The sequence below is a fragment of the Telmatherina bonti genome (genome assembly GCF_933228915.1).
Source record: "Telmatherina bonti genome assembly, chromosome: 14".
In the NCBI taxonomy this organism is placed as follows: domain Eukaryota; kingdom Metazoa; phylum Chordata; class Actinopteri; order Atheriniformes; family Telmatherinidae; genus Telmatherina; species Telmatherina bonti.
The window spans coordinates 31,198,660-31,270,748 of NC_136612.1; the positions used below are offsets into that span (position 1 = coordinate 31,198,660).

General features: G+C 40.3%; 1 protein-coding gene across 1 annotated transcript; it reads right to left on the reverse strand.

Annotated features, from left to right (window-relative positions):
- Positions 1 to 577: 577 nt before the first annotated feature.
- Positions 578 to 46,645, reverse strand: mybpc2a (myosin binding protein Ca). The gene is made up of 26 exons (XM_079252218.1): positions 46,567 to 46,645; positions 46,281 to 46,429; positions 41,471 to 41,588; positions 41,183 to 41,231; positions 32,882 to 32,938; positions 32,636 to 32,805; positions 32,241 to 32,373; positions 28,805 to 28,929; positions 24,464 to 24,569; positions 20,388 to 20,557; positions 16,050 to 16,215; positions 15,441 to 15,547; positions 15,253 to 15,282; positions 14,897 to 15,036; positions 14,494 to 14,653; positions 12,284 to 12,388; positions 11,956 to 12,144; positions 11,681 to 11,815; positions 11,262 to 11,429; positions 9,652 to 9,740; positions 8,709 to 8,904; positions 7,355 to 7,494; positions 4,636 to 4,795; positions 2,127 to 2,263; positions 1,212 to 1,398; positions 578 to 941 (listed from the first exon to the last, which is right to left on the reverse strand). The coding sequence occupies exons 1-26, from the start codon at positions 46,622 to 46,624 to the stop codon at positions 916 to 918; spliced, it is 3,270 nt and encodes a 1,089-aa protein (XP_079108344.1). The 5' UTR covers positions 46,625 to 46,645; the 3' UTR covers positions 578 to 915.
- Between the last annotated feature and the right edge of the window lie 25,444 nt (positions 46,646 to 72,089).

A 72,089-nucleotide genomic window follows, 5' to 3' on the forward strand; every position in this document is an offset into this window, starting at 1 on the left:
ATTCGTTTGCTCAGTAATGACGTGGGAGAGCTAATTAGGGCAATGTTGATGGGTGCATTAATTAGTCTCTAGTGTGTGATGCTAATGAGACCCTGATTTGGAGTGTGTGTTTATGTTTGGAAGAGTGTAAGCCATGTATCTGTAAAGGCCTCCCACTATAGGTCACGCCATGAGGAATGTAGTATTCCAGCATGTGGGAATGCAACACAAAGATTGCGTCTGTGTGTGAACACACTCCATGTATGTGTGTAAATGGCAGACGCAGCAGGGCTAGGTCTGTGTATAAGAGCCTCTTTAATCCCGGTTACTCCATGATGTCTTCCATGCCTGGCTGAATATTGATCCCTCCACTGAACCGTCACGGAGCCAAGACGGGGCCCCCGGCTCACACATCACACTTGTAACAACACAGCGAGGAAGCAGAGGTGTGCAGTCGGTCAGTCACACCGCGGCGGTTTCAGCTGCATCACAATCATAAATTCATAACCAAAGCTATAAAAACGTCTAGGACACACAGAAAGAACAGACAACACAGGGAGTCGTAATGGAGGAGAGGCGGTTTTATAAGTGTGTTCAGTGACAAGTCCACTTCACAGATAAGAAGGATCCATCTGTGTGTGTGTGTGTGTGTGTGTGTGTGGTCACAGCAGGGGAGTACTACTACACCACTTTGTGTGACTTCTCTCTCACCGAGGATGTGACAAGGTGGCGGCTCGCTGACAAAAAATGATGGCATATTCCTGATGTGGCGTTCGTCACAGCAGCTATGAAAGACAAGCATACATGGAGGGAAGGGGGTGGCTTTAGAGCCTCGCCAGTGATCTATTCTAATCATATTTATTCATGACTATCCCGTTCTACATAATCCATTAGGATTCCTGTTCGACTGTATCCTCTGCTGTTTCGTGCTGCTGCTCATTTCTTCGCTTTCTCCTGTAGCACTGTGAAGAGGAGAAATTTAAATCAGCACGAGAGGCCAGTAGATCATCCTGTTTAAAGAGGCTGCATCACGCAGAGTCATCTGTGGGTCTGAAGCTTTAGCTACCAAATGCAATAAGGTGGTTTAAATTTAGAGCAGTATGCCGCTGAAGTTTCGTAAGAGGAGCTCCGGGAAAAGGCTGAGGAAATACAGATCTGACATTCTCGACTTGCTCTGACCCACATCAGGCTCTTGCTAACAACCAGAAAGAAGTGAAGTTCAGGCAGCACACCTCGAACCTCCAGCTTGCACTCCACCTCATCTTCCCCAAGTTCGTTGACGGCCTTGCAGGAGTACCTCCCCCCGTCAAACAGGCTCGGCTTGCGGATATTCAGAGTCAACACACCCTGGTTGTTCTGGATCAGGAACTTGGGGTCACCTTCAATCATCATATTGTTCTTCATCCAAATGATCTTTGGCTGAGGCACAGCGTGGTTGGAGGAGGAGAAAATTGGTGGGATGTAGGAGTAGGGGGGAGAGGAGGGATGGGGAGGAGGTGGGAGCACATAAGCAGAGCGAGGGATGCGGGGAGGGGGGAGCAGAGGCAGGAGGGAAGAGGAAGAGGTGAAATTAGGTCAACATTTGGGCTCGACAAATCTTTGCCGATTCGGTGGGATGAAAAAGAAACGTGTCTCCACAGATCTCTCAGCTCCACCTCTTGTTTTAGCTTCAGACATAAAAATACATTCCTGCTGCAAAGGCATCAAAATCCTCTCATTGTTCTGCACTCGCTGTTTAACTCTTAAAACTTGTACACGCACTCTAAAGAACACAAAGCATGAAATCTGAGGCATTTCCTTGCAGCGACGCTATCAGGGGCCAATGCAGGTGAAGCGTTTGCAGGATGGAGTTGCTCCGCTGCAGTGTGCAGCAAGGCACAGATTGCGCTTCTCCTTCTATGTAATCAGCAATGACAGGGAACGTGCATCATACTTTTCCTGCCCTTCTCTCATGTGACTCGCATTTTACCCCGTATTTACTTAACATTCATAAACTAGAAATGCTCTGAGGCAAGTAAATATTTTATAAATGCGTCAAAGAATTTCTTTTTTTCTGTTTGAAATTTACAAGTAACTGGGAGTGAAACATTAACATTAACCCTTAATGAGAGGTTAAAAAAAAAAAAAAAAGTGGGTAAGTTAAATACCTTGGGGTTGCCACGAACGGCGCAGCTGATGGCCGTGGTGTAACCTGCAATCACACTTCTGTCCACCAGGGGGGCAGTAAATTTCGGGGAGCTGTTCATGTCCTTCTCTTTGTAGGGTAAGCGGTTTTGGATCAGGCCTAGAAAGGAGAAGTAGTCTTTGAGAAGACAGAAGCCACAGGGTGCAAACCCCCGTGTGCTGCAATGCCAGAAAATGAAAATAAAAATGAGTTACACAGCCCACTTTATGTGCTGTGCTTTACTGCTGCTTTTCAATATGCTAACCTTCGCCCCTCAAATCATCTCATCTCTCTTTGACCCAGAAATTGTTTTCCTTCACTTGTTTCTGATGTTCGAGTCCTTTAAATAAACATTGAGAGAACGACGACCAAGGAGAGGAGGAGGAACTTAGAACGAGGAAGCAGGTGAAGATTATGCTGTGCGCTACTTCTCCCACATCCTCAAATTGCTTCGTCACATCCTTAGCGGGATTAGCTGTGATATGAAGAAGACAATGGAGTGTAAGAAGCACCCACAGTCTGATATAATGTTTATGTGAGTGGAAGAACTTAAAATGTGCCTCCTTGCTCCACAACTGAACAACCTCATTACTCAGTCATATCCTAAAATGAAATGTATTTTCTGGAGAATATTGGAAAAGGTTAAGTCCAGATTGCTAATAATTAATTCTTCACTGGAAAAAAAATTTTGGTTATGAGTCACTGTTTTTTTTTTTTTTAATAAAATCTCAAATTCAACCTCTTCTGTGTAGCACAGATCATTTTTGCTCACATTAGGAAGGAGTAATCGTTACATGTAGCATGGGAGAAAGTCAGCTAAAAGACTCCCAAGCAGTTATTTCTCTGTGGTACCTGAGAAAGATGTAATGGATCATTTGGGCCCAGATAGTTCCACCCGAACATACCTGAGTTTAAACATCTGCAGAACTCCTCAGCTACTAATCAGATATTACTTTTCTACTTGCTAGATAAATTAGTTACTAAAGTTTATTTATACTATAAATGAGGTGTTAGCTCCAGTCCACAAGGGCCACAATCCAGCAGGTTTTCCATGTATCCCTGCTCCAACACACCTGACTTAAATTGATCTGTAATTGTACAAAATTTCATAGGTTGTTGAGCCCCGTCTCCACCAACAAGTGCACAGCGGGTTTGGATGGTTTTTTTTTACATTTCCACACACAAAAACTCGAATGGGTCCCCTCATATCCAACCTGATCCGTCCTTTTGTTTTGTGACACTTCCATTGGTATAGAAATCAAACCAATCTGACCTTAACAAGTAGAGCTTGGCACACTGCAATCCGTTGACTGGTTAAAAAGCAGTATAACTGCTGTGTGACCAGCGGAACGAACAAAGACAAAGAAGCAGCCATACTATATTTAGTGGCCCACCAGACCACTGCCATGTAATCTGCTGCCTCTGTTTATCTCTCTTTCTGAGAACATACATAATCATGATCTCCTCCACCTTGTTCGTTCTTGTCTAAAAATGACGCTGGAACTTAGAGGTTATCTCTTAACCCTTGCACATTATGATAAAAGACTTAACATAGACCTTAATTGTACTTCAGGGTGATTATTAATAGGAACAAAAAATTCTCAGTAGTCTTAGCGTTGAGCAAGAAACAATGGACAGTGGCCAGTTTACAGCTGCAAGGGGCAAATGTACCAAAAAAACCTAAATTTTTGCTTTGCGATCACTAACATGGACTAGATAAGTGTTTTAGGGAAAAGTGGCTTAATTTCCCTCCAAGTTCTAGTGGCTACATCAATCTCCTCCGGTCACACACAAAGTTAGATTTGTACAAGCAACATCCAAAGCTTAATTAGTAGCCTCCTATAATCACTCTCTGCTGTTTTGGGGTTATTTTGTCTTTAACACCCGTACCACATCCCACCACACTGGCAATTTATCTTGATTAGTAGAATGTCCTTTGAATTATCAATGCAGGGAACTGACTTTTGTTTTATCCTGAGGTTATGTGGGCACTGTGATCAACAATTATCAGACTGTTGTTGGGAAGACAAAAGGAACTGGCTGGTGGGCTGCAAAATTTTCTGGTAGAGTAAGCAAATGCTACAACAACAAAAACAACGGCAACATTTGGCTGGTGGCAGGTGTTAATTTCCCAGCCTGGTTGCTTTCGTAATCTGCGGCCAATATAAGAGGCTATTTAACACATTGTCAAGGAATACTTGTTTTCAGTATGGTGAGAAAGAGAAGATTTGTGCTCTTATACACCTGTTGCAACTCGTTCTATTCTTGTTTTGTGTTGCACTGAAGGTTAATTTTTGCATTCCCATTTTTGGCAGGTCCAACGTTATCAACACTTCAGACAAATTTCCCGTTTGGGTATCTGTTCCACTGTTTTGACTCCATGTTTGAACTGAGTACACATTTGATCAGCAGCTCTGCATGCGTTGGATGTTCCCTGGAATCTAAAGCCATGCTGTCGTGTTACAGTGTGCGGCCTTCTGGGATTTCATCACCTGTTTTGGTAATGACAGCGGTGTTCTTGCTAATGCCGGGATTGTCGCTGAGGCCGCAGATGTTTTCGCTGAACACTCGAAAGGAATACTCGTTCCCCATGACCAGGTCGGACACAGTGCAGCTGGGCCTGCGGTTGTGCTCATAGACCGTGAACCACTCCTGATGTGAGACAGACAGTGACAGACAGAGAGGTTCAAAAAGGGTTATAGCTGGGGTTGACATCTAGAAAGTTAAGGAATCTCCAGCCCTCCCAGTTTTCAGGTCCACCTTGCTAGTACCGGGCTGGACTTTCTTTTTCCTTCAGGACTATCTTAATTCTCAGTGGCATAGATTCAACAAGATGTTGAAACATTCCTCAGACATTTTGCTTCATACTGACATGAATTTCTCGTTCTACCAGATGCAAAAGTTGCTCTTCTGGACTCTGATCTGGTGACTGTGGAGGCTGTTGGAGTGCAGTGAACTCATTGCCATATTTACAACCTAGCTGGAGGTGCATTACCCTGCAGGAAGTTTTAATCAGAAGATGCTACGCTGTGCTGATACAGGGATGGATATGGTCAGAAGCAATACTTGTGTAGGCTGTGGTGATTAAACCATGCCGTGTTAGTACTAAGGGACCCAAAAGGCAGCCTGCACTGTTGATCCAAAGCAGGATGGATCCATGCTTTCATGTTCCTAATGCCCATTTTTAAGCTGAGCAGAAATGGAGACTCATCAGACCAGCAACGTTTCTCCATCTTCTATTGTCCAGTCCTGGTGAACCCGTGCAAATTTTAGCTTAAGTTTCCTGTTCTCAGCTGACAGGAGGGGTTAAACTACCCCTCCCCACCCGGTGGGGTCTTCTATTGTCATAGACCATCTGCTTCAAGGTTGGACATGCTGTAAACTCAGAGATGCTATTCTGCATAATTTGGTTCCTTGACTTCCTGTTGCCTTTCTATCACCTCGAGCCAGTTATTTTCTCCTCTACAGATCATTCTCTGTAAACCCTAGAGATGGTTGTGAGAGAAAATCCCAGCAGATCAGCAGTTTCTGAAACACTCTGACTGACAGCCATGCTACATTCAGTCACTTATATCTCCTTTCCTCCTCTTTTTGATGATCAGTTTGAGTTGTAGTCAGTCCTCTTGACTATGTTTAGAGCTACCACCATGTGATTGGCTGCTTATCTCCTTGTCTTTACAATCAGAGGCCTAACACAGCGGGTGGTGACTGTATACAGACAATGACAGAGGCTTCTCTCATTTTGGTGAATACAAGTAAAAGTAAGATGCCACAATCTGCTGACTCCTCAGAAATGTGGTCACCAGCTAACACGTTATGTGTGTACTGCTATTTAGATGCAAAGCAGGTAAAGCAAGTTTTTTAAAAAACAAATAGCTGAAAACAGCTGTGTGCTGCACCCAAAATGATGCTGAGAAACCCTAAAGCAATTAAAAACAGTTTAAAACTGAATTAAGGAAAATTGTATCCCATGTATATATAAGAACTATGATTATAATCCATTATAGCCGTTTTGTTTGCAGAAAGAACGATGTTCAGAACTTAAACATTTTAATCTATACATCATCTGTCTGTATTCAGAATGCATAGATTGTGTCTGAAGCAGACAGTCCTTTGTTGCTGTAAAATGCGGCATTATTTTTGGCCCAGCTCATGTTTCTGACCGAGCAGCGAACTCAAACAGCAATTGCCTCAGCTGGCAGAAAAATCAGCCAACATTCACACTCTACTTTGAAACTAACTGCCCCTAAATTTGGAAAGCATCCATATTGAGAATTTTATTTTAAATTCAACTAAGGCAGCAGAAAGCAATCTGACATGCAGGGTTGTGTCGTTTCCTCCACTCAACATACACAGCTGTTTCATCCTTCTTGAAGGGAAGATGTGAAAATAAAAAAACGCACAGTTGAGTGCGAGTTATCACCGTTTTACCTGAACTGTTTGACCGTAGAGATGCAACCATCGGCTGACTGTTCAGTCCTCTACGGCTGGCTGCCAGCCTCAGTGTGCTAATGTGCTGACTTATCATTATCCAGATCAATAGCTGGAGTTGGCAAGTATGTAGACACTTCTAAGACTTCTAAGTACTCCCATTTCTTTCCTTGTTACACATCACAGCACATTAAAGCATTTGTTTCTTTAACACTTTTGACAGACGAGGTCTTATCTTTAAGCTTTTCTGCTATCGGACTCATCTCTAGATGGATCACGCAGTAAAATCGGCTGGGTCTGATTCTTCAAAAAATTCCTTTCCAAAATCCACATGGAAGATGTGTTGATCTGTCTTTCCTGTCGTCTCCACCCCAACCAGTCGAGGCAGATGGCCTCCCTGAGCCGGGTTCTGCCGGAGGTTTTCTTCCTGTTAAAGGGGAGTTTTTTCTTTCCCACTGTCGCCACATGCAGCTCAGGATGGGGGATTGGATCAAAGTCATGACTCGATGCAATCAGCTGGTTTCTATTATAGGATATGTATGAATTGGCTCGAAATGTGTATGTTGATTCGTGTATGTAAAGTGCTCTGTGATAACGTTGTTGTGAAGTGGCGCTATACAAATAAAGTTGAATTGAACTGAAGATGTGGAAGGCTGAGGGCTGTATGTGTCAAAATCGATACTGAAAAGGTGAAAACATCACAAAGAATTTGGATGCGAGTCCCATATTTCCAACATGGCTTCTCGTGGTGCCAACACCTGCTTCCTCCTCCATGCATACCTTAGTCTTCTTGTCAGCTTTCTGGATGGTGTAGCCGATAATCTCACAGTTGCCGTCATCTTTGGGTGGCTTCCACTCCAGTGCAGCATTGAAGCCCCAGACGTCTGTGACATGCACGTCGATGGGCGGACCGGGCTTTTCTGGTGGGATTTAAGAAAGACAGAGTTGAGATCAAGTTGGAGGATTTTCTGTGAAACTAGGCAGGTTTGTTAGAATGCACAGCTCGCTTGTAATGAAAAGAGTGTTCAACACACGCCCAGCCAGCTGAGATAACTCTCATCCCTGCCTAGATATAAATGCTTCTGAGAGGCTCTTAGAGGTAGAGCGGGAGGAAGAAAGGTACAAACAGATCTGGAGCAGGGAAATCCCAAGGAGAGGAAGAAATCAACACTCCAAGCAGAAGAGATTCGACAGATTGGATAGATTGACAGATTAGCTGAGAAAAGACAAAGGATGAAGGAAAGAAGGTGATAGCTGCATACATCACTTGGTGCAAAAACTGACAAACTACGTTTTTCTTCTCTGGTTTGCAGAGAAGAATCTGCTGTGTGGTCCACATGATGCACAGTGAAGTGCAGAAAAGCGTACGACGTAGTAAAGTACCTGTCATCAGTCTCGCTCTGCAGAGTACAGTGCCAACACTGAGTGGTACAGTTTTATCCCTTCTTCTCCAACGGCACGGGGACGGATCAACAGAAAGAGGTGGGGGGTGATCAGAGCCTCTCATTAGCTCAACCTTCTAAGCAGAGTAAGTGACAGAGTGGCCCTCAAAATCCAAACCTAATCCGAGTCTACATGCAAATAATCTCAGCGGAGCCCCGTTAAATAATCCACCCAGAACTCCCGACCCACGGAGACGGAGCCGTAAGCTGAGGAATGAGCTGGCGGCCGTGGTGGCAGTGCAGGAGCCAGGATTATGTGCACGGAGACGAATGAGCTCTTTGATGATTTGCTACTTTTGAGTCGCAGATCCCCTTGGAGTATGAAACGAGGAATTATCATCAAATTTAGGGGAAAAAATCTTGACATGTCACAGATTTAAGCCAAAACCATCATCTTCTTCCAAAAGAGGTTATTAACCATGTACCTTTTGAAGTCCGTGAACATGCGTGGTCTTCTAATCTGTACTAGAGAACATGTGAGTGTGAGGTCGGTTCATGGTTCCTGCAAACTGCGGCTCACACAGGTGACCTTGGCTAATTCCACGCTGTGGATTTAGGAAGGGAAAGTGGCAATTTCAGGATATAAGGTGACTCCCCCAACCAGTTACCATGTTTAATAACCATCAGTCTCCATGGTGCAGATTTTTTTCACAGCACTCTGATGAGAAAAAACATGAATTTGTGGGACTGACCTACAATCTGGATGTGCAAGTCGGCGCTGTCGGACATGTTCTCGATCTGAACAGTCAGAGTGTATTTTCCAGAGTGGCTTCTCTCTGCAGAGCGAATGAAGAGGATGGTGTCCACCCCAGTGGTACGAGTTCCCACACTTTTGTCCTCGAGCAGGACACTGTCTTTATACCAGGTCACAACGGGGCGAGGTTTTCCCTGCAGGTGGAAGCAGTGAGGAGACGCAATCAACAAAACTAATCCAGTAACCCTCCTAGATAAACAAGCAGCTTCGAGCTACATATCCCCCCCTCAGAAGGAGCACTTGGCCTTCTTTCCTGAGGTAGCTCACTTTCTTCCTGTCTGTTTTTATCTACAACAAGGGCCTCCCCTTTGCTGCTTGTGGTTAGCTTCTTTTCACCAGTGCCATAATTTGCAAGATGCTGTCAGATGCTATAGCTCTCCCCGTGCCCTTTAAGCGCTCGCTCCTTCTGTTAAGAACAACATTTAGAGAGCTGATTTGAATGCCAGGAGAAAAGAAAATGCTCGGTCAGTTTGGAGCCATTGGGGGATTTATAGAGGGATCCTTCCTCCATCTAAAACACACAAGCGAAATGCATTTGGACATGCTATACAAACATAAGCAACAGAAACTGGCTAGCTTTTGTTTTTGTGCCCAAATGAAATTTTACCTGACATAAATCGTGTTTTCTCCATGTTCCTTGTATTGCCTGTTTTATGCAGAGGATGAAGTGGCTTCTTAACCTTCAAACTGAGCGATTTTCATATTTTTAACCAACAAAATAATATTAATTAGGTGAGTCCGATTTTAACCAGCTAGGACAAGGTGAACATGAAAAGCACCTCCAAGTGTCTTGTATTGGTCAAACTCCTCCTGCAGCAATAGTACACAGAATGAGAACTGCATATAGCAGGAACGAACAAACAAAAAAAACTTAGACTGACCTGGAAGGGGATCACCAAGTTGACCTTCTCACCCACAGGTTTGATGACTTTAGATCTCAGATTGCGAGGAAGGCGGATCTTTGGATTTTCTGTGTGGTAGACAGAGACAGATTTGGGGGGGGGAGTTATATGGGGGTGTAAAGACACAGGAAATATACAACTTTTAAGCTTGCTGTGTGGTTTGGGATATGAATTATCATCATATGAAAACACAGTTAAAATATTTTTTCTTAGACCAAAAGCAGCAGGTCTTTGAATTAACTAGATTTAATTTGGTCTTAGAAAACTGGTTTATGTTTCCTCTAATTATGAATAATTCAAGTAGATTTTACACATTTACAGATAATTCTGGTTATACTGTTTTTATTTCACTGACTGAAAATATCTGAATTGAGCAAGTGAAAACAATGTGATCGAGTTTGTTCACCACTTCGAGTGAAATCCGTTCAAAAGGTGGCGGAAAGCGCTGCTAATAACCCAACAGTAACGGCCAAGTCGTCGCAGAGACTCATGAAGCGCCTTTCGACGACTGCAACTCTTCGTAATCATTCAATCTTTCTTTATAAAAGTACTTTTCATGTACTTTTTAAACAAAAACAAAAGAATTTTTTTTTACATTTTAACAAATTAAATCCACCAGATCACAAAGCCACAAATCGCACATATACACAACATACAACACACACATCCACATGATCATACCGACACATGTAGACGCAAGAATTTCTCTCAAAATACAAAAGAATAAAAGCAGCACACATTAAAATAAAGATATAGTAAAAAAAAAAAAAAAAAAACTTAAAAAAAAGAAAAAACAATTATAGTGCAAAAATAATCATAAAAGTTTTACTTAAAAGTTGCCTCCTAAAAATATCAACACTCCTAGCTGTTATTTTCAGCCTTGCTGAGATAACCTGGTTCAGTCAGGCCAGACTCTTCATGGGTCTTCAACATGTAAGGTCTCGTGTGATGAGATCATGTCAAATTTCTAACCATGTAGAAAAAAATGTGGCAATAACTAATTCTGTCTAAATACAAGCTAAATTATACACACAAAGTTAACTTTAGTTAACGCAGACTATTCCTGCCCTTTTGTCTAACACGCACAAATGGAAACATAATGTACACTCAATAAATAAGTCATTAAATGACAATGTAAGTCATGGAAAAGATTTCCAACTCATTAAATTACTTTGTTTTAGAAACTAGTAGTTTTATTCTTGTAACCTAATTTACATTAAATGAATTATTATTTTAATATTGTAAAACTAGTTCAATCAACTTTAAGTTGGGACCAAATATACGAATCAGCTTAAAAAAGAACTACTGAACTGAGTTGAACCAAAACATCTTCAACTGGATCAGCTAAAACAAATCAAACTGGATCAAGCTGCAATGAATAAGTTGAATCGTCATGACTGAATCTGTTTAACACAAGTGCATCAAGATGGAGTGACAGAATAACTTGATGTCAAGATAAAACAAATGAATCCTTTCCATGTTTATTTTATGTTCATTCAGAGACAAATTCATTTAGTGTGCAGAGAAAACCAGTGCTGCCAGTGCAGAGTTGATCAGAATAAGACTCCATGTTGACATTAGTCCCTGACCTGTGATCTCTCTGATGGTGACGGCCTGAGACAGAGTGGCGGGGGGGCTTCGTCCGGCCATGTTAACAGCCACAACCCTGAACAGCATCTTCTCCCCAGCTGGGAGACCCTTGACCCTGTACTGGTTCTTTCCCACCAGTTCCTGATTAGCCTGCACCCACTGGTCACCTGCAGGAGCAAGAGATCAGAAAATCAGGAACAATTTCTGCAAAGGTAATCAGGGTTTGGGTATAAATAGCTAATTGCTTCTGTTGCCATGATCACCAAGCTAAAACCGTGTGCAGAGAGTCTAAAAGTGGCACACGGCTGAGAAAAGGCTAGTTTTCTGCTCAGAATGATGATCTAACACCATTATTTCCACTTCACAAATCTGCTACAAAGCCTTAAAATAAAAGAATATCCACTTTACTGGTATTTACTTCCTTCTACGCAGTACTCAATGATGTAACCGTCGATTCCTCCTGCTCCGATTTTCTCTGGAGGACGCCACTTGAGTGCACAGGTAGTGTCTGTCACATCTTCCACCATGAGACGAGTGGGCTCGCCGGTGGGGGCTGGCAGAGACAAGAGAAATTTAATACGTTAATACCCGGTGTAAATGGGATGGGCGGCTAGGTTAAGCTGCCTAAAAACCAGCATTGTGTGAAAAGCCGCTGTTAATTAACTGTTCTGCTAATGACATATGGCAACGCACCAATGGGCATGAAGGGCTTGGAGCTTGCGCTGGGCTGAGATATGCCGATGCCGTTGACTGCATACACTCTCATTTCATAGAGCACACCTTCAATCATCTTCTTAGCTTCATATGTGGTGGACTCAAACACATCAAAGTTTAGCTTCGTCCACCTGGCCGAGCCAATCTTCTTCCTCTCCATCAGATATCCTGCAGGAAGCGTACAAAGCCATAAAAAAAACGGCTCCTGTGGAACATATCATTATTGTTCTAAACAAAGAGTCTGAAACTGCTGTTTCCTCCTGGGAGGAAGACATCAGATGTGAGACGCCACGTGTTGTAAGGGTACCTTTAACGGGAACTCCACCGTCAAATGAAGGGGGGTCCCATGTGATCACAGCAGAGTCCTCGCCAACTGATGTGCATTTGACGTTCTCAGGAGGGTAGGGCACATCTGGAGAGGCAGGTTACAGTTGGAAATGGAAAGCGAGAAAGGATGAAGCACGTAGACAAGAATGTGAGCAGACTTTGGTCTGAGAGCGTGACGAAGCGTTCTTAAGTGAAATAGCGTGCAGATCTGATTTAAACAGTCGCCGCTGCATAAACAGTCCAAATGTTTATAGCAATAACAGCATGATGACGCTTTAGGATACTTTGATGACTTATGTCTGTCCACCTGCCTGAAAAGGAGACCGGGGCAACTGCAATTTTAGGGGAAATGTCACTGATTACCCCTATTAACCCCTCTTAACGTTGCATTTCAAGCTGGTAACATGGAAACATTTTGGTTTTTAACAATTATATTGCTAATTCCTATTTGCAGTTTTTCATGTTTTGAATATTTCATTTCAACGGTCTAAACACTAGAATTACCAGGATTTTGTGTTTCTCCTGCAAACCCCCCGCCCCACTATAGTTAATCACCCACTTACTGACCTGTTGTTTTTCCAGTAAGGAAGTCTCCATGTTACTCCCCAACCCAGATTGCAAATGCAAGATGCTCCTACCTCTCCCTGCAGGGGTTAGGGTTAGACTGGTTGTGTCGTTTCATGTTATTTTGTGTGCTGCAAAGCACTTTGCTTTGCTCTTACACAAAGTGCCATATTATTGAAAACTAAGAAATACATGAAATAATGACAGAAGGTGACGGCAAACTTTATAGAACTTGATAGATATGTGTTTGAGCCAATGTAATGAGTCTAACTAGAGTGTGAACTCTAGGATGACACAGTGTGGGGTGTGAGGGGTTGGCTGATAACCCCCTGTTGCCTCTGAGGAAAAAAAAAACTCATCCAAACTTCAGCCAGTCGATTCCAGAAAATACAAGAACAGCTGTACTTGTGTTTATTGGCTGATCATTGATCTTTCTGCGTAGTAATGTCTAAAGGCTTTTGCCATGCAAGTTACTGTTTTATGAAGCTGCTTGAATCCCTGCCCTTTTACTTAAGCCTGTTTTGGCCTTATTACTTTGGCTGCCTGGTAGTTTGAAGACTTTGTTGTTCAGTCTGAAACAGGCTGGCCCTTCTTCTCCTTCTTAGACCACTGAGGTCTGCGAACTAGTTCCTTCTTGTTGTACCGCGGTCAGGACTGACACTACAGCTGTGTTTCCAATACATTTTTTACTAAATCAAAGCAATACTTATAAGTTTAAACAAACAGCAACAGCGATTTGCAGGCATTTCCATTGAACAGTGTTCAGTGCATCAGCCTCAGTCAGCCGGACGAGATTTTACTAGAGTTCCAGCTGAGGAAAGGTAGCCATGTAGAGTTATTTTGGGGTTTTCTACTTGCTGTGGAGAATTTGCTACAGCTTTTCTGAGCTTTTCTCCCTCATTTTAGTTCATAAAACTCTGAAATTTGCTGTTGCTTGTTCCAAACCGCGCCATCTTTACCGGAAATGAACTGGTCACAACCCCCCATGAAAAAAGTGTTTCCATTACTATTTTGCTATATATTTCTCTATCAAAACTTCTTAAAAAAAAAAAAAAAAACACCTCATGAGAGTAAAAACTTTTAAGCAATATTTGAGACTAGGTGTTCAAATAGTGTTTTGTTTTGTTTTTTTTATTGCAACATTCATTCTAGGTGTAATGGAGCTGCGTAGCTTAAGAGAAAACAGATCTTTTTCTATTTTGACCTAGCTATGGAAAAGTCTTCCCCTTCATAAGAGCTCACCACTGTGGACATTTTTAAATTTCCTTTAAAGACTCATTTTTACTCTCTTGCTTTTAAACCACACAAATCATTGTTTTTTTTTTTCCCCCTTTGTTTCCAGATTATTTGTTTCACGTTTGTCTTTTATAGTATTTTATTCCTTTGACATTTGTTTTATTATTGATTAGCTTAGCTGTTGATTTATTTTATTTTTTTTATATTTCTGTTTTATTTTTAGTTGTAAAACATTTGGTCTGTTCTTTAAATATGCATAAAGCTGATGTGACTTGACTTGACTGATCTTGGTCAACCCATTATTTCCTGGATGCACCACTGGACTGGCAAAAAAGAGGAAAAAGAACTGAAACAAGAAAAAAAGGCCAACGTGAGAAAAAAGCTACTGACCCACAATCTTGACAAAAAGTTCAGCCTTGTCCTCGCCAGCAGGGTTAGTCACGGTGATAGTGTAGTAGCCCTCGTCTCCTTTCTCCGCCCCCTCTATCACGAAGCTGCTCACGGTCTTCCTCGTCTCCACGCGGACTCGCCCCTCGGCCTCAGACACCACCTACCGCAGAGGGCACGACAGAACGGAAAGATGTTGCTGAATGGGATGGTATCACACTGGGAAGGCTATTGGGACAACAGGTGATTCAGCCCTCCCACTCCACAGAGCAGAATACGTTTCATTTCTCCCTTCTGCCTTTGCGTCACAACCAGATGCATGGTCTCACTGACGCACACACGGACAGTATCTGACGTGCGCTCGATTGTGTCAGAGGTGAACAATGAGAATCCTCTCCATTCTCACCTCGTCTCCTTTCATCCAGCACACGACGGGGGCCGGCTCTCCTGTGATCTCAACATCGAGTCGAAGTTTGTTTCCAGCCACCACGGTGATGGTGTTCTTGCTGCCGGTGCCGCTGGTGTCCAGGTGGATTTTGGGAGGATCTTTGCAATGAAGAGGAAGGACATTCAAAATGTTAATGGGAATTTTCCACCAGCCCAGTAATAAGACATTATAAGGAACCAGAAATAATACTGGTATCCAGCTACAGAGAAATTATAGATGAATGTCAGCTCATTCAAATATTTATTCTCATTAAATGAAAAAAATAATCAAATTTTTTTTTTTAAAAAAAGGGAAAACCTAAATAAAACATTTACCTTGTCTGGGAACATATTCAATCTTAATTTCTATGGAGAAAAACAGAGGTTTGTTTTAGTTGTTGTTGCAATGAATTAATGATAAAAAAAAAAACAATGTTTTTTTTTTTAAATCATGAATATATTTATATTTATAAAATATATATCAATATGTATATATACATTCATATTTTGAGTATTGGCCTCACCCAGGAAGTTAAGTTTGGCAGAAAGAGAGATTGCGTAGCCATCAGGGACAAAGGTATAATCTCCTGCGTCTGAAGGCTTTACATCATCAATCGTCAGCTTGTGGGTCCTGGAGACATTACCAGATGTTACCAAGGAGACAATACTAGTAACTGTATGACCTGCATTTATGCAAAATACAGTTGCCCTGGTAACGTACTACATGAGGCAATATTGCAGACAGAGAAACCTACTAAATAGTTTTCACCTTGTTTGACAACAGTCGCCTGGGCATTTCTCCTGCCACAGGTCATTCTGATGGAGGGATTGCTGAAAGAAACTCTACACCCTCGGGATGTGTCCACTGGATGTGAATGTGTTTTGGAAGTGTGTGTTTAGAGGTCACACAGAGCCTTACAGATTGCAGCCTAGCCATAAAATGGGTCAAACAAGTCAGAAAACCCTCTGGTAATGGTTTGCCAAGCCATGTGGCAGACAGTGGTTATGACTGTGTGACTCTGAGTGTGTGTGTGTTCAAATGTGTGAAACTGTGCATGACGGATGGAGGGCTTAAAACAACAGCTTTACAAAATACAAACAGAGACCCACCGCAGGCTGTCATGTGGTAATACCTTCCGATGTGCGTCATTTTGATGCGATCGCTGGCCTGAACTTCAACGCCGTCCTTAAACCATTTCCCTGTCACTTTTTCATCAGACACCTCACACTTGAATACGGCCTGTTCAGCTGCCTTCACTGTCAGGTCAGCGATGCTCTGTAGAACCTCCAGCTCCTTATCTGGACAGAAATGCAATATATATATATTATATATATATTATATTTATTTATATATATATATATATATATATATATATATATATATATATATATATATATCAGTCATGGCTTACTAATATGCCACAATGCAGCTTATTTACATTATTCCTAAGTTGTGATGCATATATTATGGAAATAGCTTTGCAGTAAACCAAACATTAAAAATCAGAGTTTTACTTAAGTAATTCCTCTTGATCAATAAATGGCTCTAAGGGATGTTCTTTTTCACTTTCCTGCAGATTTGGATGAGCTGACTGACAGCACTCATGTCTGCTTTGCTTGGAAAAGGGTGCATCATCTGCATAGAGTGAAAAGTAAATAGTAAGAGCAAATTCAGAACTTCTTATAATGAATGTATAGCAGGGAACTTCGACCTTAGCATCTTTAAATGTTGGGGGATGGTTTTTTTTTTTGTTTTTTGTTTTTTTTTAAAGATCTTGGTGATGTTTTAATTTGTGAACTTTCAGTGTAATTTGTTAAGTCATGTCCAATAAAGCTGAATGAACACCACCTCTCCACAGAATATCTTCTTTTTGCACATCTAATGTTTGGTTATTTTAACTTTGCTTATTGTTTACTGTTTGTATTGTTCATTTTAAGTCCAATAATCAAACCCTGCTGCATGCAGAATTACAGGAATAGTGGTGCGTTAACACCAGGACAGTCCACTAGACTCGGTACAATCGCAGCCTCAGTTCACTTTGGGAACAGCCAACAAGGGCTGAACTCAGGGCTCTGGGAAGTGTATAAGGCTGCAATAGACCAGTAAGATAAGGTGGTCCCATGCAGTTTAAGCACTTAACAACAATCAGTAAAACCTTAAAATATATTTGAAAGGCAATGGGAAGCCAATGGACTACTTGAGTAATGGACTCTCGTATTTTGTTTTAGTTAGCAGATGAGCTGCGACATTTTGGACGCTCTGTAGTGTTGCAGGGACTTCTGATCCAACCCAACAACCCAAGTAACAACAGTCCAAATGCAATGTTATGAATCTGCAAATTGGTCTTTCAAAGTCAGCCTGAGAAGGATACGATTTAAGCTTTACCAGAGTCCTCAGCTGGAAGAAGGCGACCTTGATGACAGCACTAAAATGTTAATCCAATTTAAACAGAGGGACAACTATCACATCCAGATTTTTAACAAAGGGACAGCAGTAACAGGACAGAGGCCAAATCACACTGTCATGACCAAGCAAGGGTTTATTTTGTCCAAACACCGGAATCTGTTTTATTTTCATTCAGATACAAAAAGTTTGATCTAAGCCATTTCTGAACCTCGCTAAGACAACCCTGCAGAATTTTTCCTGTGGATTGGCTATCATTAGTGGTTACAGACAGATAAATCTGTATGTAGTCTGCAAAACAATAGAGGTGGACATTATGCTTTCTAAAAATGTAACCCAGAGGATGCATTTATGGGGCAAAAAGAACGGGTCCAAATATTGAACCCTGGGGCATTCCATAATTTAGAGGACAGACAAAGGAGGAAAATTGCCCTAAAACTACAGAAAAACTCCTATTACTGAGGTAAGACTGAAACTAAGTGTGGAACCCTTAATGCCTACAAGTGTCTCCAGACGGGTCAGAAGGATGCTGTGATCCACATTATCGAAGGCTGTCCTTTTCAGCAGTATAAGGGCTGCCAATGTCCTAACAAAAACAGTTAAAAGATCATTAAAAACATTTAAAAGAGCCATTTTAGTGCCGTGGAGCACTTTAAGACCAGACTGAAACTTTTCACCAAAATCATTTAGATCAAGATAAGCCGGCAGTTGGACATAGACAGCTTTCCCTAAAACCTCAGAGAACAAATGGGTCTGAAATTAGACGGCACATTTGGATCAAGGTGTAAAAGTGGGTCTGTTAGCAATAAAGTGCAATTTGCTAGTGGTGCCAAATCAAATGAGTAAACGTAGAGATTTTAATACCAGATGTGGTTTAGTAAACAAGTCTGTTGTCTCGTCCAGACATGCGCTCATCTTGAATCTGCTGGCACCCGAACATGCCAGGATCATGTCTGGATTAGCATCCTGGTGCTTTTCTGTAGCAATTTGTGACTGTAATTTCACTGTGCTGGGCCTGGCAGCATTTATATTTCATTTTCAGGACAATCTGAGCTGCATTTTATCACACTGAGTGACAGACTCGCACAGTAATATGGGTCTTAATTTGGCCAGTCATCTGCTTCTCAGAAGAGTCTGACACACAGCAATATTTTTTATCATTTTTTTTCAGTGTCTGTGGTTACATATGTGTTTTTCCAGCACTGTCTGGCAATTCAGTAGGACCAATGTCGACAAATGGTACAAATGACCCTACATATGCAACAGTTAATCAAGCGCCAACGGCATTATGTTGTGTATTTGTCCATTTTACTTTGCTTTGCATGACTTTGGTTGGACTGCCATGTTTGCATGCATTTTAAAATCAACAAAATAAAAACATACACAGTAGATGGAATGAAACATAACACTATATAGAACTAATAACATTCATGACTGAATATTTTAAACCTGAGACAGAAGCCAATCACATGTGTAGAACGCTAGCTACGCAGTAAGTTCATGTATAAAAGCGAATCTTTTCAGTTGCTTTCCTCACATTTTTATTAGTGGCGTTACTCAGATCATCTCTTTATTACTGCTTGAGAAAGATTTAAAGCTAAATGGCTTTTGATGATGGTTTAAAATTACCATACAGACGGGAAAGTAGCATTAGCCTTTGAACTCATCGAGCTTTCAACATGACTTAAAATTAGCATATTTTTTAAAAAATGCAAAAACAATCTTTTAAAACAAATTTTCTTTCCTTTTTTTTTTTTTTTTTTAAAGCTCATGCCATCAATTGTTATTGTCATCACATAAAATACAGGCCCCAAGAAGACAGAGTATGATATGGTCATCTTTTTCCCTAAAGGATGCCTGCAATCTTGTTTGGATGGTCAACGTGCTGTCACAGTATTTAACTAAAAAGCTCCAGGTTTACATATTTTATTTTTCTGATTCAAAGTGAATGTGACTAGACAGTCTACTATGTCCTCTGTAATCGTATCATTTAAGGAGGAGGACCAACAGACACTTTCTCACACTATAATCAATTAAGAGACTCATCTGACTTGCATGTATGCAGCAAGTAAGACAGCCTGATAGCTGGAGCCACATATCTCAGTGTTGGAGGTGTAGAAGAAAATTAGCATGACGAATAGAGCGATGAACTTCTGATACAAGCGATTAATGAAGTAATATTAATTATGACATGAGTAATGACTAATTTATTGCTTTTCATGCTTGTCAAAATGGAAAACATCAACATGTACTAATTAGATTTTCTTTAAGTTGCTAACCAGAGACAGGGAACTTAATTTTAGTCCATTTTAAGCAGCAGCTGATTCTGATGAATTGCAGCTGCAGTTTGAGTCTAAAGGGCCGGCTAAAAGTAGGGATCTAAAGACAATTAGCATGACTCAGCATATAAATTGATAATGTTCAAGACTTTTTGTAACCTGGTTACTTAACCCTTTAAGATCCTGGTCTACCATTTAGTAGCGGTAAATGTGCTGAGGCAATGATGAAATTCATTAAAAACTTGTGGAAATAAACCTACTTGACCCGTCTCTACTAGGGATGCTCAATATTGGCTTTTACTGAAGTCCAATATATACCAACTCTTTAGTTTTGATACCAATATCAACCGATACCGATATTTTTGGAGCGAGTTGTGCCAAACAAACAAAAAATATCTGGAAAACATGATGTCTCTTATCTTTTGTCATTCTGAGTAAGAAGAGACTTTGCTGAAGAGTTTTGATATCTAATATGTGCTTTTTGTAGAAACATTGTTGTGGAAAAAAAAGTAAGAAGTGATACAGATAATTTCTATTAGATTTTAATGTTGATCTTGTCTGACAACATCGGTATGCTGATAATATCAGACGTCTCTAATCTCTACCAAATGGTTTGGGTATGTAAAACCAAAATAAGTCTTTGTTACACTGTTGTTTAAAATTTTGACCATTTCACCATCGTAATGTTGTTAGATAAAATATTTATTCTGATTATTTTTGTTTGTCGTGAACATTTTAACCTTTTTTACTTAGTGTGAACATTAAAGGGTTAATGTAAGAGTGTGTACCTTCAACCTCCAGCTCTGCCTTTGACTCCCCCCCATTGGTGAAGGCGTAGTACATTCCGATATCCTCTTTAGTTGCTTCATTTATGATCAAAACGTGCCTCTTTCCATCTTTTTTGAACCTGTACTTTGAACCTGCCGTTTCTCTGTTCAGCTCAACTCCATCTTTCATCCTGTGGAGAAAAACACGCACGCATCAATTACACTCCGCAGAGAAAAGAGGAAAAGCTGCTGATTGACATGTCAGCAATGTTCGGCGTGGCTTCAGAGATTAGTCAACCTAAAGCTAGAGTTGTACACGCCAAGAGGCGGCTCTCTTTTAAAACTGGCAAGACCTTCATGACTATTTATGCTGAAGCTTCTCCAGAGGAGGTGATGTTGACGGTTTTGGTTTGAATCGGTGACAAGCAGTGCTGCATTTTTGCTTATTCTCTCCATAACAGTGAACCTATTGATCCATAATACATTGCATGAAGTTGCACACTTACAGAAGCACAAACTGTGTGTTATATTACCACAGAGACATTGTGGATTCAGCTGATGAAGCAGAAAATGCATATCTCATAGATTTTTGTGTCCCTGATACACGGCCAAGACTACTTCACGACGCTGTTGCTTCTAGAACATAGAACTGATTAGTCTACTGGTATTGCAGATAAAATTCAATGAGCTGATTTAATTTCAACAAGAAGGGATTTCCACATATCCTCCATTAAAGTGCAGCGTCAGATTTTAATTAACTTAATTTTTTTTATGTCTAAAGTTCAAGTGCTCTAATGTGCAGTAGTTATGTCACGATTAACTGGCAGACACTAATTGTTAAAATAAATAGCCTATATTAACTTACTTACTTGCACAATTAACAATTTTCTGCTAACACTTTTCTCTCGCCTTGTTTGAAACATAACTGCTGCTTTTTTTTTTTTTTACTGTAATAATTCTTTTATATCCTTAACAGCTCTTCTTTACAACAAGCTCCTCTCTGCTGGAGTGCTCCACACTCGTTCATTTTGCAGAGAAAAACAGAGAAGGGAGCAGCTGTATAAAACGATGACAATTAAAATATGCAGGTAAAATAAGTCAAGTCTGTGAACTAGAGTATCCCCAAGGCAGAAAGAATCTCTTTGATTTTGATTATTTGTAATGTATTTCTAACTACACTGTGAACAAACACACACTTTTGATTCAGTTTGAACCTTTTTTAAATATATATTTTGGATGATAATGTTTTGCTTTTTAAATATCTTTTTAATAATTCAGACTATAGGCTAACACAGGGGTGGCCAACTCTGGTCTCATGAGTATTTTGTCTCATTTTTGTAGCGTACTTTCGCAGTTGAGTGTTTCATCTAATCATGAAAATAAAGGCACATTTTCCATTTGAAAAATGAAAGAAAAGTGTGTTTGCATTCACATTGGTCTTGAAAAAAACACTCTCCGATGAAGATGCTTTCCAGTCTACATTATTTCAAGGCTCATAAGAATGGCTGGAATTACAGGGGGAGCTACTGGGGCAATGGGGAGCTATGGGGAGCTCGTTGTCCCTGAAAAGCAGATATGCTCTTTTGAAAACATTCACCTCAGGCTCAGAAAAATAGTTCACTTCCAGGTTTTATTTTATATTAAATAAACAATATTTTATTTTAAACCAAACCACTAGAATTAATTTGTCAGTGTTGTGGGTTTATTTATTTCTGACAGTGAATTTCCCAGAGATATTTCTTTTACCATTTGAGATGATTTTGCATTGATTCTTTCTGCGACCATTCATGCATGGCGGCAGCACTGTACTCAAATTATTGGTTTACATAGCCAACCATACTACTCATTTGTGATATGTTATTGAATGGATCAGTGAGCTTCTAAGTGTGTGTGCCATGAGCCACCCAAGCAGCAATCACAGCATTTGCTCGCTTTTTAAGGTTATTAAAATAACTTTCTGACCCTCTTTCAATGTTCAGTTACTAAACTAGTAAAAATCTTAGTCTAAAACATCTATAAAACATCTATAAAATGATGTATCAGCTGCATGCAGCAGCAGGTCTGTTGCAGTAGCCCAGCTTTTTCAGAACAATGTAAAAACCTTTAAATTCAAATTAAAATCAAGTTTTCTCTCATTTTCTATCTTCTCTAGACTGCTGTTTGCTCTAAACCATTGTAATTTAGTCATTTTATATGACTTTATCAAATTCACTTTATTTATCCGTTAGGAACTTCATTTGCGGGTAGAGCACAACCATGACAAATAACATAAAAAGACATGTCCACACACACAACTCAACATGTCAGTTAATAAGTTAAAAAACAACAATTGACACCAATATGCCATACACAGTCATAAATATAACAGTCTGCAATAGCCATCAACCATTTAACAGACGGATAGAGGTGGGAAGGAAGGTGGAAGTGGCCCTCTTTGTTCTCAGAGGGAGAGACCTGTACCTGCGCCCTGAAGGTAACAGGGTGTAGTGAGAGTGCAGGGTGTGCGAGGGGTCAGTGGAGATCTGGGTGCCTTTTCTCAAGACTCTGGTGTTATAGATGGTACTGAGTGACTGCTGCTCCTGACCTATGATTTTACTACTGATTTTAACAATCTTATTGAGCACGTTGTGATGAGTGAGAGTGAGTAAACCAAACCAGGCAGTGATGTTGAAAGTGAGAATGGATTCAATGAAACATTTATAGAAGGCAGTGAGAATGGACTGGTGAACCTGAAGTTTGCGGAGCTTACGGAGAAAGAAGAGACGCTGTTGACATTTTGAAAAGATCTGTTCAGTGTTGAGTTGGAATGTGAGTTTATGGTCAATTATGGAGCCAAGATATTTGTATGAATGAACCTTTTCAATTATTTCATAGTTTACTGTGAGTGAGGAGGTGGAACACTGGCCATGGTGGAAATAAATGACCATTTCTTTGGTCTTGGATACATTTAGATCCAGACAGTTGTCCTTACACCACAGTGAGAATGAGTCCAGTTCTGATTGCAGAAGTTTATCGGTATTTGTGGTGTCAATGATCATGGTGTCATCTGAGTACTTGATATGTTATTCCTGGGGTTGAGCTCCTACAGTCATTTGTGTATAGTGTGAAGAGAAGTGGAGAGATGACTGAACCTTGAGGAGAACCGGTAGATATTGTCCTGGCAGTACTGAGGTGACCATTCACCCTGACCCTCTGATCCCTCCTGGAGAGAAAGGAGAGGACCCAGAGGATGAGGTGGGGATTGGCATCCATCCGGAGCAGCTTACGTCCCATGAGGTGCGGTTGCACGGTGTTAAATGCACTTGAGAAATCCACAAAAACCAACCTGACATGGGACTTGGGCTTCTCCAGGTGGGTGATGGCACCATGCAGCAAGGTGAGCACAGCATCATCCACCCCTCTGCGCGGCTGGTACGCAAACTGCAGTGGGTCGGAGAGCATCCCCACATCAGCCTGCAGCTGGGCCATGACGAGCCTCTCAAAGCTCTTCATGACCAGAGATGTTAAAGCCACAGGCCGATAGTCGTTGTTGGTGCTGGGATTGCTCTTCTTTGCCACAGGGCAGATGATGGAGGACCTCCAGATGGAGGGGACGATGTGCTCAGCCAGGGAGCGGTTGAACAGTGAGCAGAAGACACCAGCCAGCTTATATAGTTTATAAGAATTTTATGCACTTATTAATGAATGACTTTTAATGTTTGTTCCTATTTCTCTTTATACTTTTTCCATTGTGTGTAAAAGTACACTGAATTGTTTTTATGAATGAAATGTGTTACATAAACTGACTTTGGTGCAAATAAAGGCTTCTGTCATTTGATCCTTATAAAATTTGTGTTAAAATAACAAGAAGCATTAATTTAATATATTTCTCAAAATGCATTTTGTCACAATGTCAAATATTTTTTGCACTTTGGGGAGCTTTTTTTTTTTTTTTTTTTTAATCAATTTTTTATTTTACAGAAAGGGGAATTTAGGTGTTTTGTTAAAAGGATTATTTGTAGGCTGGATATGAACGACTTACCTTCAGACTTGCGACTTTCAATTTGGTATTCTCTGCTTAATATGACTAAAATTACTGCAAGAGCACATCCGCTCACCATTTGACGTTGGCTCCTTCCTCGGACACCTCCACTTCAAACTCCACCTTCTCACCCACCACAGTATGAACATCATCCAGCAGCTTGGTGATGGTGACTGGAGGCTCTGAAAGCAAGTCGATAGTTCACAGAGTTGTAAGCCTAGTGCATGAAAAATCTTCATTTCCACTAAGAAACAACAGCCTATGTCCCTAAAACCTTCCCACAGACTTGGGGAGAGAATATTGCTAAATATTTGTACTTGTTAGGTGATGTTGACATTAGTCATGTGTCATATTGTCAGTTTCATGTCTCATAAGGATAACACAGACAATATGCGAACCTTAATTTGCACTTGAATAACATAACACTATCCTCCTTAAGTCCTTATCAAAGCCTCCAAACACATCTGTCTTGTGGAGGTGGAAGGTACCTCCAGTCTCCTGAGGTGGTGGGAGCCACATTGTGTAACCACATGGTGTGATGCTTGATGCTCTGCTAGCCTCAGCTATTTGTCATCGTCAGCATCAAGTCCCCCTTCCAGACATCTCTATTCCCTCAGCTGGTGAGCCCACAAACTCCAAGCCACAGTCACAGCACCGCAGAAACATCAACAATATGACTGCAGGCCTCACAAGGGTTTTATGCAATGAGTTTGATGTCTTCGGTGCAACTTATGCTTTGTTCATATGAAAGGCAAAAGATAGATGATTTGTTTTAGAAATACAGCGTAAACATGCAACCAGGTCAGAGATGAGGGTCGATGCCATACTTTATATTTTGTTCAGTGGAAAAATGACTTGAGACAAAAATGACTTTATCATGCTGGGTCAAAATACTTTGTAATTAGAGTACTGTAAACACACCTATCGCTCAAGCTGGGCCATGTTATCACTGGTTGAAACTTAACTTATAGTTTGCTTTAGCTCAGTTGCTTTTTTTATTTTCCACTTTGTCCATTCTTTTGGCTTTTCTGAATCCATGGCTAGGCAGTTCAGGCACTATGAAAATATGTTGCCATTTTGCATTTCCGATTACTCAAAATACACCTCCCTATATTGCATAATTTGTTTTTATATTTTCTCATTTGGGGCTGCACGGTGGCACAGTGGTTAGCACTGTGGCCTCACAGCAAGAAGGTCACTGGTTCAATCCTTGGCTGGTTTGGTCAGTGGCCTTTCTGTGTGGAGTTTGCATGTTCTCCCCGTGTATGCGTGGGTTCTCTCCGGGTACTCCGGCTTCCTCCCACCTTCCAAAAACACGTGCATGATAGGTTAATTGGTCACTCTAAATTGCCCCTAGGAGTGAGTGTGAGTGGTTGTTCGTCTCTCTGTGTGTGGCCCTGCGATGGACTGGCGAGCTGTCCAGGGTGTACCCTGCCTGTCACCCAAAGCCGGCTGGGATAGGCTCCAGCTTCCCCGCGACCCTGAATTGGAATAAGCGGTTCGGAAAATGAATGAATGAATGATTTTCTCATTTGTACATTTTATTTACTTGTTTTAGGTACTTTATTTGTTTCTATTTTATAAAGTTTTTTAGGGCGCATCCATAAACATGTGCGGGATTACAAGCAGATGGATTTATTCTTTCTCTCTATCAATTCTAGCCAAATTAAATATTAGATTATACAGATTTCCAGTTGCCACAGGGGTTAAAAATGAGCATAATAGTTATTATAACAAAAATTCTATTTAATTTTATAAGATTGCTTTATTTATAAGTTGAAATATTATTTCATTGTTATCCAATCTGGGATCACAGGGCTAAACTAGCTAAACAGTTAGCAATTTTTACAACACGCTACTTAAGATGTTTGCAACAACATTTTTAATCCTGTTATTTTTAAGTCATTGTTGATAGCTATAACAGCTTTCACTCAAACGCGGGGTAAATTAGTAACTTCATTGTTTGAGCTCAACATTTGCTAACTAGCTAGCAAGCAAATGTTTGGTAGTCTATTGAGCTTTTTTTTTTTTTTTTTTGTACTAATTGTATTTTAAACATTTCTTTGCTGAAATGTCCCAAAGCTTTAAACACTTAGTCATTTATTCAGAATCAGTATAAAAGCTGCTAAAATGACAATTATTGAACTTCAGTGACAATATTCAGAAAAAATGGAAAAAAAATTCTTTAAGATAAAAAAAAAAAAACTAAGAGTGGGCAGTTTTCCAGCTTAACTTAGCTTTATTTGTTGCATTTAATTATATTTGTTCAGGCCTACCATTTACTTGAATCTGTAAGGGGTTAAAAGAAGGGATAAGAAAAAAGATTTTCCTATTTTTCAGCCTAGTATTGTAGAATTTTCTAGAGGGTTGCATTTTAATATCAAATTTGGTCATATGTATTTTCTATCCTTTAGTGTTGTTTATTCATATTTCCATTAAATGCGTAAAAACCCTCAAGGAAATTAAATACACATGAAGAAATCCTAACTCCTCATCTTTCAGGGTATTTTATTACATTCTGTTTGTTTCTTTTCCTAAACAAAAATAATATATTTCATTTAATCTTCTTGTTGCATGATGACAAGAGGATTTTTATTGCTGGTAACGGTTTAATAACAATTAAGCTCATAAAAAAACATTGTGAAAATAATTCCTGGCGGAGTGCACCAATCGCATCACTTCCTGTCTCACCAGTTGAAAAATAATCTGCATAAGATCCACAATAAAACTGAGTGATTATTGCTTAACAATGTGCCTATGTCATAAATTTAACAGAGCTCTGTAAGTGCTACCTTTGATGCTGTGTTTGTGAGAAACTTGTTCACCAGAGAATCACTTCATACCACAATGCAACACGCCGGGATTGCTAGCTTTGACTGGCTGTCATCTGCCAAAATCCCCACTACCCTCACTCACGTCGAGATTAATCAACAGTGAAAGGCATTGCTGTACTTGTTTGCAAACAGTTGCATGAATGATATGTTCATGGACGCAAACACTGTGTGTGCGCTGACACACATTTAGCTGCATTGGATTGTGGTCTGTGCTGAGCATCCTACCCTGAAGTTCAGCTTCTGATAAAGAAATTGCAGAATGGGCATCAGTGAGCACAGAGTAACGCTCCAGATTAAAATGGAAAGAGACCCAATTGCATCTATTAAAACAGACAATACTAGACATGAAGCAGTTCGATTGATTACATAGGCCTCCCTCAGTCTAATATTATATTATATTATATTATATTATTTGAATAATGCAAAGCTTGTGCAAGATCTTTTCTTTTGTTTGTTTATTGATGCCCCAAATGTTCTCTATATGTGAAAGATCTGGACTGCAGGCAGGCCAGTTCAGCATCAGTTCTCTTCTACATGAAGACGTGCTGCTGTAATAGCTGCAGTATGTGGTTTTGCACCGAAATGGATGTTGTCTGAACAAGAGCATTAGTCCATACATCTACAACCTTCATATACTTTTCAGCATTAATAGTTCCTTCCTAAACTTGCAAGCTGGCCATATCGTATGCACTTATGTACCCTATAACATCAGAGATGCTGGGTTTTGAACTGAACACTAATAACATGCTGAAAGGTCTCCATGGAGCCTGTGATTATCAACAAAATCATCATTTTGGACTAGTCTGACCATAAAACACTTCTCCACTTTACAGCAGTCCATTTCAAATGAGCGGCGGCCCACAGGACACAGCGGCTCTTCGGGAATACAGCCTCCATTTTGCGTGATAGAGCTTCAGTTGACATCTGCAGAAGACGGTGTCAACCAGCAGTGTTTTCCCAAAGCATTTCTGGGCCCATTTAGTCATTTCAGGAACGCTATCATGCCGATGTCATCTCATGGCCAAAGTGCATCACATGAAGGTTTTTATGCACAGGGACATTTCTGGTTTCTAGTTGGATGATGTTATGTGCAGTAAATGATGAGTTGAACAACTTTGCAATTTGACATTGAAGAATATTGTTTTTGAAGCACTCCACAATATTTTTACCCACTCTTACATACACTGGAGTACCTCCGCTCATCTTGTAGATTTCAATTTGCTCAATTTTTTTTTTTTTAAATCACCTTTTTTTTTTTTACTTCGGGTTGTATCTGAAAATGACATAAATCACTCAAACTCTGAAACACTGGTGAATGCAACAAAGATACATGAAAATAAACAATGCATTCACTGATTCCTTGACATGCTCCTATTAAAAATAAGTGAGCAGACAACAGAATGCAGCGTGTTGCTGCGTGTGGCATAAAAAGCACTGATACAAACAGACAACACCACAGACACATGAGGGAACAGAGCTGACAAGTCTCTCAACGCAACAAATGACAGTATTTGCTAAGCGGAGCAGAAAAAAATTCTCCCTCCTGAAACACGGATTCCTCCAAAGACGGTGACTCATAATACCTTTGACAAAAACCTCGGTGAAGCACTTCTCCTCCCCAACCACACACTCGTACGCTGCGTCATCCGACAGGTTGCACTTGTTGATAGTGAGTGACCGCTTGTTGCCCACGCTCTCAAACACATACCTGCACACACAGGGAGGATGGGGGTAGATTATACAAGCAGCTCAAACGACAATGAGAGAAAAGAGAGAGAAGAAGAGAGAGGCAAAAAGGAGAACATAATGAAACATTGAATTCAGCAACTAGGGCGAAATCAGACTCGCAGTCCCTGACGACAACTGTGACTCAGCCTTTACACTGAGAATCCACACTGGTTTGTGAAAGACCTTCAGACTCACGCACACACCAAACTCCCACACATATACATTTAGTTTACTGTGCAAATATAGAGGCGGTCGCCAAAAGGCAATGCTGCCATCTTACGCAATGGAAGGACGTGATGGATAAAAAAATTACCATGGTTACGAGCTGTGAGGATTCACATCAGTAACTTGCACAGACAAAGTCCAGGCTCGGTGTGATTAAATCTTTACAATGAAGGGATGCATTTGCCACTGTGGGACTTTAGAATTGCTTTGGCAGGTTTGTAAGAAGCTACCCAGAGAATGAATGCATGTTGTCATGTTAGGTATCTTGTTAGTCAGTGCTTTGGTGCAGTGAGAAATATTCTCAAATAATCTAATTAAAATAAAAAATTCCCCTTGGTAACTGTTTCTGCCTTCTCTCAGATTACGTACAAGCAGACGTAAAGAAAATAAAGCCTGAAGACTCTTTCTTTTATTTTCTGTGGCATATGTTAGTTGATTCATTTAAAACCTATTGTATTGTATTGTATATGGGTATGGACATAAATATATGTGCATATGCAGATATCAGAGAGAGTATAAATAAATAGATCGATGTATGATCACCTATACAGGTATATATGTTATTGCTTATCCCTTTGAGTGTATGTGTGTATGTAGAGTATATATATATGCAGACGTGTATGAGTATGTATGTGTACATGTCTATATTTATTATTTTTTGCATTTAGTTATTTATTTTCCTTAAAAAGAAAACAAAACTGACTATTTAAGGGATTATTTTAACAACTATTGGGAAGAAAAGATTATAATTGTAGAGGGGGGCAGGAATGCATAAGCACTGCTTCATCCTGCTCCTTTTCGGACTCTATACTAATTGCTAGTTTTTTAACCTGTTGATTAAATTGTGTTATTTTGTCTGAAATGAAAAAATATCTATTCGATGAGTAAAATTATATTTTTGTCTTAGTTTTGGTATATATTTAGCCCCACCGTTGGTTGGGTTGTACGGGAAATGTCCTTATCCCAGCGACTTTTATTCCTGTGTAGAGCTCATTGGTCTCAGTGCAAAGCCTGAAAAGACCTCCTTAGAGGCTCAGTTCAAGCTAAATAAAAGTCTCTTCTCTCATGCTAACACTCTTAATCATAACAGGAAGGGGACTGCATTACTTTTTATGAACAGCATGATGATTCTCAAAATAGCAGATGGTGGAGACATTGAAAAACTGCCGCTTGCAACAGCTGTACCTCTTCAATAAAACACCAAAAGAAGTCTTTGAAGGAGGAGGGGGAAAAAAAGAGTGTAGCAGAAGGCGATGCAGATACTGGATAAAGCCCAGTGGGCTAAAGGGCCTCAAAAATATCATATATCTCCTGTTAGATGTCTAGCAAAGTCAAAGCTGTTCCAGTAAAGTTTTAATTGAAACCTTCATCCAGCAGTCGATGTGAAATATCCTGCTGGAACTTTGCTTCCCTGTGCAGCTACTGTCATAAAATGTAGTCTGGCAAGTAAACAGTTGCTCTTGTTCAACATGCAAACACCCTCCTTTGTTCTTCAGTATTCCAGAAAACATGTGAAAGCGATGTTCTCAAAAGGAATCAATGCTCATACTAAATAGCAGGACGTTGTTCGTGCAAGATAAGTTCCCGCTGGCATCGCGGATTGTTTCCTAATCCAGCTCTTCAGGACCCCATGTCCTGCTCAACATGACCCTCCTCCAAAACACCTGAGTCACATTACTGAACTTTCTCATCAAGTTCTTTGCAGCCTGTTAACAAGACCTTTATTTCATTCAGGTGTGTCAAAGTACAGTTACCCATAACACATGTAGGGCAGGGGGTCCTGAGGGCCTGGACTGTGAAACACTGGCATAGCGGGTATTTTATTTCCCATTAAATGGTTTCCCCTCATTTCAGCTGCAGTGGAACGGAGCCACTGGGCCAGTTTACATGACCATCAAAATCCAATAGATGGGATTAATCACAGAGTTGTAATGATTGGTCTATGTGCACTTCAGAAATGTGATGTTTGAAATCCCCTGATCTACATTATTCAGTCTATCAGGTCTCTATGGAAATACGTGTGTGTGTGTAGTGATGTAAAACTTAAGGTTCCTCTTCATTTGAAAACATCTGGACTTGAACATGGAGGCGCTCACAGCATTAGTGCTGCTAGTTTGGGAGCTATAAGGTTGCAAAATAGACTGCATGCAAATGTTTTACTGTGTTTATACATCCTGCAATGTGACCCAATTGCTTTTTTTCTTTTCAATATCTTCCAATAAAAATCTAAATATCAACAGGTATGAATGCATGATGACGTTGAAGTAAATGGGAGGAATCTCGTTGTGGTCGGATCATTTCCATCACCTGATGACGCAGGTCAGATTATGTTCAAGTTCATTTATATAGCACGTTGTTTACAGCAGCAGCTGCCCAAAGTGCTGAACAATAAAACGACAAACATCACTCCACAGTTCAAACCTGGAATTAAAACCAATAAAATGAAAAATAAAAGTAAAAATTAAAATACACAAAAGATATGTTCAAGTTTGATTAAAAACCAGTGCAAAAAAAGTGGGATTTAAGAACAGACTTCAAATTGGAGACAGATTGGGCAGCTCTAACATGGTAAGGAAGGCTATTCCATCATTTTGGAGCAGCAACAAAGAAAGCTCTGTCACCCCTGGACTTCAATCTGGCAACTGGGACTTCAAGCAGAAGTTGTGAAGTTATGCTGCCTGCATGATGATTAAAATAATCTGGTCGTTCCAGAAATCGGATTGGATTGCATGTAAACCATCTCACCATGATCACCATTTTGGCCTTTGTGGAGTTAAGTGTCCATATTTGGAAAGAGTTAACACCCAACCTGACCAAACCGTGTCACTTTAAGGCCATTTATCAGTTTAATAGTTATTTTCCCAATGAGCACCAGCAAACTAATCCGGACTGAATAAATCTGGTGATGCAATATTAATAATGTGTAAATGCTACCAGCTTTACTCAGCATCTATATGGTCTGCCCGTTTCTTTTCTTTTGACCAGTTGTCAACAAACATCCGACTGAATTAACCAGTCACCTTCCTCAGCATTATTTATGTACATGCACACTCTGCAGTGGCTCACTTGGCAGATGGTTTGATTTCCTGTCCGTTTTTAAGCCACTTGATCGCAGCGTTGGGGTCGGCCACTTCCACTGTGAGCTGGATCTTCTTGCCTTTGTCCACTGAGTATGCTGGATCCAACTTCATCAGGAAAGCTGACAAGAAAGTTACATGTTAGGGTTTGTGCATTCTCTGTTTAACAGCTGCATAATCCACAAGAGCATAGCGGCAGCAATCATCAGCTACTATACATTCCACCTGTCGTCCCGACTATAAAACCGCTCCCTCGGGACCTTTATATGCTGCAAGTATTTACAGCCTGCTGCATTTAAGAGGTCTCATTTCCTCTCTGCTGTCTCCCACCTTGTGCAGAGTTTTGCCTTGTAACAACTCTCCTGCCCCAACCAGGCTCCCCACCTTCACTCTTCTTGCTCTCCGCCTTCATCTTCTTCAGTCTCTTCAGCATGCCCCTCAGGTCTGTGATACCGTACTGAAAGGCAATCTTCTCGTAATCGCAGGGCTTGGCGGCCTTTAATATTTCCCATACGTCCACATCCTCTTTTGGCTCTTCTGTTTTCTTCTCCTTTCTACGAGTTAAACCAGAAAAGAATCCAATTTGAGACAAAAGGCGCTCGACAACGGGCTCTCTGGAATGTGTCTTACCTTTTCTTGAGCAGTGCACTGAAGTCCAGGTCACCAGCATCCTCTCCTGCATCTCCACTGGAGAAAACAGAGATATTTAGGATTTATGATGGTTTTCTGCTGTCTGTTTTTACTGTTTTCACAAATAAAAAAGACAATTAATGCAGTACCACAAACTGTAAAAGGACACACATATTATAAAAACATTAACAACAAGGTTATTAATAAATACAGATGAACACACCAATGACAGTGTGTCTCTAGTTAAAGCTTACCTCTTTTTCATCCTGTGCTCAAGCGGATGCAAAAATGAGAACATAGAGCAGAAGTGTTTGAAGACTACAAGCAACCATCATGCCCTAAATTCAGGTGACAGACAAAAATCACAACAGACAAGCAACAAATAAACAGCAGACATGACAGAAATGAACAACTGTAAAAGCAGCACAAACATAATTTGCCTTCCAACGCTGTACGCGCGGCTGGAGGAGCAAACCAGTTTAGTATGAAACGATGGAGACAGATGCTTCGTCATAAAGGCCGTTGATTAAGCAAATAAAATGTTATCGTATATAACATTCATCAGCCACAAGGATTCAGTTACTTCATTTGTTTCATTTATTTAGGCTGCTGCAATTTTAATCAAATATAGTGATGATGAAACGAACATTATGGCTGTGGAACAAACAGAAGCTGTTGTATTTTTATGGCATTAAAACTATGTGTTGTTTTCCTCTATAATTCTGAGGGAAGTCATTAAACACTAAACAGTGACAGAGATTAACAGATTGTGGTTCAGGAAAACACATGAAAACTGCATTAATATGCTGCAATATACGCAAATAACTTTACGTGTTTGACCCTACATGCACTGGAAATACTGGAGTTTTTTTTGACAATTCATAACATCTAAAAAATATTGACTTCCCATTGGTGATGTAGGAAAATAAAGTTGTTTGATTTAATTAGCTGCTCCTTTTCATTTAGTCATCAAAAGCAGTGACACAACTGAGTTTAGCAAAACTGAAACTCTATTAAAAATGTCTAAAAGCAGTCCACATCCCTGCGTTAGACAATGACGGGAATGGTGATGAGCTGATCGACTGGCTCCGTATGGGATTATCCACTGGTTCCAGTTTAAGGTACCACACTCTGCTCCATGCTTCTTTCTGCATTTAGGCCTTTTTTATGTTGCCTATTTGGAATATATACACATTTTTCCATTAGTAATCCACTAAAAGCCAACATAAGGAGCCCACCTGGGTGTGACCACGTAGGTGCAGCTTAGTACACAGAAGCAGGCCTGTAAGGTTTGATCAAGCATAACCTTGGAGGGCCATCTTTTCTAAAAATATCACTGATAACTACAATCTGAGATGGTGAGTTGCAAAATCAAGCTCTTTTAATTTTAATTGGCCTGATGTGTCGCCTTTTAGCGGTTGCCAGCGAAGATGCTCTTCATCAAAATAGATCAGATCAGAATGGTTTTTTTGTGCCTACAGGGACTGCGTTGAGTTTTCCTTTTAGACAGATGTGCCTAAAAGTGAGACTCCATGCAAGTCTGTGATATAATCATCAGTGAATGGTTTCACACACATGCACACACACACACACACATGAGAATTGAATCGAGTTCCTCGCAGAGTAATATGTTGAGAGCAGCTGGAGGAAACTATGTCCTTGCATAATTCCTTTTTTTTATCATCCCTTACATGCACATTTGCAAGTAAAACATGATGAGAAACACGGCACGTGGTGTTGAGTCATCCGTCATCCTCCTGTGCTCAGCAAGGGGACGAATATTGTGCATGGCAGCCACCAATAGGCATCTACAGGATCAAGCGCTTGTTGTTCCACTGCGAATGGTTCAGGCTGCTTCTTCACAGCGTGGAGGATCACGGTTCTCCTCAGAGGCTGGGATAAGTGCCAATAAATTCAAAGCAACTCTGAGAGATCATCTTCATGCTTCATCCAAGGATAACATCCATCCAGGTCTTCCTGATGGGAGTAAACTCTCCCTGGGTGGTAATACCCTCTGCTTTCGCAGGGCACATGTAACCACCAAATGGTTGAGTGAGCATGACAATGATGTTAGCTTGTCTTGTGTCCACAACACTGGCAATGTATCAGTGTGCATGAGCACTTTTAAGGCTTTGTGGAGCTCTGCGCCAGACAACCACCATCATTTAACACCACATAATGGACACCGGCTGCTGTGGGATGTATCCCAGTGCAGTTTCTTTTGAGGCGTAGCTTTATTGACCTGACTGAAAGTTTCAGGCAGATATTGTGGTGACTGTTCATAAACGAAGCCCAAGCTTGGATGATGAAAGTTTTAAGAGTGACGGAGGCATTTTATAGGGCTGGGCATGTTAACACGCTTTTATTCCATCAATGCTGTTAATTATTTTATCACGCAGAATTATTTATCGTCTGAACACAGAGAAACCTCATGCAGAAAGAAGCTTGTGGTCAAATGATTGGGTCCCGGAGCAAGAGGAGGTTCTCCGAAGGCACCGACCTCCATTTCTGCTCCTGCAGCAGAAATCTGATGTAAACAGAGTTTATCAATATAAGGAGAAGTTTTCCGTCTGGCGCTTGAAGGGGGAAAATAACCAACTTGTCTGTCCAATCAAACCAGTGCAACTGGGCCGAAATCGGGGATTTTGGATGGGAAACTGCTCCCACAGCGCAATGTGTGCATAACTTGTGTTTTAAACTCAATGTGGTTTTAATCCTGGTGGATATAAGTTCGGGAGTCAAACCAGCAAACGTACGACTAGGTTTTACAAATATGAAGGAGAGATTCGGCCTTCTTTTCTCTCTGGTTTGGTGAATCTTTGTCTTATGAAGATTAAACGTGTATTTTTAGCATTAGTGCAAAGTGTGTGTTCAGTAGAAGTGTTTTTCCATGTACATGCTGTTGGATGGACAGAGGGATTTATAATTTGTATATGTATTTTGCAGAGTTGGTCTCACCTAGTCTTTTAATTGTTGATTTCCTGGTCTTTATTCTTTGTCTTAACTGTGTTCGCTGGTCAAAGAAATGGTTTACCAGTTTTCAGCTGTGATTCTGCACTTTCTTTGGATACCACACATCTATATTTACATGACTGACCTGCCGTTGTATCCAGGAAACCATGTAAACCCCTTAAACTCCAGAACCAGGGGGTGCTGGTAGCCAAACCGTCCAGCTGAGAATGCAAAGATAGTTTATAGGAAAGACATTTGGATTATGCACCACTGCATGGATGGAAGTTTATTTTGTGAAGATTTATTTTACTTCTCAGTCTACAAGATCTGGGATTATAATCCTGCTTTCTGTTTGCCCATCTGAGGGCTGGAAATTCATCAGATATGGTTTCTTCTGTGTTCAGAAGAAATGCAGCTTCACACAGCTTTAAATTCATCCTACCGACTTGTTTCCTTTCAGAAGTAAATCCTGAGACTCTTTGACCAATAATTGATTTTATTATATTAATATATAAGTTGATGCCATGTGATGGACTGGCGAGCTGTTCAGGGTGTACCCTGCCTTTTGCCCAGACTGCTGGGATAGGCTCCAGCTTCCCCGCAACCCCTGATCGGACTAAGCGGTTAGGAAAATGAATGAATGAACATAGAAGTTGAGATTTAATGGAAGTATTTCAGTCGTTAATGTGTATGAAGAAAACTGATGTTTAAAATCCATGTATTTGTTTTGAGTTTGTAAACCAAAAGTTACTGTGTTTTCTTTATATTAGGTTATAATAGTACTTATAAAGGAACAGAACATTTTGAACGTTAATATGCAATTGATAATGATTAATTGCTAAATTTAATGTGTTTAATCACAATTAAGCTTTTTAATCATTGCCCAGCGCTCATATTGAATCTAAGCTTGGAGTGAAAGAAAACACACCGTGGCAGAAATGAGTCCTCATGAGTGCAAACCAAACTTTGAAAGGAGACGATACACACCATGTGGCTATAATATGTTGACTGCAAGTTTCCACCTGGACCAGGCATTAACACGCCTAACAGCATCTTTCTTTTTCATACTACAGCCGTGCAGTCATGCTCCTGCCATGCAACACTTGCTAATAAAGTTAATAGTCAGATTAATGCAGTTATATTTGGCCCGAATTATTTTGTCTTTCTTCTTTGTTTAATATTAATATGACAGCCTAAATACTATAATGCCTAGAAACTTGCTAAGCATAAACCTAATGTGGATTTGTAAGAATACAACCTTGAAATGTTATCAAAACCTCCTGAAAACACTCCCAGGGTGCAGTGCAAGCTTGCAGTATGTATGCCATAGGATATTTTCCCTTTGAAGTCCTTTTAGTCAGCCTACCAGTAAAAACACAACAGGAGGAGGGAAAAAATAGTCTGATACGCTCCAGGCACAAAATGAGGAGCTTGAGCTATTTTACACTTGAAATATATGTGAAACACTGTAATAAACTGTCTACTATCTACACTGCTGACTGAGGAATTTCAGACTATATGTGGTTTAGACTTATCTGTGATTCAGTTACTTTTTCTAATCAACCTACTGTGCAATACATTTAATATAAGAGAACAAAGCAGAGAGGACACCGAGGGGAATGGGGGGGTTTGGTACCTTGCCCAAGGGCACTTGGGACATGTTAACCAGGAAACGTGAGATGGAACTAACTAATCTACTTTTTTTCAACATTTTGTTCACTAATTAATGTTCATCCTCACTTATTATAGTCTTAATCCTGCAAATAAACACTTTTTGTATTTTTTATATTTTAAAGAGAATAATTAAGAAGGGTTACATGAACACAGGATGATGTGATAAAAATTATATGATTGCATCATACAGACGTGTCGTTCTCACTGAACCGCCATTCAACACTAACTTCTGACACCAGGCTGCAAGCTGAATATATGAGGGTCATCATAATCTGCTGTTCAACTGATATACAGTGTCTCTCTCTCTCTCTCTCTCTCTCTCTCTCTCTCTCTCTCTCTCTCTCTCTCTCTCTCTCTCTCTCTCTCTCTATATATATATATATATATATATATATATATATATATATATATATATAGATATATATATATATATATATATATAAATATAAATATACTTTTTTTTTTCTTTTTTCACTAACCAAAGCGGTTAGGGAAGATGGTTTGAAGTATAGATTAACTAGTTAATCAACAGTTTCTTATTTTTCTTCTTTTTTTTTTTTAGACTATTGAAAATGAAGAACCATTGTTCACATTAGGGTGGAGCTACAGGAAACACGACTACCTTTAAGACGTTCAGCTGATGCTGTAAAGGGGAGGCCTAACTTTTAATTGTACTGACAAGTTTAGTCAAACTGAGATCTTATATTTGATTACAGCGCACCGATGTGACTACAAATCTCATTACAGTTTACTAGTGAGGCCCGTGGACCAGAATGTCAGATGCAATGACTGAGTTAATAGTGTGATATATTAAATGGGACATCCTGCATTAATCCCTGAGAATGTGAGGTTTGAAACTATCACAAGCTTCAGAAATATAAAGGGTAAAGTGAGTCTTTCTGGTTTCTTTTCACTGTTGTAAAGAAGCAGCTTCATCTCCAAGTTAGTTCTCTCACAAAGAACGTCTCAAACGCACAGATTTCAATTAGCACCATTCGTGTAATTTTGTTTCTGGACTCCTGATGATAATTATTCTAAAAAAGGTTTGACAACTATCAGAATCTCTGTCATAGGTGTGTTCAAAGTCGGTCCTCTTGGGTCTCTATCCTGCAGGTTTTTCATGTGTCTCTGCCTCCACACGTCTCACTTACATTAAATGGATCCAACAGTTTATGGGGTTCCACAAAGTGACGTTGGAGCTGGGATACCTGGAGAACCTGCAGGATTGTGGTCCTCGAGGACTGGAGCTGGAAACTCCAGCTCTATAGATAAGAATGTTAAAGTGTTTTTTGTGGATTTACTTCAGAAGGCACCTAAATGACCAAAATAATCTTCTCTCCTGGAGATAATACCAAATTTGGATTTTTCAAATAGCACCAACAATAACTTTGTTCCTGATGATGAAAGCTTAAAATGTAAATCGTCATAAATAGGGATAATAAAGTGTTTTTTTCCTGTCATGGACTAATGACTTGTCCAGGGTGTACCCTGCCTCTCGCCCAACGATTGCTGGGACAGCCTTCAGCTTCCCGGTGACCCTTAACAGGAACGGTTAGGAAAATAGATGGATGTGGGTTACTGCAATGGCAGAGCACACATATGCTCAACATAAGGTCTTCTCCCCAGGATAATTACAAATGCAGATTTATTTCATGGCATTAGTAATAACTTAGTTGTTTTTGTGTTAGTTTTCTAATCGTATCACCTGTATACGGTAGTAACAGATTGTTTTTGGCAGTAAGGTAACTTTGACCGTGCTACCGTGCATGTTACTTGTGAAACTGCAAGCTACATCTGAAAAACGGCTCCCCTGCTGGCAGCACGTTTGACTGCACTGATGGGTACTGCAGTGCAAATTCCTGATTACTATTCACGTATCCCTGATCTCAGTGGTGTAGTGGTCCCTCAAGAAGTGGGTATACTCTAAATTTTTTGCCCTTTCATTAAAAAAAAAAAAAAAACAAAAAAAAAAAAACAGAATAAAAGTAGCCCAGAAAACGCAGCTTCAGAAACTGTGAATTGTAGGACTACTCTACATAAATCCATCAGCATATCTGTTTTTTATATATATATATGTATTATGTCTATATATATATATATATATATATATATATATATATATATATATGTATTATGTCTATATATATATATATATGTATTATGTCTATGTTCAGGCTGAAGTTAATGCAGCTGAAGGCTAACTGCACCAGTGTAGCATACTGGTAATCTGAGCTGCTGGGCGACATAGGTACATGTGTAGGGATGTTTGTAAAAGCAGCTTTAGAGGGTCTTTAGAGGTGGGTATACTCAATCCTGTCTGAAAAAGAAGTGGGTATACTTGCATATATCCTGGACCACACCACTGCTTGATCTGTTTCACCAAGAAAGCCAGACGGTGTTTCCAAACTTCTTCTATATGACCGTGACATAGTGGACGTTTTTTTTAGGATGTTTTATATGTTGAAGAAATTTTCCTGCAGCCATCAACAATCTTTACCAGTTCAGTCTTGTCTCACAGATCCACAAATAACTCTTGACCTCATTGATTAGTTTTCACTCCACAGCAACCATCTGTGAACCTTCATGCAAGCAGTGGGTGCCTGCTTAGTCACGTCTGAAAATGTCACTCTGCTTAGAGAGATTTTGCTTTGTCATTGTTGGGACTGTGGGTTGACTGGTGAGGAAAGGAGTGCGTGAAGCAACAAAATGTTGAAAACGTCTGAAAACTTTCCCATCATGCTGTAATAAGTCACAGTCTCTTTACGAATGAAATCAGATCACAGAGAATACAGCTGTGTATTAAACTGGATCATCTGCATGGCTGGATGAGCAGCATGACCTCCGCATACTGATGGGTTTCACAGACTCGTATTTTATGTCTCTTGCAACATATTCATATTTTAACCAACACCTCCCATTACATTTATCTCAGCAATCTCATTGCTCTTCCCTCTCTCCCACACTCTCATATCTGCACTCTTTAAATAAGCACACTAACATCCTGTCGAAAGCGCAGGACAGGATGTTGTCCTGCGCAGTCCTGGACTGTCCTGGACAGTCAACATGTAAAAACATGTGTTTTTACATGTTGACTGTCTCGTCTTACTTCTGCCCTTCTGCTCAAGCTCTAATAAAAGGAGAAAGTTATATTTTTAAACACAGATTATGGCACTCAGGGTGTAAGTGTGAAGGTGTCGGCTGATTTGCAATCGCGCAGTTAACATACTTACAGCACACAAGCAGAGAAGGCTTGTCATGCCTTTAAAAGCCACACAGTTATGAGTTAAATATACATACACAAGAATCAATTAACATACGCAGATAGAAATAGACAGAGAGAGGAAAAGGTTGCATATAAAACAAAAAGAAAAAAACAGCAGGAAAACCACTCTTTAGTGCGTGTCATTGGAACATGTGACGGGAAACGTTAGATCTTCGCCATGAGGGATTTCGGCTGATGCAAAAAAGCGGAGCAGCAGATGCATAGACGTGACAGAAAGAGCGATATGGAAGACAGGCTGGAACAAAGTCAGCTACCAGAGAGGGATTGACACATGGACAGAGACACTCGTTGAGACTGACATATGCCCAGAGGCAGTGATCTACAGAGGGGCATATGGGAGACAGTGTGACGGTGACATGTTGAGCAGAAACCTCGCCGACACTGACACTCACGATCGCTTAAAAGCCTCCAAGATGTTGTCCTGCTGGTCCTCTTGTACAGCTGAAAGCAGACAGAAGGAGAAAGGCTGGTGAGAGCCCAGCTAGGTTAATTCATTACCCAGCAGGCTTGAGCACCAAAGGAATAATGGACTGATGACCTCGTGAGGCCACTAAATGATAGGACCTAATGTGTATCGCACTCACTGACTTATTGGCTGACAAAGTCAGTTACATAGGAATGGTGGACATGCTGAATGGAAAATGACAATAATGTGATTAAGTGTCTGTCTCCAGACCTACCCTGCACGGAGACTTCGAATGCGCAGCTGTCGCACTTGTCTTTGGAGGTGACCTCGCATCGGTAGCCACCTGCGTCTCCGTCCACTACTTTGATGATGCTCATCTCGTAAGTGTAGATCTGACAGAGAGGGGATGATGCGCAATGAAAACATGCAATTAAATGAACACACACACACACACACATAACAATCATGCACAAACACACACTCAGGCAGTTCAGACACCACCATAGAATGATATTAGTTTATAGTGAGGATCCTCAGGATGAAGTTGCTCCACTTTTGCTTTTCTGGACTGGGCTGGATGGTGCAATCGTTATTGACTGTTTTTATGCAAATACCGACTGTGTTTGTTTTATCTGAGCATATCACATGATGAAATGAGTGTGAAGCAGAGGACATGATGGTGGCAGCAAAGTTTAGTAGTTACATCCACAAACACAACCAGAAACCAGACAAACACGAGGGAAATATTATTTGTTTGTTGCTTTAGAGATAAACAGCATACTGAAGGTTACAAGAACAAAACAGACGTTATGTTACAGAAAACCCAGTTTCCATTTACTTGCTTGTATAATACTATTGTTCGACTTGTTATACTGCAGCTCCTTATGTATAATATAAATAATAGTGACTTCAATGTATTAAATATAAGGAATTATCCAGATAAATTAGATAGATGTTCTTTTTTTCACTAAATTTTCACAATATTTTCACTAAATGAAGGATTTCATCGCTTCACTGAAATGACCATGTTGTAATCCAAAACATTTCTGGGTCAAACAGACTTTTAAATAGTCAACTTTGCTTATAAATTTCTGTGTCAATCAAAATTTTCCTGCAAATAATGATATTATTATGCTACTACATCGAATCCCTGCTGGTCAGAGTTGTGCTGGTTGTTTGGAAAAAGATGTAAGTCTGTATAATAACAAAAAAGACCAGAAACATTTTTTATCCATCAAATCCCACAGGTCAGACACACAAAAAACACACTTTTAACACACACATACACATGATCACACTCTGTTACACATGTACATGAAAATGAGTCTCTAAGCGCCGTCTCAACCTTCACTCTACTGCATCGTGAAAGCTAAGACACTGGGAAAATAGAAATGTTAAACTGAAAGGAAAAAGACTTATAAAAACATCACATGATAAAATAAAGATGTAGGAAATCTAACAAACGAAACTTAAAATAAAGTGGGATTAAAGTTCTCTTGCTGTTGTAACATGTTAAAGCATTGTTGGTGTTGTAAATAAGTGTGTTTGCTTGGAAAGGTCTTTCAATTAGCAGAACACCCACTGCTAACGTCCACGCTGAAGTTTTAACAAGGAAGGTGTGAAACTCATTAGAGTTCATCATGTTAATGCCAATGCAACAACACATTCACACATCAACGCATCAGCACATTTCATGGTTCACAATCCAGCTTCTAAGCTGAACAGCTCAAAAACAAAAAAAAACAAAAAAAGAAAAAACAGATATTTAGCTTTTTTGTATGATGCCAGAATGAACCTGAAACACAACATAACCTTTACAGGTGAACTTACTTAAACCTTCTCTCAAGTTCTGAATGCATCTTATTAACTACAGACTTTGTAATGAATTAATCTTGATTAATTGTATTTTATTTATTTTATACATTATATTTGCCTCCAAAACTTATTTTTAATTTAAATGTTTAAATTTTGATGGATGATGAAACCAAATAATGCAAAGAGATACTATTGTTTACTCAGGCACTATTAATGTAAAAAAAAAAAAACATTTCATTTAATTTTTTATTCAAAACAGTAGAAAAAAGATAAAATATCCCTGGCCAAAACTGAACATACCTAAATTTGAAATGTCATTTTAAGTGATAGATCTCCAGTCTTCAACATGTTAGTTTTTTGGGGGGGGGGGGGGTTGTACTTTTTTCATGTTTTCTTCCAGACTCTTCATGAATAAAGATGATTTTTTGTCAGTAAACCAGACTGTGCTGTGGCTTCAGTCTGGTCACAGAGCAGAGATGATCACCTCCTGCTCTGACTGCAGCCTGAAGCTGGATGCTTCGTGTGGACGGGGGAGGAGCTTATGCAGCATCCGCTTCATTCTTACAGACGAATAAACGATTCGTGCTTTAACGTTACTCCCCCAAAGTTTTCACGTACACCAGAAAAAGTCACTTTGTCTTCAAATAGTTAGGTCTGAAAAATTGCTAAGTATAGCACCAAAGTGCTGGGTTTTTAGTGGGAGTCTACAGTCTGCATCAGTTAAATCAGTACCAGGAATGTTGCACTGACTGAGGTTCTGCGATTGTGTTAATTTTTTAAAACACGTTCATTTTTCTGTATTAATTTAATCAAGATTAACACATTAAAGTCCCACGCCTATCTAGTACTTCTTCTACACATGCCGTTCTCTATTGAGACGATTAAATTGTCTGAACCACAAATTGTCACCTTTTGACATCATCATGACCTAACACATGACAGGTTATGAAGACGTTGTCATTTTATGTTATGTTGTGTTGTGCTTTTTTTAAATAAACTATTTGATATGAAGGAATTACCATGGCATGGTTGTACTTAAATACATTCATGATTTCATATCAGTGTAGCATGAACCTTGTACATTTTCAGTAATTTCACCTAAAAGTCAGTCATATCTAAGTTTATGTACTTTATGCTAAACTGCAATAATCCATCTGATTTGCCCTTTCAAAATAAAAACATTTTTTCCTCTGGCTTCGACAGCTTTTACTTGTGCTGACAAGATCATAAATGTCCGGTTTTTCCCCAACCAGTCAGTGTAACAAAACAATCCAGAGGCACCTCTTCAAAGGTAGTTTGAAGTTAGTGATGAAGACCATGCTGAAATCAATGCAGAGCGATGTTTGCTGCATTTGGTCTTGCCAGCTCGTGTTTTTTTGTACTTGTTGCCTTAGGGCCGTGTTCTTTGGCTTCAGTCCTCAGGGGCCACTGCCCTGAAGGTTTCAGATGTTTTTCTGCTTCAGCTCACCTGGTTAAAACTAATGCTGAGCAGATTGATTTTGTTTGATTTAGATGTGTTGGAGCAGGGAAACATCTAATAGCTGCAAGGGCAGTGGCTCGGTGAGGACCAGAGCTGAAGAACACTGCTTTATCCCGATGATGCTGAGGACACTTTGCACATATTTCTGGGAAGCACCTGAAAATGATAAAATCTCAGTATTTAAAGCCTCAGGAATGGAAAAGGCTTGTTCGAGATCATGACTACCTGCAGAAAATGCTGTAAAAATACATGTTGAAGTGTTTAATTCCAAACCAATCAACCAATTTAAATCATTGGCTGCCAAAGATGGCATTTGACATCTTTTTAATCTAAACATTCACTGCCTAAGACATGAAAAGACATGAAAAGACTTGTTATAAACAATATCTGTATACAGCAGTGGTCAAACTCCAGTCTTCTAGAGCCGGTATCTGGCAGCATTTATTGTTTCCCTGCACCAACACACCTGATTCAAATCAAATGGATTCAACAGCATCATGTCAACAATTCATTTTGGTCAGGTGTAGGAGAATTAGCTTGGCAAGCCAGACTCTCTCGCAGTACCAGCGTAGAGACAGGGGACTCACTCGCAACAACAAATTTCTAGGACGAGAATAACAGGTGTGGAGTAAACCAATCAGAAAAATGGCGGATGTGATGTCAGTAAAGCGACAGCCTACAATGTCCAGAAGTGTTTAGTAGAGCGAACACAACAGAGGAAAATAAGCATGGCGTGCAGTACAGAAGACATAAACAACCTGTGGCTACATAGCTACATATTGGCAACTTGGTGTTGCTTCTTTAACCTAATCGTAGAAATTGTAGAAGAAATAAACTCCTGTTGCGTCCGTGCGCCATCTTGAATATTTTAAAGAATACGTGGTGACGCAAGATGAGAGGCAGGAGTCTTCCCAGATCAACCAATCTGGCGGGGTGGTGGCTCTCTGCTGAGTGCACCTCCCTGAGTGTTGCATTAACAGTGACTATCACTGCCCTACGACAATGTTCAACGTTCTCTAGCTTTATTTATTAAATAAAACCATGTCATCGCTCTCCGCCATTATTCACACTGACCGGAAGAAAAGCTCCGCCTTTCTCCCTCTCTTTTCCGCCATGTTTGCCGCTCTCGCCAGACAAGCAGCAGATGCGGCAGGAGCGTCAGGAGTGTTTTAGGCGTCGGACACAAAAGTGGCAGTTTAGTGACCAGTGTCGAGCGTTCAGCGTTTTGAACGTTTTGAACATTTTTGACGCTCAAAACGCGTTTGGTCTGAACACACCGTAAGACTGATGCGAATCTCCGTAAAGGGGAGGGACTCCAGACTGAGTCGATCTGTATTGAATATATAGAGCACGTCCAGTCTGGCGTGCCAGGTTATAGGAGCATGGAGACAACAAAAACCTGCAGGACACTGGCCCTCAAGGACTGGAGTTTGAGACCTGTGGTTTATGGAAAGTCTATTTGGCTGGGTCACTCGTCAAAACATCCCAAAAATGCACGCATCCATCATGTTGAGAATTGTGTCAGAGTATACATCCCGAAGACGCCACGACGTTTGCGCCCTGCATTATCACCCCTCCACATCTGCTGTCAAAGAACTCAACATTGGGCAGTCCTGAAAGATGAGTCAAAATGCTCCGAAATGCTAGCAGGAAGGGTACTCTGCTATAGCAATGACTGTACAGCCACAGACTTAAAGACTGCCCATAACATCTCAGGATAATGCTAGCATAGCTAAAGCAGCATTGCATTCAAAAGGATGAAATAAACAACAAGATAATAAACGCGTACCTTGGTGTTTCTATCATAAGTCTCCTTAAACTGCAGGTGCTTTCCGGCCTTGCTAGCCAGGTCAAGCCACTTCCCCTTCAGCCACTTCATGGCCGGCTTCCTCGTCAGCCTTGAAGAGTCCACTTTAGCTACAAACGTGACGTCCTTCCCTGCCACCAGCAAAGATGAGAAGCGGTGATTTATTTGGATGACCTGTCCACAGCCCAACTGGCTTGTGGCACAAAGTGTCCATTCCTTTCATTGTGAATATAACTCAGAAGCTTTACGATCAATCATGCCACCACACCTTTTGTAGCTGTTACGCTCTCCGGCTTCAACACGAAGAGTCCAGTCAGCTCGGACATCTGAGGACTCTCTCCTGGTGCAGTGTCTGTGATGGGAGTTAAACCACAGGGGAGGAATTAAAACAAGTCTGATCCTCTGATTAAAAAAAAAAAAAAGGAGACAAATACTGCACAGAGGACAAAGTGATCAAGCAAACCAAAAACTTCTCTTCCCATATGAGGTTCTTAAAGTCTCAAATCACTAAATTCTGCTTCCCCAAACTTTTTTTTCACATGGTTCTTTCTGGTTAGAACTAAGCAGGCGTTTAATTTTCCTTCAGCAGGTCCCAATGCCTTTGCTGTAACACTGCATCGGTTATTTAGGATCCTCTGAAAGAATCACAGGCGACAAAGGAACCTTTCGGATTAGACTGGCCTACAGGGAATGAAGAAAGTCCTCAGATCACCTCTGAAGAACTCATATTAAGGCTGACGTTATGCAAGCAATCATTTGCTACCCCAACACAAAGCAAGCGGAAGCAGTGCGTTCTTATCTTAGCAATAAAAAATGAGCTGCTCTTTTATCTGCTTACATAATTCCTTTTCAAGTAAATTGATGCAACTTTTTAAAGTGTTTGCTTGTCAGTCGATACGCTTCACAGAGATGCTACATATTAATTTCTCTTACCATCGGGAGGCAACTCTGCACCAAAAAGAGGGGGGGGGGAGGGAGAAAGAGAGAGCAATGAACACTGTGAGTCTGTGCAGAACGTGTGCTGTGCTGTTAACACACCCGTTAATTGGCCCAACAGTAACCTTGACTTCAGGTGAGGAACACTCACTCATTAAGTCAGCGTGCTCTCACACTCCAAAAAAAGCTCTTTCTGTCTGTCTCCAACATAAAGTAATACGTCTCCACTTCAGATGTCACTTCAGCTGTGCTTAAGTTAGGAAGGTTAACTTGCATTGTCTACGTAAACTGTCTCGTTCCGGTCACGCTCAGTCAGACAGTGTCAGACAGAAAGGTTTACACACAGATAAAAGCACATCGGACCACCAGTCAAGGAGAGTGAGTAAGGCCCTGTGTGGACATCCATTGGACGAGACCAGTTGCTGAGAGAATGGATCCAGGGTCACGTGTCAAGTAAGGCCATGCGCTTCCATAAATTCAGAGAGCCGCGCTGTCAACTCCTCTTCCTCTCTCTCTGCTTTTATGGGCTCAGTTAATTTGATCTTTTAATCAAAAGTACCCCTGAGGACAGATCCAAGTTCAGATGTTCAGGATGATTTAAAAGGTTTTAGTTAGAATGCTAAGTAGGAAGAACTGATCCTGGAATGGAACCCAGGGGGATACTTTTCAGTGTTTACACTCTTACACGGTTACGTTGGATACTTGCTGCGTTTGGACTTTCTAAGTGAAATTAACTCCGGATGCTCTTCTTGGCATCCGGATCGGGGCTTTAAACATTGGAAGAAATCCTGCTGATGCTTTCAGAGACACTGTTTGTATTTTGATGAGTTTATAACACAAAACACATCCGACAAAGAAAAATCTGATGCTATTTTTTCATATGCTCTTCATTCTTTCTGATGCAATATGGGACCAATTTCAGAGAAAATCATTCATTCTACACAAATGAATAGGTTTGTTTTCATTTACCTTTAAATTTCATTTGGCATTGATGGATATGATGGCTCATCACACCCAGATTTACAGCTAAAACACACATATAGGATGTTGCAGCAGTTTGGAATCAGTGTAATTATGTCTCTTTGACATGAACTCTTGGTTTCAAGATTAACAACACCAAGATGTGGAAATATTGGCCCATGTTCATGCCTGAATATCCTTGTGATCAGGCAATAAAAACCTTTACAATTTGATCCTCGTCTTCTGTTTTCTGTTTGCAAAGTGGCACAAAAAGTGGCAGCACCACCACCTTTATGGAAAACAGAAATATAACGTTGACCTACATGAAAAGGATCAGATTTTATCTTTTAAATGTGGAATCCAAAATTATAAACGTAGCACAAAGGGAAAGAAATGTGTCTGGTGGATTATTTCTCCCCTTTAATTTTAATTTCTCCCCTTTTTTTTTTACCAGACATCATTGGAAAGCTGATTAGTCGCCTTTCAAAACAGGAATAACTTGTAAGGATCCTGCTTCTGTGGGATGAGGAGCAGACTGGTGACCAGTATGAGGAGGAGGTGCAAGCGGTTGTAGATGCACATGGAGCTAATAAACTCTAATAGAATGTTTCTAAAAGGGATCACTATCTGCTTTTTACCCCCTTTTTACTGTTGGAGAGTGCAGTGTTGGAGAATGCTGTGGGGGATTTTGGCATGTGTGGGTTTACTTTTGTTGCTCATCTAAAGAAGCATGATCCTCACACATTATATCTCATTATAAAGGGAACTTATCTGACTTTCAAACAAAGGTGCTTAATTTTGGTGCTAAGTCTATTTCTATTTGAATTTTGTCCCGAGAAAAGACGCCGTTAAGCTTTGTAGGAGTGTTTAAGTTTGCTTTCAATTTTATTTCATACCAGTGAAACAGTTTAGATTATATTCTAATTAAATACTCACCCATAGATTCATGTTGTATGTAATTTTTTTCAAACTATCTATCTAATAGGGATGGGAAAATCAAATTGAAAAATTGAAAATCTGGATTTTTTTTTTGCTTCACAATTTTAAAATCAACTTTTTCACCAAAAAAAATTTTTCAACTAAATAAAGTAATTTATTATAAGATGTTAGTCATTTTTATTGTTTTTATTGATCTTTTTACTTGTCTTCTTGGGCATTATAGCAACAGAATGATGGTCTGGCTACTGTGTTGTTTTTTCCTAATTGAAATAAAAAAATTACAAGCAAAAAAAAACATTTTATACATTTTTTTTTGTTTATTTTTAATCTACAGCTATCAGCAATATTGAAAAATTGTGAGACAAAAGCATATCATCACAGCCCTACCATCTAAAGCTTGTTTATATTATTATTAGTAGTAGTAGTAGTAGTAATAGTAGTAGTAGTAGTAGTAGTAGTGGTATTATTATCATAACTATTATTATTATTATTATTATTATTATTATTATTATTATTATTACTATAGCTATTGTTGTAGTTATTATTGTTATTATTGTTGTTTAAATGAACATTTATGTGGAAAAAATTCAGCACCAAATCACATATTTCTACCATGGAACTGATTAGGGAAATAATTAGGGATACTACATACACTGCACTCGACTAATACTGGTAATTTCACAGCTATTACTCATTCAGTGAATTGGCAGTTTATTAAATGAACACCACCAAATTAAAAATCCCATAAATCTCAGCATGAAATGAAATTAATAGAACAGTAACTGTGTTAATTAGGATTTTTGAGACTGTAATCTTCCTTCAGCAGTGACACATCACACGTACAGAAGTGACAGATATCCACCTGGAATGCAGGAAGGATATACAGCGTTTAATAAACTGGACCCTATGGGCTCATTTCACGAAAACACCACAAACATTCACTCGGATGCTTTGGTGGAAGCAATCTGGTATATTTTAAAGCAACTTGAAAACCTTTCTGTTGTGAAATGTTGACATAAACTTCTCTCTTATCTGTTATATTTGCATCTTATGTATTCATTTTACTGTCCGCTCCTTTCATCTGACAGTTTATCAGATAAATTTGCTGCTAGACTGTCACAAGAGCTGCTTTAAGGTTGTGTCTTTGCATCAGTTTCATATTTTTTATCTATTTACTGTAGCACACAATTTCCAGAAAACAATGCCGTGAAATATTCCTGGCAAGTCAAATTTCCTCCTTTTAGAGCAGCAAAAATGAAAAAAAAAAAAAAATCAGAAGCAGCAGTGATAGCCGTCACCAGAGCAATCCCAGGCTTCAGGGAGGAGGAGATTCAGTTTGATGTCTACAAGCATAAAAACAAAACAAAAAAGCACAAAGCAGGCTGGGATATATTGTTCCTTGTATTTTCCTTACCATCCCTAGGCTCATTGTCACCTAAACAGAAAGAGACAGTTTGCACATGGAAATGAGTGGAGTAGAAAATGAGGGGTTAAAACATTTCCCACAACAAAGCCCCGTTGTTCTCATTCTGCAGAGACGTGTGTGGAAGTATGAATGAAAAAGATGTTCAACAAAGATCAGATTAAACACAAAGTACCGTGTAAACCTATTTACTGAGACATCCACAATATCTGCAGCCATTCTGGGTCTGCACACACACACACACACACACACACACACACACACACACTAATAATGACAGAGCAAAGCGCTTACCTACAGTAGGCTGGACATCTGTTAATGAAGATTAAGCACAGATTAAGCAAATAAAAAGGAATAAATGAGTCGTGGTGCAGATATAACGTCCTGTAAGCATTTTGTACATGAAAACACACAAGCGTGACATAATAACGCTGCGCTTCATAAACCAGGCGTGCCTCTTTGATTTATGTCGCTAATTTTGTAGAAATCAACATTTTCATTTTACAGATGAGTACAGACAAAATGAGGAAGCACAGAAACATCTACGAAGCGAGTGTGGACAGCGCCGGCCGCCTCCAGCAGACTGCATGAGCGTAAAAACAGAGCTGTACAAGAGGACAGCAGCCATGTTGAGAAGTTTGTTATGCAGCACCTTCGAAAACTCCAGTCACGAGAACAGATGCCGCAACAGATGCCATAAGGTGGAGGAAATATGGGATCGTTGACATCAACATGTGGGACGTGAAAGCGCTTCTCGACGTGCATCGCCAGCGGGACGTTCTGATCAGATCTCACTTCTTTGTGAGGAAATCCCAGATCAGTGTTCTGGTTGGACGCCACACTTTGAAGATCTTACATGTTTTGTATTCTGTATTCTTTTATTTAGTCATTATTTCACTGGTTTTCAATAAAAATGGATCCAAATTTAGCCACCAATAAACCGCCTCCACCTTCAGACATCTATCCCAGTTGCATCCACATCTGTACAGTTTGATATCCAGCTGTGATCAGTTTTGTTGATAGGAAGCCTGAACAAAGTTTTAGACCTGTTAGGGTCCCTAAAGATGTCATCCATCTCAATCATCTCATGTCATTGATGTGTTTTCAGTTTTTGTTTTTGTTTTTTTTTTTTTTTTGTTTCAGACGACTGAACCAGAAGAGGAAGAAGTTACCTAGCGATGAGCCTCTTGCTACGTCCAAACAAGCGGTAACATCTGGCTTCTCACAAACGCAATAATACTCCCCAACTGCTTTCAGAAAGATGTGTAATGTCACCGCAGAGGCATCAAACTACTTGTTCACACTTTATTAAGGACTATTTTAAGCCGAGCATCCATCAGCATCTCTAACGGCAGCAAAACCCATAACCTGTAGTGTAGCCTCTGCTTCATCACCAACATTACATCAGAAATGCTGGACTCGTTTTATTTGATCTATATCGGGCTGCCAGCAGCATGAGGCCAACAAAGCGGCAGAAAACATCAGCGACAGGAAGTAAAAGCAATTTTTGAGACTTAGTGGTCACGTTGGAATGAGAAAATGGGAGGAAAATTGCTTCTTTGTCTTCAGAGATGAGCAATAATAAAAAAAAAAAAAAAAACCTGACAGGTTAAACCGAACATCAGGGAGTTCAGAACCGACTGCAGTCATTCCTCAGGTCAGATCTCACGTTTCCTTTTCAGGATCATTGCTTACAAAAGACTCTGTTGGAGGATTAATGGAGGTTAGAGGTCTCCTCATCAAAGACTGCAAATCACCACAAATGAGCTGTGGTGTTACTATAACTTGCTGCTATGTTTTACTCTGTCAGAAATTCAGTTTAAATGACTGTACACACACATTTACACACAGGGAGCGATACGTCACCGGCTTTCTTGCTCATGCTATCCATTCCAGTCGCTCTATAAAATGACATAACATTAAATCCTCTGAGCTGCAGGAAAACTGTAAAAAGTCAACACTTATGTCTGTGCATACAGCTGAAAGCATTACCTCTCAGAGGACTCATTATTTATTACTTCTAATGTGAGACTAGCAGAGGGAATTTCTTTAAACACATGCCTGACAAATAAAAAAACACACCTGCATGATTCTACCTGATATATCCATATATGCCATTAAACACAGATCAGGCTTCATGTCGCTGCTCTGCTGTCAGGCTGCTCCACCTACACACCATAATTTCCCTCTTTGAGTTGACTGCATTGCCATCTGCTGAGGATAACATTTTAAAGGTCAGGATTTGAAAACTAAAATGGGAAGAACAAGCTGCTGCTGTTAATCTTTCTGCTGTTCCTCAGAATGGCATCTTCCTGCAACCTGCAGAAAAGACCACGTGTGCTTAGCAGCAAAGATAGTGAGACGACACACTCTCATCTGCGGCTGCAGGATCATTGCAGCCGATTAAACACACTGCAAACGTTGCTATTCAAGGAATTTACAGGGAAATGAGTTTTAGTTGATTTTCAGTGGAATTAAATATTGATTTGCTGATCATAAATTATTGAAGACTTTATACAGCTACATTATGTTGAAATAATGCAGTGTGTGTGTCTGCTTATAAATTTCTGCACTTTCAGCTGCCTGCAGCGCCGCATGGAAAGTTTACATCCTTCATAAAGGTTTAGTTTCTACGTTGTCTGGGTTTGATAGATCTTTATTCTTCTGGAGATAAGAGACAAAGTCTGAGTCAAACTTTAGTCAGAATTAACTACATGCTGTTCATTTTTTGTTTGTTTTGCTGATGTTTTTGTTGTTGTTACTTGTGATTTTTGTTTGTTTTTTTTTTGTTTGTTTTTTCCAGCTTGTCTGTATTTTTAAAGGTGCTCCTGATGATTGTCAGCCTTGTTTTTCTTGCAGATGCTGTAGGTCGTTTTCTGTTTCCTTCCAGGTGTAGCAGCTGTTTGTTTGTTTTTTCTTCTTCATACAAAAGCTGATGTTATTGCTTTCTATCATCTCCTCTTCTTCTTGCTTTTATCCCAACCCTTTGCCCGCTTCAACATTATTATGTAGATTCAGGATAAATTAAAAAGAAAAGTGGGGAAAAGGATCTTTTGGTGTCAAAAATCCAGACAGAGTCCTTTGGAGTTGGTTTGTTGGGTCATTTTGACTTCTTCTGATCAGGTCGTTTTGGTACCTGATTTACTGTCCCGCAATGATCTCAAATTTAAGCTTCACAATCAAAATCCTGAGACTTGCTGCATTTAATGAACCCCAAAATCTGGACGCTCAACCATGATACTGCTTGATCTTCTACATCGACACATTGGACACACACAGTGGGAGAAACCTTGGCTGCCTCCATGTTTGCTAGGTTGTTTTGTTGTTACTAACAGATTCGCTTTAACAGTTTTACGTTTCACCCTGCAAAAGAAACAATAAAATCTTCTTACTTGGATCAAATGCACAGATTTAATTGTTTTTCTTGATTGTTCTTGTCAAACAAATATCCAAAAATGCTCTTTTTTTTAAACACCTGCTGGTCCAGGAGAATGCTAGCGTGGCGTTGGGGCGTTAGCTTACGCAGTGCAATATTGCAGCGTTGGTGCATCATGGCAGCAACCTTTGACAAAATGGCATTTGACACCTACAAGAAAGAACCTCTGGAAGGTTTTTGCTTAGCAGTTGAGCTTTTGATATGTTTTATTTGGTTTGTTCTGGGCGTAGATTCAGGAATCATCAGTCAGCTGATTCATGGTAGGAAACAAGATGGAGCCACACAGATTTTCTTCTGTTTCAGAAAATAGTGACCAAACAAATGTTTTAAATGGAAGCATTCACTCTTTTGCTGCCCAAATGTGAACATTTTACATTTATTTCTCACATAAGCGAAGCTTTTGATTGTCTGAACTACCTGTGTCTGAGACCTACTGCAGCTGAGACGATCACTACGTCTTTTAGAGCTGAAAGCCGTCAAACTGCACGGGAATCTCCATCATCTGACACAATCCCAGGGGTGTACGCTGCCTCTGGCTGCATCTACAACAATTTATCTGCAGACTAATTAGTGCCAAATGTCAAGCTCAGACACGATATAGGAAATTGTTTGAAAAATGATAATAAAGCGCTGTAGTGTGGATTATAAGTGGAGGCTTTGGCAGATGGTAGGCACTGCTTTTCCCCCACAAAATAATAAAATGAGCCCACCTACCTCAAAGTGCTTCTAAGTTTTAATTAAATATGACAATAAATATCCAGAACAGATTACTTATGTCCTAATAATATGCTTCAACTTCCTTTTTGTGGTTTGTAAAAGCAGCAGCATCATCATAAAGGAGCCAATTAAAACACATTAAAGTCCTGCGACCTTTAATTCAGGCGTTGTCGCTGCAATGCATTGTGGTTATATGCAAGCAGGATTTCATGTGATGATGCATTAAAAAAAAAAACACCCGAGTGAAGGTTTTTAGACTCCAGCTCATAAATGTTTTGACGTGATGGCAGTCCAAAGAGAATATAAAAACTTACTGTCAAAACTAAATAAACAGATGCTCAATCAATCATTGTCACAAAGTTTTACAATACATTCTGTTTATGTGATGAACGCACTTTATAATTGGCTTGAATTCAGCCGGGAATTGCAACGCCCAAAGTCTTCAGCTGTTATCAACACCCCCCATGATTTAACACTGCTCATTAGAAACCGCTACAGAGGTAGTTGAAGGACAAATGTGGAAGATAGATTTGCATTTACCATATGCATTTAGCAGGATTAATATAGCAGAGCTAAAACAGTCAAGTCGTGTAAAACAGACACTCACAGAGTGCCTGTATGCATACATAGTGTGTGAATTTTGCCCATAAATTGAACACCTTCTGCTTTGCTTCCTGTTTTTTTTTTCTTGTAGCTGATTTAATTTCTGCTTCTAAAAATGAACTTTTGCTTCTAATAAAAGAATCTCGAACGCCAAGTTGTGACTGCTGAAGTGTGCATGTGTGCTTGTGCGAATATGTGTGTGATGGATTCAGCAGCAGCAGCACAGTGGGGGGTCATGCATCTGCACGCTCAGTTGCATCACCACAGAAGTTCACCGCTTCTGTGTTTGTGTCATCTTTCAGTCTTACCCTCTTCCTCAGCCGGCTTCTCTGAATGAGTGGAAAGAAACACTCTGTTGTGATGCTGAGGATGACAATGACAAGAATGACGATGACACAGAGTGTGTTGTCCTTACCCTTGTCTGTGAATGAGAGAAAGAAGGAAAATGCATCAGGGATTTGAACCTCTCCATCTTAATATTTGTAATCAGTGGCCAGTCGCGTTGACCCTGAACTGAGCTCATTACTTTCTGCACAACTCAAATTTCACCAGGCTCCCTGGAGCACAGCTGACGGGTTAACATGCAGTGTCATGAAGGCACCTACCAGCAGGGGCTGCTGCGGCGTTATCGCCCTTGGCTTCTGCAATTAAACAACAATTATGCAAATTAATTTATACATCCTCATTATTTCATATCATGCAGCACCAGCAGCACAATGTTTGCACCGTCACGGCTTTAAAAGGCTGAGACTGGAAACTGTTTAAAGAGCCGCATCTTGTGATCTGAATCCTCAGGAGACAATAACTAATAATCATTTCTTTACATAACTGAAGACATTTGTTTATCAGTAAATTTATCTAGGATACAGGATACAATGCAAATCTATTTGTTTTTTATTTATAAACAATGTCTGCTTTTGTTGTACTTCGTATATAATATATATCTCCATACATGCACTGGAAATCATTCAAATTGCACCAAATATATATATAAAAAACATTTTGAAACTAAACAGTTTAATTTGAATAACATAAACACACATTAACAAGATCCCGCAGAGGGGAAAACACATGAGGACAGCGCAGTTTGGTGCACCTCTTTGTGATTTCTGCAGGGACTGCCTCTGGCAAAAGAGAATATTGGATTTCAACAAGGGAATACTGCATAACTCAAAGGAGCCAGGTTTACACAGACAGTGAGGCTGAGATAAATATAAGTAAGATTTTCAAAGATCATGAGGAATAATTGAGCTTGAAATTTTCTGAAAGGGGCAGCCTCAAGACAAATGTGCATTTGATAGGATAAGTACATCAAAGTTCCAGGATCCCAAATCTAGGTTACTTTGGAAGCTCAGGGGCGTCTAATGAGATGGTAGATTAGGCATGAATTTCTTCCTGCTAGATAAACTAAAGCACACAGCTGCACAGTTATAATTTAGGTGTAGCGGCGTTCACATCTGAACCATCTATTTCAATAATTTCACGTCTGCGCCCTCGCTGGGGCCGTGTTTAAATGTTAAAAATGGTTTCAGCGCCTCGCTTTGGCAGGGATGTAGAGTCGAGGCAGCAAGGCGCATTAAAAGGCTGAGCCACAGAAATGGATGAGGACATCATCCTGACAGCTATCATCTCTCCAAAACCACCGACAACAAGCCACAACTGAAGCTGCAGGGCGTCCCAGGAGTCTACTTAACTTTAGGTCTAAGATATCAAGGCTCGGCCTTGGCACTCTTCTTGAGATCCGGGCCGGCTCACTATGTTTGGCATACCGGTGGGCAGGCAACACTTCTATTTTGGATATGGTTTGTTTTTCAGGCTACAATCTCTTAATGCCTCTGTCAGCACTTCAATCCAAGAGAGGATCTGTGACTCACCGAGCTGTAAAAACTTTCTGAAAGTTCCTGCTGAACCATCTCTTCCACGTCTTACCGTAAATGAGAAGGAGGCCTTCGCAGAATTTCTGATTACTTTTCTGGTCCCTGCGCTTTTCAGGGGCTGCTGATGCCACCGCAAGCGGGATTAAATGTCTAACTTGACACTGTACGTACAGCAGAGGTCAGGAGGAGGGTTTCTGAAAAACAATCCGGATCCAGCAAAGATACTGGGACTTATCAAATCACCATGGAAACAAACTCCCGCTGATTTCAGATGTGTTTGATTAATAATATAATCGTCTTGCCAAAGACATTTGAAATACAGTAAAGTATCCACTGCAGAGAAGCCCCACTGGGGTCTCCTAATCCAAAAGGAATAGAAGAGTCTGAGTGGAAAATTACATATCAGAGACGGCTCATAAATACTAATAAAGCCCTTTAGCTTTATATAAAAGTACAATAAAAATATATCTACTCAGAGATCAGCCTCTGATGTACAAAAGGCTGCTGCGCCTGACTGAACCGCTTTGAATTTTCTCATATTTTTTTAATTTTATTGAAAATAATTGCATCAGCTTGTGAGGACATTTTGATCTCTTTCACTGAGCACATCTTTTCGTCCGCTGCCCAGCCTATACACCTGTGATGACACACTCCTAAAAACCTGTATGACTGAGGAAAGGAGGAAAAAGATGAGTACAGATTCAGTTGTCATAATGCTCTGTAAAGCTTTGCTGGAATGAATAAGGAATTAAATAGATCAGCTGCATAACTTCAGATAAGAATTTCACTTCATTGGACTCAAATTATGAGAGACAGATGTCAATGTTTTAAATGACTGTGTTTAAACTTATAAAACCTGAGTCGACCCAGTTGGGGGACTTTGGGAACAGATGGTGGCAAACTGTGCCAAAATGGACACTTAGGAGACCTCAGCTGAACTGTTTATTGTCAGAGTTGGGCTAATAAGCCAAAAACAAAAAGCCACGGTGCTCAAACGGTTGATTTTTGGTTTGGTTTACGGTCATGTGAATAAAAAAGTCAAATGTATTTACTTCTCGCCAGGTTTAATTCAGCCTAAGATGAATACGAACACTTATTACACTGTGATTATTTATTTACCAAAAACTGAAGCAACATACAGCAGCAGTGTGTGCACGGCTGAAAACACCCGTCGCTCTTTAGTAGGAAGCCGTCAGCGCTTATCAAATGCATTTGAAAAATTGTTCACCATGAAGTGTTTATATGTCAACATTTTTTTAAACTACATGATAACATGGCGCCAAGGAGGAAAGACATCAAAAATGTTCTTAAGTTTGTTGTAACTTTTATACTCATATGTGGCCCATATGAACTTTTATGGCTGTCTGAAGAGCACAGATCTTTTCTTTCTTTTTTTATATCTAACCCTGATCATTTTTATATCATTATCCTAATAGCATTATTGGCTAAACTGTTGTATCTCTAACTGTACCTTCCTAAAAATGCTGGTTGACAGTGCATCTTTTCCTTTAAAACCATAAAATGTGCATAAGATAATTATACTACGAGGCTCACGATGTGTAGAAAATCTCATAAACATCGTATAATTGTCGCTAGAGGAGGTGGGTTGTGGTCAGATAGAATTTAAACAATGGCTTAAACAATATCATATCACACTTTTGTCAGCTCTTATTGCACTACAAGTTCATATTTCCATAAACGCAGCATGTTTCATCTGATACCACATATTTTTTGGGTACTTCAGGAGTGAAATCACAGGAATTGAGCTTTAAGATCTGTAGTGTGAACAGAGCCTTAGCGAAGCAACCTTTTATGCCCAGCAAGGGACAACAGGGGTACATTAGCTGCTATGCTAACCCTGTGCACATTTACATCTTGTATTTTATACTCAGACCCATTAATACAAAAAACGTCCTTTTGAAATATATATTTTTTTAATTTAGAAACTATTTGGAGTTTATTATTCTCTTGTGCAAAAGCTTCTTCCCAAGAGGAAAACACGGAAGACTGTTAATGTTTACAGCAATGGGTGACCCAATAAGTTCAGTCCAAACAGGCTAAAAGCAGCGTGTCAGACTACAGACCTCCGTTAGTGTGTTAAATATAAACGTTTGTGACGGTACAATGTGAGAAAGACTGAACAAGCATGGCTTGTTTGGAAGGGTTGCAAGAGCAAGCCTGTTGTCTTTTCCCTACAAAGAACACGACGACACAGCTTAGGTCTGCAAAGCTGCATCTGAACAAACCACAAGGCTTCTGGAACAATCTCCATCGGATGGATGAGAAAAAGGGGGAGATGTTTGGTCTGAATGCACAGCAGCACATTTGGAAAAAAAAAGCAACACAGCAAAACACTGACACCTCATCCCAACTGTGCAGCACATTAGTCGATAATATGAACATTGACGACAAAACATTATAAACTGGCCGAAAAAAACAACTAAATCACCCAATGAGAAGTCTACGCTGTGGCTCGGTGCTGCTTCACTGCAGAGGTGGATGTCAGAGATTCTCAGCAATCATTGTGCACTTTTCTTTGTGCTGTAAATTGAGTCCATGCAAAAGAATTTCCAAACCATCAAGGTCACTACTAACTCATCTATGCATAATTATGCAGGTATTTCATCGCTGTTATCAGTATCATTCTTTCATATCTAATTTATAAGCATTTCTCTGCTCCATTTTTCCTATTTTTCCCCCATTCAGGGAGCTGCAGTCTCTCAAAGGTGCAAGTTTCTCTTTTCTGTATGTCTTAGGTGGAATATTTTATGTTGGTGACCAAAGAGAAAATGCAAATTATCAGACATCAAAACTATCACACAGAGAAAATATTTATAGCTGTTGGAGGCGTATTTTAAGTTGGAAATGTGGCAGGTAGATGTTTATGATTATTAAGTAGAAATGACAAAAGTGGTTTATATTAAAAAAGCGGGATGGCAAAGGGACAGAAGTAAAAAGTAAAATGTCTTGTTTGCTTTGGAGGATGGGATCAGTGACTAGCTTGTATCTGAGAATGTACTGAGACATGATGCTTTGCAGAGATGTTACGTTTGCAAGCTGATGATTTTGTTCTTTAGTAAAAGTGGAAGGATGAGATCTTTTTAATGTTGCAGATGGATGTTTGTGTCTAACAGAGAGCATCTTGCTACACGCTGGTGGCTTATGAATCACAGTTTATCCCTCTGGTAAAACCTCTGGTGCACTTCTTTTCTTACACGCCATGTCTAACATTTGCAGCCTGTCGAGTAAGGACTTCTATAAAATAGCAAAGCCCAAATTTAGAGGTTTAAGTCTGTCTTTCTACCAGAGACTGTTTTACAAGACAACACTTTGTAGTTTTATCCTCGTGAATCACACGGTGAGCAACCATGAGGTCATGAAAAAGCCTTTTTTAGAAGTTTTTTTTTTAACTTTTGTCTAACTTTAACTAATCAAATACATGTGGTGGAGGCAGTCGGTAAACAATGGCTGGTAAGGAAAGAAAAAAAAAATGCTTTTGTGATCCTGATCTTCTAAACTTGAAGGCGACCCCAGCTGGAAGCCTGGCTAAAAGAAAGGATGAGGAAGAAGCAGAGCCGTGAAATCTTACTCCCTCTAAAAAAGCTCAGTTCATGCACTGCTGTGAGCTGGTTGCTAACTACGTTGTGACGCCGACAATGTTGGGATGCAGTTGCTGTGCTGCAGATATGAACCGAATTCAGATGCATCAGGCCTTTTGCAGGAATGATCTCTGTTTAAGGAGTCGAGACATGACTGAGGGATGCAAATGAAAAAATGCTTTCATTAAAAAAAAAAACCCAAAAGCCACAAGGCATGAGATACGTTGGTGCTTCATCATCAAATATATGCAGCAGGTGTTTTTTGGGTCATCTTTCAGCTCATCTTGCGTGACTGCAGAAGGCTGGTAATAAACCTTCAGAGAAGAGAGAGGTGTAAAACATGAGTGCCAGGGCCCGTAGGACCGGGATTAGGAGATGTAAAAGCAACATGAAAGCCATTTTCACACATGAACTCTTAAGAACGTTTGGAGAATTTGGGCTTCCTCCTCTGTTGTCTGTTTGCACATATAAAACCCAGCAGGAGATTCTCTTCCTGAGATGCATTCTCCCAGCTGGATAAACTCCGAAGTGGCTCCCGGATGAAGCACACAGGAGGTAGAAGTCGCTGAAACGAGCATGCTACTAAAATCAGTGTTTTATTTATGTCACACTGAGGAAGGTGGGTGTGTATCAGGAGCATGAAGGAAACGTTCTGTTTTATGGGCTTCCTTTTAGTTTTGCTCACGTTATCTGGATTTCAATGCTCTGTGTCCTAGTTTAACATGTTTATGTGACAAACGTCTGATAGCTTTGTTTCCTGATTTATTTTGCACATCTTTGTGCATTCTGGTCAGTGTTGTTTCAGGTACTGATTGCAACACACAACTGTTCTGTGTCAGCAGTCACCTCACTCAGCCTTTGTACTGTGTATTTCATCAGATGCCAGATCGTCAGTACCGTTGTTGTCAGTCATTGTGATTTGCAAGCGCAGCCTTGTTCTGTTTAAACTTCATTTCAGCTTGTTTGGATTCCTGTCTTTGGACACAACCACATCAGTGCTTTTAGTTTTATATAGAAACTTTATTATTGTCCTTATGTGTCTCCTTCCCATCCATAAACCTGTATTTTGATCCTCGACTCTCATTTGCTAAACTTAAACAGGTTAATATGGCAAGTTCCTGTTGAGCTGACTGGGTTTCCTTGCTGAAGATTTGTTTTTGTTTTTTCATTCAGCACCCATAAAATCTGTCTAGAACATTTCAGGGCTGCAGTGCTCTTGTTTAGAAATCAATTTAAAAAAAAAAAATGTTGCATGACCCTAAAGAGATGAACTGCAGGACAGAGAGGTGTTCCTTTAACAAAGCTTAACTCCAGCGTTATTTATGGAAAAAAAAATGTCCGCTGTTTTCATTAAACATAAATAAATAAATAAGATGGGCTTAATTTAGATAAATGCTTTCATATTAATGTGGACAGATACAGCGATCAGCAGCATCTCAATTACTGAGGCTTGGTGATGCAACAATATACGATGAAGTTTGGTTACATGTATCTCAGCAAGACAAAAAAAATCCATTTTGCTTCGTGCATCTGTTAGAAACTAATTTATTCTACTCTAATTATATACATGTGACCTGTTTCTCCTTCAGCCCACTCTCTGAGATCTTCCTGTTGTTGCTAGCACTTCCTCCATCACTGCCTCGTCCGTCCTGCTCGTTTAAAGCTGAGCGCGAGCCGCTGAGTCACCAGCAGGACAAATGTGACCTCTGAACCCTCCGTGATGATGCTGGAGGTGAAACACAGCAGATGAACAGTCTGTCTGCGAGGATCCATCTAGTCTCTCATTACTGTTCATGCTTGGTTGACAGTCTTCTCTGGCCTAAATAATTTCCCTCTGCAGCCGTCTGTTTCCTTGTCTTCCAGGTATCTCTTCAATGTGATAGTGTTTCCTCCTTTTTACTTAATGCAAATCCCTACTCTCAGCACTTTTGGTCCCACCATTTCTTTGTCCTACTTTAATCTGATTTGAGTCTCTTCTGAAGAAAAAAAAAAAAAAAAGAGCTGAGCCAAATGGAGAGCAAAGAGGTAAAGACCGGGAAGAGAAAAGAACAATAAGTCAGGCCAAAAGGGTTCAAGGAGCTGGAGGATTGGCTTCTTTAGTGGAAGAGATGAGATATAGGCTCCACCATTTATATTTAATAACTACTATGTGAGGTGGTTGTTGATACAGAGTTTCTTCCTTTACTCAGTTTCCCCTGATCGCTTGTCAATACACCCTTTTAAATACAGTCAATTATTTATCCTCTGCTTTAGTAGTCATTTTTAAACCTTTTATTATTTCCAAAAGCTTATCACTGCCATAACTTTAGAGACATGGGGGGGGGGGGGGGGGGGGGGCTGTAATGTGGCTCTGGCCATAAACTGATTAAGTAATAATACTTATAATAATACTTAAGGCAAGACATAGAGTGAATATTTAAGCTTGGTTCACAGAGAAAAGCAGCCGGCTCGGGGATTCCTCTCCCTCTACTCTTACTAAGAAATGTAAGTATACATACTTGATTCTTAATGGAGCTTAGCTTTAAGCTTTCAAATGCAGTGTGATGTTCCATATGTGGCATATTATGCATATTTTATTCACAGTTTTGCACTTTAAAGGGATGTCCGTACAAATAATGATATAAAACAAATGTCTGCATGTTTCTTACAGACGAAGTCATTTTAATTTCTTGACTTTTCTAAATTTTTTTTTTGGCTGTGGCTCATTCGTGGTTCCGCTGCACATTAGAAGTACTTTTTTCTATTGTTGGGGGGAAATATCTACCTCTTCAGCTTCTAAATGTTATACAGCATTCAACAAATGTGTGATCTGAGCATCATAAAGCTCTACAGAGCTGATGGATTATGCCAGATGAAACGTCGCTTCTCTGTGTTTTAGTATTGAAAGCAACATTTGGAGCTGTAACCCCAACTGGTTGTGCTTGAAAGGTCATTCAGTAACTGCAAAGACATAAAGGCACTGGTGGGCTTCCTGATGTTCTGCTTAGCCCATCAGATGTCCATGTCTGGGGAAAGTGAGACACTTTCCTGCTCCAGTCGCTCTGGCAGATGTCAACAGCTGCCCAAAGGCTCTGCCAGACAGCCAGTATCAGTTGTGCCTGGACCAGTTGTGAAGGCGGTAGCTGAGAGTTTAACCTCAGCCATCGGCATCAGCAGACGTCATCATGCCCCAAAAAACCCCATACCAGTACGGTACTGATACATCACTCGGACCAGACCTGATCGTGTCTTCTGAGGCAACAAAACATCTGATCATTTCTGATTTCACGTCGCCCTGAGGAGACGCTAGCAAGAAGAAATAAGCCAGGTACCAGGAACTAGTGGAGGAATCCACAAGAATTTACAGAGTAAGCCAGTAGTGGTCCGATGCAGACACTCATTCTGCAAAGTCCTCATATGGTTTAGCATCAGATGAATTGCCAAGAGAGAGAACATTCAGTCTGTGTGAAGCCACAGAGAAGGTGATGGTTCTGGATCAAGCGACTGGATCTGTGGGTTGCTGATGGGATGCTGGTTGAACTGGATGTACCCTTGCTGGTTCACCTGGATGAACCCTTAGGCAAGCTCGCTTCCTGTACCTTAAAAGATCCATCTTAAAGTTTGGCAAGCGTCGCTTCCTGTGCACTGCGTTGGTGTGGTTGTTTGGCCGTAGAGCCACTAGAGGGCAGTGCAGAGCTCACAGTTCACTTCTGACCTGAGGTCAGTTTCAAACAGCAGACATGGCGACCGTAGAGGAGAAGTTCCTGATTCCTGCACCAGGTAGACTGGAACTCAGCCGCTCTGCTCCCAGTAAACCATAAACACCTGATAAAAGCCAAAATAATTTACAAACGTACTTTTTTATTTTACATCAGGATGATTGTTAACCTCAAGTAAGTTTGTAAGGGGGAAGAGTTTGCATGTTCTCCAACAAAGCATGGGTTCTCTCCCATCTTCCTTCCACAGTCCAAAGACAAGCGTGTTGGGCGTGTTGGAGTGTGTAAGTTCTCGGTAGGAGTGAGTGTTAATGTCTCTGTGTTGGCTCTGTGATGGACGAGGAACAGCTCCAGTCCCTTCCCAACCCTGCATTTAAATAATCCATTATCTAGAAAGCTAAGTTTGTTTTCTCAACATAACAAGATAAATTATCCCCGTTATCCCGAGAAAACGGTGTTTAAAAAAAAAACATGCAAGCACGGCGGTTCTCGGCTTCTGTAACAAGATCAGGTGACTTTATTATTTAATATTTAGTAATGGACTTTATTTTATTGTTAGAGACATAATACCCTGAAAAAATGTTTTCACAGCGCTCTTAAGATCAGTAACTCAGAAAACAAGCAGATTAACATTGCAGTGCTCTCTCTCTCTCTCTGTCTGTTTGTCTCTGGCGCTCTCTTCCCGACTCGCTTTTGAAGGGCAACCTCTGTGGAATGTGCTTCGTTAATCTCTCTTGACATTTCCCTGTCTTCCTCTGCTGCGTACGTCTCCTGCTTGTTCAGGCAGTTAAGCCAAAGGAGTCAGGCCAAGCTAAACATTTGAATCTTGAAATCTTTCTCTCTCTCATCACTGAACAAAGCTAAAAAGGGCATAAATTCCTCATGTGCATTAGTCTGAATGTGTCTCGTAGTGGTGGAAGTTGAGCAGCTGCTGCTGGAGAAGATGGCACCTCTTTTCTTGGTCTGGTTTGTGCTGGAGCTTGATGTTGAAGGACTGCTGGACACATTAGGTCACTTAAGCACGTCTACAACCGTGAGCTATGACAACAGCAGACGTGTTAACTAGACACTTGGGCCAACACGGCCTGCTCTTTGGCTGAGCGCAACGCCAATTGGTTGGAACATATTCCCACTGCTCGCGCTTTGTTAATGCAGCCTGCTGCCCTTTACACACCACCCCAGTAATGCATTTCCACATTTGATAGTTGTGTCAGTCATGTTAATGTGTGTTTCATTCCAGTGTAAAAGTATAAACAACATATCTGTTGATAAAAAATGAGTTCTTGGAGTCAGACTTGCTGTAAAAGAGAAGCTATCCACAAAACTGTGTTGTTGTAAGTCACAGTGTATCAACAAAGGCTATGACAGGAAAGCTGCCAGTTTTATATCATTATGCAGCATATTTGTGAAATTGTTGTATATATAAAGAGCTCAGCATCTTCTGAGGGGAATTTAAATGAATCTGTTAACAGACTGTATGTCACAAGTTTAGGAAGGCACATCTTGACTTGGTCCGGCGCTTCCACGCAACAATGACCTAGATTTATTCAAATGCGAGGCCGCTTGCTGAGAACAGCTTTCTTCAGGTCGATTTGCAATCAGATCCTTGGCCAGGAACGCTGATGTGAACTTAGTGTGGATGTGGGTTTTCTCTTCACATTCAGCTTACAAGCGCACCTGAAGGCTTGTCTTTTTTCTAAAGCTGTGACACATATTTGGAACTATTACTATTCGCCTCAACCTGAACTAAAGCTCCGGTCTGGCTGCAGGAAAACAGCTCTGAAGCTTGATGCTGCCCCCTCAACCTGGATTGCAAATATTTGTGGGATTGTGGCCAAATATTCATTGAGGCTTCCATCAGATTATGGCACATGTTCCATATTATTGTGATAATTATTGTATGAATTCATGCAGGTTTGGATGAGAAACAGCTTAGTGTTACTACATAAAATGGCTCAGACAGACTAGGTACACACCAGATTGCTGTTGAGCTGCCAGTATTTGGCAGTAAGTTGTGTTTTCTTCTTATAGTTTTCTCTTTGACTTCTCTTCAGTATTTGGGAGACATTTTTAATAGCATTAATACAAGTTTGTTTGTTTTTAACCTCTCCCAATATGTCACATCTTAGACATACCATGAGACAATGTGAAAGCTTTTGTTGAAGCACAGCATACACATTAGAGTTAGTACAATTAAATTAATTAATCATCTCTGAGTCAAGTGGACTACACTCACCAGATAAGTAACAGTTCAATTACTTGGTAAAACCAGTAGCCAACCCGCCAATCGCATGGCTGCAACTCACTGCATTTACTCATTCGTCATCAGGATGAGGAAGAAACGGGATTTAGGTGACTGTGAACGTGGCATAGCTGTTGGTCTAAGTCAGGGGTCACCAACTCCGGTCCAGAAGGGCTACCATCCTGCAGGTTTTAGTGTTTTCCAGGTACAACACACCTGACCCAAACCCAATGGCTCATTAACAGGCAGGTGCAGAAGATGACAACAAGTTCTTGGAGAACCTTTTCACTTGGATCAAATGTGTTGTACAAGGGAAACACTAAAACCTGCAGGATGGAAGCCCTCGAGGACTGGAGTTGGTGACCCCTGGTCTCAGTGTTTCAGAAACTGCTGATCTACTGGGATTTCCACACACAAACATCTCTAGCGAGATGTTTCAGATCATCTCAACAGAGATGATCTGAAGAAGAGAAAATATCCAGCGAGCAGCAGTTGTCTGGACCAGAATGTCTGGTTGATGTCAGAGGAGAATGGACAGACTGGTTGGAGATGATGGAAAGACAACAGGAACTCAAATACTTGCTGGTTTTAGCCAAGATATGTGGAATATCATCTCTGAACGCACACACACGTCCATCCTTGAAGCAGATGGTCTACAGCAGTAGAAGGCCACATCGGGGGCCTCTCCTGTCAGCTAAGGACAGGAAACTGAGGCTACAATTCACACAGACTCACCCAATAGAAGATGGAGAAATGTTGCTGGTCTGATGGGTCTCCATTTCAGCTCCACATTCATGGTTAGGGGTCAGAATTTGGGGGAAACGACATCATAGCATGGATCCACCCTGCATTGAGTGAACTGCTGCTGGTGTAATGATGTGGGCAGATATTTACTTGACACACTTCAGCTCCCTTACCAACGTGGCATGGTTTAAACACCACAGCCTACCAGAGTGTTGCTGCTAAACATCCCTTTTTTACCCCACTATAGCATCTTCAGATTACTAACTCCGGCATGATAATGCACCATGTCACAAAGCTTGAATGACTGTAAACTGGTCTCTACTGCAAGACATGAGTTTACTGAACTGCAGTTTCTCCACAGTCACTAGATCCCAAATCTAGTGACTATGATTGTCTCACTATGGACCCCAAATCTCTAAGTTTGTAACTTTAGCAGAACCTGTGATTGGTCTAAGCCACAGGTGTCAAACTCCAATCAGGAGTCTCCATGCTCCAACACACCTGACCGAAATTCATAAATAGGCTGACGAGAAGCTGCTGGATCTGTTTCATTTGAACCATGTGGGTTGTTAGAGGGAAACAACAAAAACCTGCCGTATACCGGCCCTTGAGGACTAGAGTTTGACACCCCTGGTTTAAGCATTAGGATAGTGTGGATCATAGTGATCCATCATGTGATAACTACAAACAGTCACCATCACGCTGCAGACAAACATTGCTGTGAGACTGTATGAAACTAGGAGAAAATGACTCGGTTCAGGCGCATGCAAGGTGTCGGCCTGACAACAGCATTCACTGAGTAACTTAATGGTAAACTTTAGAGTTTCATAGCTGGTCAGATTATTTCTACCTCTTCAGTTTATAGAGTTACTGAACAGTAGGTCCCTTAATCACTCTTTAGAAGCAACACACTCCACCGTTTTATGATCGGGATGGAGAGCGATGCTGGCGGCAGAATCGGGGTACACTTAAGCCCCCCGTCCTCTCTATCACTCCGTCATCAGCCAAGTTAATGTGACAGCGTTGGTGATCTTACCTACATGAGCGCAATGAACTGAGCGAAGAGCCATTTCATGAGAACATGGATGAATGTAGAGCAGAAGCTGATCAGTTGCTCAGCGTGCAGGCTGTAACGGATGTTTTAAAACAGCAAAAACTAAATATTCACATGGGTTTGGTGTTGAAAACAATAATCACACGCTGTAGTGTGGAAAGACTTCATAATTAGGTCACTTTAAGGTTTTCAGATGACCTGATATGATGGTGAAACTGATTTGTTTTGCAGACAGACTGGAAAAGACTAAACCTCATTTTAACAGTATTGTCACACACTGGAACACATTTAGTCTTTTTTCCTTTTGCATGAAGTAGAGAAAGTGCTTCCAGTCGTTGAACTGGACTGATAAAACGCCACTGTAGAAAGCAGGTTATCCCACATGATAAACAGGAGCTCACAGGAGAGGTCTCTACAAATTCAGCTGACCTACTTTTTGCTTTTGCTGCTGTGCTTCAGCTAGAAAGAAAGAAAGAAAGAAAAAAGATTTATTTTAATATTTTAGAGGGCTTATTTTTCTCTCAAACCTCCCTCTGATCTCACAAAATAACTTTTAAAAAATGACCGCTTAAAGTTTACCTCCCGATCCATCTCCTTTATCTTGTGTGGATTAAACTCCTTCCTTTTTGTTTATTTGTGATTCTAATTGCTTCATTAATAAGAGAGATCTAGATCCGTTCCAGAGGACAGCAGCTCATTTAGGGGATGTTTTTAGGTGTTTGGATGATAAATGGTGAGGGTATAAGCTCTTTAAGAGGGGATCCTATAACAAGAACAATGATAGTTGACAAATGAAGCTGAATAAATCTGCCAAAAACCTCTTAGATCTTCATCTGGGTCTGGTCTTCAGACAGTCTTTTGTTACAAACATCTTTCATTTAATGGCACAGAAACCAGTAAAATTTCCTGTTTTCCTCTTTTCCTTTAGTCTAACTTGAAATCTGAAGGCAGAACTGAGATCTCCATCCATGCTTTACTAGTTGATAACCCTTTAAAGGTGCAGATATTCCTGTGTTGTTTGGTGTTTATGCAGGTTGTAATGGTCATCCATTAAGCCTGTTGCGCGTGCGGATGGAGGGATTAGACACGGCAGCATGTGGAGGGAATGTGAGAGATGGGACGGCTGTATATAACACTGGGACATAGAGATGATGATAAGAATTATGACTTGTTTGAATTCCTCTGGTGATGTCTTCCCCCACCAACCCCTCCACTCTCAGCCACACATGAGAAAGAAGATTTACGGCTGGACGGGAGAGGGGAAAGCAGAAGGATTTGGTAATGGGGTTGAAAGAGGAATAAAGGAGGTGTGAAACTGAAGGTTAGATTTTATAGCACTGCTGTAAACATTTTCTGACAATTTGAATGAATGGTCATTATGGAAATAAAGCTGGCTGGGAAAACAAGCGCTAAACACACTTCTGGTTCAGGGAGGAGGAATGTGCAGCGTTCGGTAAACAAGGGCAGCTTTCACATTGGTATTAAGCTGTCACGCTTTCTAGTTCCTTCCTTTTGTCTTCCAGCTCGCAGCAGCATCACCTCTTCTGCAATTAGGCCACGGCCTCTCTCAGATCACAGATGAAGAGTTTAAGGAAAAGGGATCGATTCTGGGGGTGTATTCGCTGCACATCTCACCACTCGGGCTGCGTTTGGAGTCTTTGTTAATGATACATCAGTTAACTTTTCCTCTCTTGTTGTTGGATCTCATGGCACAGTTGCTTGACTCTGCATCTGTCTGTAATCCATCACGCAGCGGGTGCATACCTGTGGGAACTTGATGATGGCCTTGGTATGAGGTAATGCTACACTTGGCCAGTTGTGATGTTGGCTTCCTTCTACCCTGCAGCCTATAGGAGAGGTTTAACCTTTCACTAAACAACTGCTAGCTGCAAAAAACAAGAAGATGGACTTTTAGGTCCCCGGATTTCTGGAGCCGTCAGCAGACGTCAAAATTTATCCTTTGCATGCATCTATCTTTGTCACTCTTGACTATATTAAGTAAGCGACATTTGCATTAAATCTTGGCGATATAGCTAATATCTGAGTGACATATGAGCTCCTGTCGCTGCTGTCTTTTGGAAAAGCTGTAACAACATGTGTGTGTGTGCGTGTGTTTGTATGGATGTATGGTTGATGATGACCATTACATGTATTACATATGTTATTTATTTTTATTTGGTTCTTATGTTATTTTTCTATTTATCTATTTACTTCTTCTTCTTTTTTTTTTTTTTTAGACACTGCTGCTCTTGTTTTGTGTTGTTCCTTTTATTTAGAGGACATCCTTGAAAACGAGATGGTGCATCTATCAACAAATAAATGTTAAATAATAATCATAATAATAAGATGTTTTCTATAAAAACAAATGTTCCTGCTAAGTCATCAAACATGAAACGGAAAACTTGAATCCATCTTTAGGTCCTCTTTTCTGTCAATACTGATGCTACAGACTTTTCCCAGTCTAACACAGGGCCATATTTTCATGCTAGTGAGTAATGAGAGCACAGTTAGAAGTTGAAAACGCACAGCAGGGAGGATGATTGTTTTCATTTGTCCAAGTAGCTTCACTCATAGTCGGAGAGACGAGCAGGAGCCAAGTGGCTGGAGGTTATTACCCAGTCTGCCAGGTCTTTAACGTTTCGGAAATTACCACAGAAACACTAAAGATTAAGCCTGTTGAGAAGCACTCAGCTTTGTGTAACAGATGAATCTGTGTACAGTACATAGATGTGAAGGTTAAACACAGTAACCTTCCCCCTGTCGGCACACCAAATCCAGGTTAAAGTGAAAGCTGTGTTACTGGGAAGATGTTCAGCCATCCTTCACTCACTCTTTTTACATTAAGTGTCTGTTTTTGTCTTTTCTTTTCCTCCTCTGCCGAACTGGTGGAGACTCTGAGGAATCTTGTCAGCCAGTCGTTAAGGACACCCTGGTCATGCATGAGTCTGTCTATAAATGTCATCCACTCAACACATGTTGGACTCTCACTTTGCAGCCCAGTAACGGTAACCCCCCCCCCCCCCCCCCCCCCCCCCCACACCCGTGCTCCATTGTTGGACCTGACATCATTACAACCTGATATAATTCAGTTGTTGCACATATTTTGGTGTTTATTATTCTGCACCATGCCCATTAAAAGAAACTGTGCATGGAGAAGTTTATTGTTTTTTTTGTTTTTTTTTAGCTAAATTGTGCTGATTGTTCCTCTCAGTTGAGTCATTTGAGTAATCTAGTTGCTTCAACACAATAATTCATGGTGATATGGCTCATTTTAAAGCCCCAGCTGTGTTTACTTTGATCTTTAGCTAGTGTTTGTGTCCTTTTTACGTTTTGGACATGATAGATATGCAGATTAACAAATCCTGAAGGTCGTAAACGAAGAAAGATGTCATTTGTGTTCACTTTTGCATCAGCGATTGCATGTAGCTTCTGTCAGAAGAGTCTTTTTAAAGGATCTGTTTTCACTCTGCATGCTGACTTAGAAGTAATGAAATCATTGTGATGTGATACTTCTCACTTCTCTTGTTTATTTTGTCTACCTGAGGGCTCCTCATTAGTCAAATCTA

Coding starts and splice junctions, on each gene's coding strand:
- mybpc2a (XM_079252218.1), bottom strand. CDS start 46,624: ATGTCCGAGCTGACTGGACTCTTCGTGTTGAAGCCGGAGAGCGTAACA. Junction 41,589..46,280: donor CTTATGATAGAAACACCAAG/GTACGCGTTTAT, acceptor CCTCTCTGTCAG/ATCTACACTTACGAGATGAG. Junction 9,741..11,261: donor CACCATCAGAGAGATCACAG/GTCAGGGACTAA, acceptor TCTACCACACAG/AAAATCCAAAGATCCGCCTT.